The sequence below is a fragment of the Trichosurus vulpecula genome, chromosome 7, assembly GCF_011100635.1.
Source record: "Trichosurus vulpecula isolate mTriVul1 chromosome 7, mTriVul1.pri, whole genome shotgun sequence".
NCBI lineage: Eukaryota > Metazoa > Chordata > Mammalia > Diprotodontia > Phalangeridae > Trichosurus > Trichosurus vulpecula.
Window position 1 is genome coordinate 180,692,708 of NC_050579.1, and position 72,089 is coordinate 180,764,796.

The window sequence follows — 72,089 nt, forward strand, 5'->3', positions numbered from 1 at the left end:
TTTTGGAGTATAGACAAGAGTACAAGGAAGTCCTGATATTTTAATCAATGAATAAACCCTAAATGAGAAAGGGAGAGGAAACTGTGGTCTTTTGAAGAATAAGAACAAAGTTCAGAATCAGGTACAAGTGATCTAGACCCCTCTCTCATAGTTGCTGAATTCCCTGTCTGTTGGAGAACCAAGACTTGTAAGCAAAATGAGTTAATACTTTGTTTAATTGTAGTTTCGCTCTTTGGGGAAGAATGATTAGGTTGTAAGAGAGAGCTGATACCATTCTGTTTACCTGGATTTGCTCCACTTACTCCCCTTGAAAGGATTTGTCTAAATTAATTTGACTGGCAAAGCTGCATTGTTCAGATGATTGGCAGGAAAAACACTACTACTGTGTATGCAGACCCTGGAAAGCAACCTTTCAGCATAGCAGTTAACACCTATTGTTGCCTCATTGATTTCAGCTCATCTAGCATTGAAGTGGTTGGCTAGTGCCTGGAATTCCTTTGTCAAAGCCTCAGTATTGTACCTCACACAGAAAACAGCAAGGGCAAGTTCCAGAAGTTGCCTAAGAGCCAGTGAATATCTCTTTAAAAATGGCTTTGAAATTGACCTAAGGGAAAGAAGTGTCTTTTCAAAAGGCAGTGTCATGTCAGGGGGACCCAGGGAAGGTTAAGACCCACAAAGAATCCAGGAGACATCAAAGGACTGCTTTGATAATTTTCCTCATAGATTTATGGTCACCTGTGACCAGCTTTGGTCCAAATTTGAAATTTGATAATCATTTCCAATTAAGAATCACACTGCAAGCAAGGGGAGATTTTCATTATCCTTATTAACAGGCACTGATCAAGTGCCAATGAGAGGCTAGTCACTGGCTGTAGAATTAAACATATCTCTGCCAAGGTCCCAATGATTGAAATAGCATTATTTAAATCTCTCCCACAAGAGGAAAATGTCTTCTGTTTCCTTTGTTTTTTCTTTTATATCTTCTCCATTCCTTCCGTCCTTTTTGCCCAAGCCCAAAACTTAGATTTTTTTTGCAAAGACAGAAACTTGCTAAAGTAATTTTTATAGCACGAGCACTATTTTCCATCACCATATATTTCTAGAAGAATAGTTTCTCATAGAAAGTATTTCCTAGGAAAATATTCTAACTGTATGACTATTTAAGCCCTTTTCAGTAATCCACAGGGACACATGTACACTAGGCAATAAAATATCGCACTTTCATTCAATTGTCCCTCTTTTAGTGCATTTTCAACTTTCAATTTTTCTGTTTTCTTACTTTAATGGCTCAAGAATATTATAACTCTCACTTCCACCTTGCCCAATAAAAGATCATCTTAAAGCCTCTAATGGAGACCCTGAAAAAGTATTAGGGGAAAAATGTTATAACTACTGATCACTATAACTTTATAGAATGTGCTGAAACATCCACTACAAATAGATATTTATTCTCTACCTTTGCAAGCTTTAATGGAGCAATGCTCACTAATACAAAGATGTAAGAAATATTATAATATGACTATGCATGGTGCTATGGAGAAATTCTTCTCACACAGAGGCCTCTCTGAGTATTTTGAAGCCATTCAGTTAGAGTGCCATTAGATATTTCTTTTACTCTTCTCAGCTATCTTCCATTTCTCTTCCCATATGCCACTAATATAATCCTGAGGCCAGAAGATCAACCCAATTCTCAGCTCAGATATTGAAATGTGTTGTAAGAGATCAAAGCTGAGGACCAGAGAGCACTTGGCTGCCTTTGATCTTAATCATGAGTTATGACAAGCTGGAGTTCTCTTTCCACCTCCAAGAGTGCTCTTGCCCTTGGCATATTTATGGAGGTCAGCTTGAGTGAAAAAGTTCCCTCCAACATACTTTGTACTTCTAGTTGCAAAGCCAGACTTCTCATGGGGAGAAAGAAAAGGGAGGGTAGGGGTATTATTATATAAATTGACAATAGAGGATGGTCTTTAGGTGTCTCAGGTCCATGAAGGCCTTAGCAAACAATCTTGAATTTTGAAAAGAAACAAAGAGAAGAAAAGGCATTGACTGAGAAGAAAAAAAAAAGATATATAATATGAATAACACAGGGAAATTCAGTTTTTCATTGGACTTTTACCTCAATCTGTAGTTGATAGCAAGAGTCTTTGACTTTCTGTAAAAGAGCTCCAAAAAACCAATGAGGAGAAGAATGCCTTGAAAGGCAGAATTAGCCAAATGGAAAAGGAGGTCCAAAAGACCACTGAAGAAAATACGACTTTAAAAATTAGATTGGAGCAAGTGGAAGCTAGTGACTTTATGAGAAATCAAGATATTATAAAACAGAACCAAAGGAATGAAAAATGGAAAACAATGTAATGTCCATTCAGTGAATAGGCCTCTTTTAAGAAGTGAGTCAAGAGATGGCTCCTTTAATTAGAAAAAAAGGAAAAAAAAATCAAGCCGGGAGGAAAAGAACCAAAGACAAACAGTTACCATTTACATCTAAGCCAGGAGGGCCCAAAATACAGCTATTAAGTGGAGTTTGGGCAGGAACCTATAGTGGTCCAATCTATGAGCTTCAGAGTGAACTGGGGTTTAAGGTTTTGAGAAAGAAAGGAAGAAATAGAGAAAGAGAGAGAGAGAGGGACAGAGAGAGAGAGAGAGGGAGGGAGGGAGGAAGGAAGGAAGGAAGAAAGGAAGGAAGGAAGGAAGGAAGGAAGGGAGAAAGGAAGAGAAGAAAGGAAGAAAGGAAGGAAAGAGAAAGAAAGAAATCTAGCCAGTAAACCCCAAGCTAAGATAGCAGCTTCTGGCTATCAAAATTTACATTCCTTTGGAGAGGAGAAGGTGAAGAGGGGGAGGAAGAGGGAGAGGGAGAGGGCGAGGGAGAGTGAGAGGGAGAGGGAGAGGGAGTTACTCAACTAGCTGGGTCCCCTTTCAGGCACCTCAGGGAAATGAGGACATGACTTGCAGTTTGACTTTAATTTTAGTGAGGGAAGGCTATGCAAGGTAACCAGCCTCACTTTCTCCACCACAGCCATCTGGATCCAGTGACCTAATATTCATCACGATATCTGGAGATGACCCAGGATGCAATGGTAGGAATATTCTGAAATAACATGAGAAAGACTAGAGAACATGGTGAACAGATACTGACTAAACCAGCGTAAAGATTAATAATTTTAAAAGGAAGGCTTAGGAAAGCTTGTGTAAATGTTAGGGAGATGATTTAGAAGTGATAGTTTTGCTCAATTGAATGTCAATGTACTTAGTCTATGATCTCACCATGAAGAGGCTCATTTGCTTGTTACCAGTTTTTTTAAAATATTGTCACCAACTGCTTCTCCTTAGTTTCTCTCATTTTCTTATTTCTTCTCAATCTGTACTGAAGCAGGCATGGGGAGAAGACTGAAACCTGTTATCATTTTGCAAAATCTTACAGCACATTCCTGTTCTAAGTTTAATCGATTAACATACCACCACCAGGAAGTGGAAGAAATTCAATTAATGTATACATCTATTTGACTAAGAAATGTGCTCTAAAAAGAATCACAGTAATCACAAAGCTATTTTCAAGCTTCTGGCTATGCATATTTGGCTCAGATAACTTGAGGGTATTTTTTTATGTTTACTGACAGTTGTCACAATAAAATTTTAATGCAGAGAGGAAAATTTACCCTTGAAAAATCACTGACACTTGATGGGATGAAACTAAGTCTAAAATGTGACAATATCGGGTGTATCTTATTCAAAATGAATATATTAGAAGGAAGAGTTGAGTTGCAAGTATATCAAGAAGATGTACTCGTGTGAAGAAAACTTCTCATATTAGAGAGGAAGCTTAGAAGACAGCAGCTGGATGAAAATCAAAGGAGGAAGAAACAGATGTGACATTGTGAAATATACAACAGATAACCTAGCCAGTAGGGGAAAATAACTGATGAAATTGGCAAATTTTTTGAGGCTCACACTTCTGGATTGGAGCAATGATATGATATTGATAAAGAATCTCAACTTTCCTGATACCTGTTACTCTCTCCTCTTAAATAGGATCAGAATTAGAATGACAAGCTTAAATTAATGTTACTTATTTTCAAACTGGAAGAAAGGAGAACTTGATTCCTAAACTGTTTCTAACTCAGGAGGGACAAATAGTTGTGAAAGTAGCATTAATAGAGGTCTTAGGAGAAAGAGTATAGACTATATTAGACTTTGCATGAGATATGAATTAGAAAGTTAGTTATATCCTAAAAATTGATTAAAATGGATTTTAGTGGGATAAAGGAGATGGTTTCCTTTTATGATTGTCTGCACAAAATTGCATTTTTTTAATATTTTTATTAATATCTTATGCATGCTTTTATCTGATAAATAAATTGATGTTTACTATCACCACTCCAGTGAGAAAATATCAATCAGGGACTGAAGTGTACAAAACATGAAGAGATCAGTTGAAATTTAAATTAGATTAGTGTATTTCTTCTGGTGGGACAATTTCTCTTTGTTACTTTTTGCTATAACTTAGGTAATGTACCTTATTGATACTCTTGGGTTGTTGTTGTTGTTGCTTTTACAATTAAATAAAGAAACTGAGCTTCGTTTCCAAGACATCTGCTGTGGATCGGCTTCTAATGCTTTTATCTTTTTTTTAGAGTATAGTAGACATACGTCAATAAACAGATTATTCATTGTTAAATCATTCTATTGACAGAAAATAATAATGAATTTATACAATATTTATACATTTGGGAAATATCTTTACAATAAGTGTTCATTTAAACATTATACTCGTGTGAGATAAGCACTATGGTATTATATCCATTTAAAGATGAAGAAATTAGGATTCAGAGGACTGTATGACTCCTTTAGAGTAACTGAGTTGAAAGCAAGGGGTAAAATTATAAACCCACTTACAAGTATCAACTCTATGCTAGATATAATGCTTGGCACAGATGTTACCAAGAGAAAAACAAACAAACAAAAAACCCCAGTACTCAAGCATCATTAATTATTTTGAGGAAATATATATATATATATATATATATATATATTATATATATACACATACATACATACATACATACATAGTATGCACATATACATACATAGCATGAACACATACTATATATGTATAATGATGTCTAATACAAACATATAAACAAAAGAATATGATATGACATAATATGATACAATATAATTAATCTAACATGTAAAAATGAGTACTGTTAATTCAAGTTTGGCATTCTATATCTGGTTTGTTTTTTTTTTTTTGGTGGGGGAAGGCAGGGTAATCGGGGTTAAGTGACTTGCCCAAAGTTACACAGCTAGTAAGTGTGTCAAGTGTCTGAGGTTGAATTTGAACTCAGGCCCTCCTGACTCCAGGGCAGGTGCTCTACTCACTGTACCACCTAACTGCCCTGGGCATTTTACATCTGATCCTATTTTAAGGAGAGAATTTTAGAAGGTATCCAGAGAATTGAAATTCTCCATCAGTGCTGTATCATTCCTCTAAAAAAGATTTGTGATATTTACCGACTTCCATGAACTATTTTCTTCTTCTGTATATAAGTATTTGCACACTTAAATGCATATGTCATATTAAGAAAGACAGAGATTATGAGGAGGGGAGATAGCAGCTGGAATAGATGGGAAAGACAAAGAAAGACCTCATATAGAAAGAAGCATTTGACTTGAGTATTGGAGGCACCTAGAAATTTTAAGAAGCAGGGATAAGGATGAATTATAATCCATGAAGAGTGAACAATTTGTGAAAAAGCACAGGTATGGGAAATAAAGTAACATGTTTGAAGACTTGTAAGATCAGTTTGGTCCTTCTGTAGAGTGTGCGAAGGGCAGTGGATAATAAACCTGGTTTGAGCCAAGGGGTAAAGGTCTCTAAAGGCCAAGTGGTAATTATATTGATCATGGTGACAATAGGAAGTCACTGGAAATACTTCAGCCCAAGTGTGACAAGGTCAAACCTGTGCTATAGGGATATAGGAAGAACCACAGAAGATGAAATATAATGAAAAGGCAGTGGATTCCAGGAAATAGGTAGGAGACTATTGCAATAAATAAAGCAAGGGTTGACAAAAACTTGAATTAAAGTTTTGTCTGAGTGTGTAATAAGAATGGGACACATACTTTGCAAGACTTAGTAACTGATTTGATCTGTGCTGTGAGGAAGAGTTAAAAGTCATGGGTATTTCCAAGGCTGGAAATCTGGGTACCTTAAAAATGGTTTGTTGTTTCACTGTTTTCAGTTGTGTCTGACTCTTCTTGACCCTATTTGGAGTTTTCTTGGCAAAGATACTAAAAGGATTTGCCATTTCCTTCTCTAACTCATTTTACAGATGAGGAAAGTGAGGCAAACTGGGTTAAGAGACTGCCCAGGGCTACATAGCCAGTAACTGTCTGAGGCCAGTTTTGAAGTCAGGGAAATTAGTCTTCCTGACTCCAGGCCTGGCACTATCCACTGTGCCAACCAGCTGACCTAAAAAAATATAGGTCTTCCAAGAGGACTTTTTGGGCTTGAGACCAATTCGTATTGTTCTTCATCACATGTAGGCAGTGTGACATTGTTGTTCCCTTCTGAGTTTATCTTTTAATCTTCCCTGTCACCATAGTAGCTTTATGTAGCCAGGTTTCTCTTCTGTTTCTTACTCATTTTTTCAGACTATTTCAGGACTTTTAAAGTTGAGCTCTGCTTCAGGGGCACAGAGGGCACTATCTGAAGCTTATTATGCTGGGGTCCAGGGGCCTACTCACAATTCTTTCCACTCTGGGGCTTCAGGGGCTTGCAGCTTGCCCATTGTCCTGGGGGTGGCCTGGCCTAGTAGTGACTGTTGTGCCAGGGTTCTGGGGCTTGTGATTTGCCTTCTGTGCTGAAATTGGAGGCCTTGCTGTGGCCTTAACAGCTAGGACCAAGGGGCCTTGATTATTGATCTGTGTAGTGGCTAAGAGCCTCCCTCTGTCTTGCTGGGGTGTTGTCTGTGCTGGGCTGTGCACTCTTTTTATCTCACTGAGCTAGGCCTTTCCTGAAGAACTAAATTATCTTAAGCTGGAAAATTGTTTCACCCTGTGTTTTTGTGGGTTCTATTGTTACAGAATCTGTTTAGACGGAAACTGTGAGGAGCTTAGGCTTTTCTCTGCCATCTACCAGGCTATTTCTAAGAAAGCAAATAGTCTGTTTCCAAGACCATACTTGAAGCTTTTAGTCTACCAGATCTTAGTCATAGCCTTTGAGAACATCATCTCAGTATTATGAATCATCGAAGTATTAATAGAAACTAAGAAAATATTGTTACTTTGAAATGTAGAGGGAAAAAACAGTCTGTGAAATACAGCATTCATTTATGTTGAATGTACTCAAAAACAAAGCGGTGATGTGTTCTTTCATACCAAAATGCATATCACTGTTCAGTAAGATCTATTTTTTTTCCTTTTTTATGTATGTAAAGAAGGAATATTGGAAACTTTTCTATTAAAATCAAGGGCAAAATAAAGATTTTTTTTCCTTCTTCACTTTACATATTGCCAGAAATGCCTGATGTAGAAAATAAGTAAAAGAAATTAAGGCAATACACATTCATAAAGGAGAGCCAAAAGTACTTCCACTTTCTGACAACATGATTGTTTACTTGGAAAATCACAGAAAATTACTTTTAAAATGAGCTAATAAAAAGTGCTTTTTAGAAGAATGAAACATTTAAACAAATTGGGGAAAAATCAAATTCACTAACATTAGAGAAACATAAATTGAAACAACTGATATATCACCTCGCATCAATCAAATTAGCAAAGATATTAAAAACCAGTAATTAAAATGTTGTTATCTTATAGTATGTCATGGCACAATACTAAGCTTGCACTTGTGAAATGGAATGACTGCTTTGGAAGCTAAGATGAAAATAAAGAATAAAATTATAATTTTTCATGTGGTACTTCTAGATTTTTTCCCAAATAGGTTATAGACACATCCCAAAAGGAGAATAACATAGGACTAGCTATACAAAAATATTTGCATCATTATTTGTCATAGGAAATAGAAGCAAAATATTCAATGTTTGGGGGAAAAAAAAGCTTAATAAATTGACATTGATTTTTTTAGAATTTTAGTGTTGTAGGTAATATGTTAAATTGGTTCTTCTGGGCTTCTAGACCAGCCTTTAATCCAATATATTTCACTATCCTTCTTTAAAATGTAATGACATGTTATTATATTATATTACATTACATTATACTATATTGCATTGTATTGTATCATATCACATCATATCGTATCATATCATATTGGAAAATGAAGATCATTAATTCACAGAAGTATAAGAAGACCTGCATAATAAGGAAGCTGGGTGGAAATCTTACAAATAAAGAGGAAGGAGAGAGCATTCCTGGAGGAGGGAGAAACCCACATCAAATAAAAAAAAAGCAATGTGCTAGCTGCAGTCTCAGAATATTGAGTAAAACAGATTGCCATGGTGAAAGAGCTCATAGAGGTGGAATAAGAGATGAATGGGCAAGTACTTTGCAACCTGTATATGAAAAACCTAGAGTTCCAGAACAAAAAACCATGGATTTTGTCTTGTAGGCAATGGAGAAGCTAGTGAAATTTTTTGAGCAAGAAAATAACATTATGAAAATATTAATTTGGGAAAAAATATTATAGTGATATAGTTGTGGTGTGTTGGTTGGTTTGGCTTTGGAAAATTGGATATGGGATGATTAATTAGGAATCTATTTTGAAGTGATAACGACTTGGATTAGGGGCATGGAGGGTCTTTACATCTCTCTTGGGAGCCCTATCAAAATGATTCTGTGAAGTATTTGTGAGCTTATTTGTGTCTGTTCTGTTGCTGTAATATACCTTCTATATCAAGAAATTGTTCATCAATTGACATGTTTTCTTTAATTCTATAGTATCTATTATCATAGAAGGAACACTGCCTTATTAGTAAAATAGACTGATTTAACTTTACAAAAATGCAGCAGACTAGCAGTCTTGTGATACCCTCCTTTTTTAGTATTTCACCTTGATGAAATATACAGTCCTCTCTCATCCCTTAATTGCCCTTATGTTCCATAATAAATTGAATTTAACAGCAAGAAAACCCTATCTATCATAGAAATTCAAGAGAGTAGGTAGTAAAAAGTCCACAGGCATAAATTATCCACGGACCATAAAAGTGACCCATTCACCGAGTCTATTTAATATAATGATTATACATCCAATGTTTAGAATTGGTGGGACTTCTGAGTTCTCAGTCCCCTGTAAGGAAAATCTTGTCTGTTTTATTTTTGGAACCACAGACTTGACCTAGTTCACAGCATGCTGCCACTAGTTCAGCACAAGGTCCCACAATATAGGAAAATGAGGGTCTCTCCTAGAAGCCTTTGGCATTTTTTAGCTGTAGCAGCCTAGCCTTTCATCTCCAGCAGCAGGTGTTAATGTAAATTCACTGCACACATTTGGAAAAAGAATAAGCTAAAGGTCTGCTCTGTGTGCAAATCAACCTGTTATTGCATCTCTTTAAAATCCTCTCTGACTACACTGGACTTTGATATTTCATCTAGTTGCAATAGCATGAGTTTAATCCTGCAGGTTTGAGGATTTGTGGGGCAGTGTGTTATTGACAGGCTTTGCTGAATTATGATTTATTGTGTATATCAATGGGAATAACTCTTGCTCTCATTCCAGAGTCTGTTTGTTGCGCATCCTCACCTAGAAAGAGCAACTTGCTTGGCAATGAGCCAATGTTTATTCAGTGTTATTTAGCCACAGAATTTTTCTAACTTTGGGCTACTTCCCTCTTTTCAGACATTATGACCAACCAATCAATTGTAAGTCTGACAGTCCCAGTAATATTTGAGAGGGAAAGGGAGTAGAGATTTAGTAACAGAAAGTCCAAAGTAGCCAAGAGCCAGCTTTTAGTTCAGAACTGGCTTCTCTAAAATCATCAAGGCTTTTTTTTTTAGCATGGCAATATTCATGAAAATTGTAATGCTTTGAAAACAAAGCCACAAAAATGTTTAGAGGGCAAACATGGAATTATTCTCTGGTAACAGGACTTGCTGCAACCAGAACCTTAAACATCATCTGAGGAGATGACAATTCAATTACTAAAAAGATTCAGTCCTAGCACCAACGTTGCTCTTATTGTCATCAGCCTTCCTTTTAGCACTAGTAAATCATTTGATTGAATTCACCAAGCTTTTAATAAACACTTGTGATATACCAGGAACTGTGGTAGATGATGGATATGCAAAAATGAGGACAATATTAACCCTTGAGGAGCTAACATTCCATTGGGGGCAGAAGATAACATATATACCTGGATTCTTAACCTGCTAACAATGAACTAGGTTTTTTTGTGTGTATATACACATATATGTATATACATATATATGTATATATCTCAAAGCTCACACATACATACACATAAATAAATATACATATATACAGATATACATCTATATACATGTACATGTATATACATATGTATGTGTGTATACACACACATACACGTATACATACATACACACACTCTCTCTCTCTCTACATATATATATATGTATATATATATATATGTGTGTGTGTGTGTGTATAAAATGTGACATGGGCAAAGGTAGCACAAGATAAGTAGTCATCTGCATTATTGTAGGGAAATGTACAAAGAGATGAACTCCTAGATCCATTTGGGTATCTGACTCAGGAAATACAGAGTAGGAGGAGTAACAGGGGCACTAGCAATTAATGGCATTAGCAAAGGCTTCATGTAGAAGGCAGAAATTGAGTAGAAGTTTCTATTGTTTAAACAAAAAGAATTGATGATTTTTCTATATCGTTTTAAGATAAACTACTTCACAAATAAAAACTCATTTAAGCCTTATGAAATCCTGAGACCTAGGTACTAAAGGAAATGTATTCCTATTTTAAATATGAAGTATCTGGTTCTCAGAAAAGTTAAGTGATTTTCCCAGATTCATACACCTGATAAGTGTTGGAGAAAGAATCAGAATCCAAGTCTTATAATTTTATATTTATTCTACTAATTTATGCTTCCTTTTACACATTAATTCTTTATGGAACATTATAATTACTTAGGATGCTGTCTAAACTATAAGGACTAATGTTTTTCTAATAAACAAGCAGCTACAAAACAGGGATTTGGGTGGGGAGAATAACTGAAAATTAGTCATAATGATTGCATATAAAAGCAAGGAACCAAGAAGTCTGGTTCTGCTTCTCTCAAAGTAGCACACATTTACGTTCATTGCTTTATTTCCAGAATAGATCTTAGAAGTCACTTAGCCTAATCCATTCCTTTTTCATGTAAGGAAGGTGAATACCAGGAGGTGAACTGATTTTCAGTGTTCAAAATGTATTAAGTAGATGAGCTGGGAAAGGAATTCAGGTACTCCAACTCCAAATTCAGTAATCTATCCAATATTCCATGCTTCCTTTCTTCCAAACTTTACATACTATATAAATAATTATATTATACTGTATTATATTGAAACTTTGTAAAGTCATTGACATGTTTTGTTTCTTTCACAAAATAAAAAAAGTGTATAAAACACTTTACAGTTCTTAAAGTACTATATTTGTTAAATTGTCATCATCATTATTCAAAACAAATTTTATATGTTAAAACAATTTTTTTTCTCCTAAAGTGATCAGGATACTATATGAGTGGATGTAACTTGTTCAGGTTCTGATTATCAAAAAAAAATCATCATCTGATGCCCAACCATCTTGTGATAAGTCTTTTTCTATTTATGTAGCCTGTTGTTCAGATGGCAGATGCATGTTCCATCCCTGGGTTCATCTGCAAAGACTTTCCATCTGTGAGTTACCAAACAGACCTTGTGTTTCATTGGCAAAATCTTTAAAACCCAGGGTTATCTTCATAGTATGGTAAGACAACACATCAAGACTTCAGTGTAAGTCAAAATAGTTTATAAAAGTTCTAAGAAAAAGTAGCTTTAAAGCAATCTATTAAGTAACTGATTGGGGCTTACATGGATAGGCAAAGGAAAATGATTCAGATAATGCTACTTTCATATGTGTCAGAAGAACTACAAAAATATTATATTTCCCATATTAGTTTATAATATCATGAAAGGAAATAAAATACCTGAATGGTTCAAAAATAAGCAGATTGGTTTATATTAGGTTTAGGCTGCCCTTTTCTGAAGGGATTCTATTTGATAACAATCTAAGGAAGACATGTTACAGCTTTTTGCATTAGGTTAATGCATTAAAGAAAGAATGAATTGCCCATCTACACTTATAGAGGGAGTTCACATGGCAGGAGTTTCACACATGCAATGAGGTCACAAAACTGAATCCCCACTCCTGACCCCTAAAAACAAAGGGAAGGGAACCTATGAGCAAGTCAGAGGATTTAGGAATATTCACATAAACTGACAGGGAGAAGAAAGGAGAAACAGGGAAATAATATTCATAATGACTTCACTAAATATAACAGTAAACATCACCAATTAAAGGGAGGTTAATAAAACATAACTCTATATTTATGTTAAAGAAATGGTAGACTATGAATGCAGGATTTTACATATGGTGGCAAATGACAATATAATTAGCTACGTCAATGTTTATGTTCTTTATTTTATATGAGTTGAGACAGTAATTTTTTTAACTAAAAAACAAAAACAACAAAGCAGTAGTAAAAAAAAAAATAAAATAATGCCTGACTAGAACTCCACAAATTGCCCAGGAAAAATAATTTACTGGGAAAAGTATAGGAAACTTTTATTGTCAGAGATGAGATGCTTTAAGAAGCAATGTTTTGTTCCCAAAAATATTGACTAGACTTTCTCACTCTTCTTCCATTTTTTATATAGTAGATAAAAGGAACCGGAGGAAATAAGAACAATTGGCATGATAGTGTTAGAGCTCAAAAAATCAAAGGATCATTTAGCCAAACCTCTATCATTTTATAGCCAAGAGAATTAAAGACTAGGAAGTGTGAATGGTTTATCCAACATCACACTACTAATAAGGGAGACAGCTGGCAGGTGAAATCATTTTTCTTGATTCTAAATGCAACAGTGTCCACTATACCCTATCACAAAGTAGCCATAGCAGGTATGAAAACAACTTGGCCTCTTTCTCCAAAAAAATGGTATACACTGATGATTAAATTAGAATTTTATTCTTAAATGTTTTATTGATACATGTCTTTTTTACATCTCCAGAATGCCTTTTGCCCTTTCCTAAGAGCTAGCCAATATAACAAATTATATACATTAGGAAAATAAAGAATTATCAGAAGAGGGAAATCAACTAAAGAGACCACTGGATCAAAAACATTTGAGAATATATACACTCATCTCTGCAAAGGAGTGGCAAGGTAGCATTTCCTCTTTGGTACTCCATTTGTTCCTTGTGATTCACAACATTCAGATTGATTGTATTGGTAATTAAGGTGGGACCTTTTTTACTGTTTTCTCTTTTGGAGCACTTAGGTAATCAAGTGCCTTTGATGAGTCTGGCCTTTGTTTCTTTGATTAAATTGGGAGTCTTTCATGACATGCTTATGTCAACAGAAAGCCTAGTTCACAGAGGTTTGAGTACCATGGTTGTGACACCCTTGGACCCTGAACAGAGTATATAAACTCAGAGGTTAGCATTTTGCTTGGGGCTCTCACTCACTGGAAGAGTGTCCGATGATTTGATTAGATGAGATTCTGGACAGCCATTGTTAAGAGCCCCCTGGCTTGAAAACCCAGATGTTTGTGCTTCCCTGGTTACTACGTACTGAGATGTTGGACAGAAAGCTAGAAGCCTGTCTACTGGTTTGTGTTATTTGATCTGTTGATATTTTCTGTTTGTAATTTCTGTTTGTATTTGCTCTGAAGTTCAGGGTGCTGGCTTTCCCCCTGAACTAAGTGAATTATATATGTATGTTTGATTAAAGTGAGATTGTTAACCCCTTAAAGTTTCCTTCCTTAGAAAAGCAGATCAAAGAACCTGTGTTAGAAGCCCTTCTGTGTGCTGGCGTTGTTGGCCTTACAGAGTCACAGTACCAGCAAGCCACATTGTTGTTACATTGTTTTATAGCTTTTGATCTTTAATTTTATTTTTGTAGTCATTGTGTATAGTTTTCTTGACTTTGCTTAGCTTGCTCTACATCATATCTGATAAATATTTCCATACTTCTCCACATGTTATTTCTTGCAGAACAATAAAATTATACTTTATTAATGAAAAAATTCTACCCCAGTCTAGCATTATCTAATCTGCATACTTAGTTCTAGCAGAACAAAAATTATAAAACTTGAGGAAAATAGAGTTGTTCAAAATGGACAAATTACCTCCCCAAATACAGACCACTGAAATTTGAAAGACAAATTTGTATTTTTATCTTCTTTTTCTATCACCTAATTTTCTCACTATTTTCCTTCCTTCCCCCTCCTAAAGACCATCCCTCTGAAAAAAAGAAATTTTTAAAGAAAAAAAAAGATCAGCCAAAGTACTCTATACATTAAAAATATGATGTTATCTATATTATTCATATCCCTTGCTTCAATAAAGTACTGGGGAAAAGTATCTTTTCATATTTCTTCCTTGGAGCCAAGGTTATATGTTATAGCTTCACAACATACAGTTTTAATTTCACATTTTTTTCCATTTATTTGGTTATAGTCAAATATTTTTTTCTTTAGCTCTGCTTATTTAATTTTGCATCAGGTCATACAAGTCTTTGTATGCTTCTTTATGTTCAACGTGGTTATTGTTTTGTACAATATGGACATATTCCATTATATTCTTGTAACAAAATTTGATCAGTTATTCTATAGTCTACAGATATTTACTTTCCAATTCAGTACTCTATCTCTGTCTCTGTCTCTCTGTCTCTGTTTCTCTTTCTCTCTTTCTCTCTCTCTCTCTCTCTCTCACACACACACACACACACACACACACACACACACACACACACACACGCACACATACACACACTGCTACAAATACGGACGCTTTCTTTTTTATCAATGTCCTCTTGCAGTGATATACCTAGCAGTAAGATTGCTGGGTCAAGGGGTGGTCCTCACACATGACTTTTCATGTTGTGACTATCCACTTTCACTGATTTTCCCCTTTCCCTAGAATATTCCTCCTGCCTTCATGTGCTATTCTTCTTGACTTCCTTCATTTCTCAGTTAAAATTCTACTTTCTGCAATAAATCTTTCCTAAACCCTTTTAATGCTAGTATTTTCTCTCTGTGAGTTATCTACAATTTATCCTGTACATGTCATATAAAACTGTAAGCTACTTGAGGACAGGGAATGTCTTTTATTTCTTTTCATATTCCCAATGCATAGCACAGTGTTTGGCACTTAGTGAAAGCTTGATAAATTCTAGTTGTCTGATTGGGCATATTTGTCACTAACAAAAGAGGTGACAAATGTGGGAAGCAGTTGTGGATGAGAGTAAAGGAATAAGATTGGATTAAAGTAGATTAAGAAAATATAAATGATGAGATGAATTATTTTCTTTATAGGGAAGGGGAACAATTAAATTATCATTAAAATTGTTGGGAGAAATGCATCATAAGACTTACCTGGTTTCATTGTAATTTGTTTCATTGATTCCAGGATTTTTGTTTTATAACACAGAATCTGTTATGTAAAAAGCAGAAACAAATTGTGTTGTTTTGACCTTTTTGATGTTCCTTTTACAAGATTTCCTCTTGCACTCTCCTATTTATAGCTTCAGTAGCTTATAACTGAAAAGTGAGCTATCAAAATACAAAACATGTAAGCACTTCAAAAGTACAGTTTCTGTGAAGCATGATACATCCATAATCTTTCACAAATTAAATTCTAAAGGTTAGAGAGAGCTCTGAACAGGGAGAGTTAACAGGTAAGAGGAAAGCTGAGCCCTAAGGGAACTTCAAGTGTCTGCCTCTATTGTGTTATAATAACCTAGTTTTCTTTAGCATGCTATTCTCATTTTTAGGCCATGAATAAAAAAAAAAACAAATGGATTTACAATAGCATTTCCAAAGTTCTATGCAAGAAAAGGCCAAAGGGTTGTCATCAGAGATCTAGACCTATCTGTTTCACAAAAGCAACAGTGAACAGCTCTCTATAAGAAGTTATTACTTCTCAAATAAAGGAACTTCAGGCAGTTTTTGCTTAAAGAGAAAATAAAGGTGATGAATTAAACCCAGAGTTGGATACCAATAAATGAAGATGGAAGCAACAGAGCAGGACCTAGAGTTAGTAGGAGGAGTGACAACAGTATGGGCAATAAAGGTCCTAGTCTGTCCCTGTAACACTTTTATCAGAAGGAATGGGGCTTGGAGAATAAAATAAAATCATTAAAATACATGCTGGCTATATGTTCTCCCAGAAAGCTCTTTCTTCTTCATTTAAATTTGTATCAGTGATGGTCATTGTTCCCCCTTAGAAAGGCAACACAGTGTAGTACAAAAGGAAGGGACCTGAAGTCAGGAGACTTATGTTTGGGTCTTAGGTCTGTCACTTACTGCTCCCCAGTTTTCTCATCTATAAAATCAGAGTAACAATCCTTACAATGTTTAGCCCTTAGGTTACTATGAATTCAGTGTAATGCAATTTAATAACATTTATTAGCCACCCAATATGTGCTAAGCATGGGGATAAGAACTGGATCTATAAATACCTTGATATGGGGAATTCCCAAATTTAAAAAAAAAAAAAAGGTAACCTTCCTGATTCCAAGGCCAGGTCAATGCTAGATCACTTTATTTCAGACATCATAGATATAAAGACAAAGTTGGAAAAGCCCAATCAAGTTAATTCTACTGATACTTTGAATGGTAGAATGTTATGTAGTTTTGAATTATCATTATTATCTACACTTAACAGAGGTTAGGAGGGATATTTAAGTAGTCTTCAAACTCTTTTCACTTTTATTTTATGTTTTCTTTTAGTAGAGGAAGGCTCTCAGAATATTGGGTAGATTCTCAAAGGGAGATCTGCAAATAGCAACAGATAAGAATCACAGAAATGAAAATGTTTTAAAGAGATTGAAATCTGCTCTGGTGAAGGGAGTACTCGTAATTATAGATCCATCAATTACAGCTACCATTTTATGATTAAATAAATTGAAAACACTTAGGAGTAGTTTAACTTTCTCTTTTGCTCTGTATTTCATCTGATGAAAGATGGTCCAGAATCATGGAATGCACCAATGGTAGGCAGAAGGGAAGAAAAAAAACTATTATGAGGAAAATAGAGTGTTCAGAGGGACACAGAACAACAGATTATTTTCAACATCATCCAATCTCATTATCTTAGAGGATATTAACAGGAATGAACAAATGAATGAGAAAAAGTCCCTGTCATGTAATAATAATCTCTAGCATATGTGTATATATATATATATATATACATATATATACATATATATATATATATATATATAATGCTTTAAGTTTTGCAAAGTGCTTTATAAATATCCTTCCATTTTATCCTCACAACAAGCCCTGAGGTAAGTCCTATTATTCTCATTTGACAAATGGAGAAAACGAGTCATATAGTGATTAAGTGCACACACAAACACTTATGTGTGCATAGTTATACATGTATATATGATGATTTATGTAACTATAACTCTATCCATCTATCTCTTGAGGAGTTTGAACTCTAGAGTGTTAGTTAACAACTCTAGGGAAACGTTATTTAGGACAGGGTGGGCTTTTTAATTTGTTTTATTTTTTTTCCCAGAAAGGATAATGAAATGAGCCACAAGGGGAGAATATTGATATACACTTTCCAGTAGCAAGGGTACTATTGGTTTGGTTATAGTACCAGAGCTGAAAAATATATGGATTTGGTGAAGAGTGGGGAGGGTACAAATATGGTGGTAGGCAATAAGATGGCAGGGTTGTATACTGAGACAAGACTAAGCCTAGCTAGATAAAATAGGCTAATTGAAGCATTTGCCATGATTTCACTAATAAGCTTTCTGACATTAGGTAAGTCCCTTAACTTCTCTGGGTCTTAGTTTCCCCATATGTATGATGAAGGTGGTGGAGAGTGTATGTGTTGACTTATAGTTAGAATATATCCTTGCTCTGAAATACTATTATTTCATTCAGCATGAATTACTTAAAAAAATCAGGGCTTGAAAACAGCTATGTCTTACTGTTTTATAAATATGTCAATCACCACTTAGTGGGTTTTGCCATATCGTCCTTACTGGCTAAATGGAAACAGAACAATGACTTCATGGGAGATAAAAATCAAGGGCTTTGAGTATGTTTTATCTGGAATGTCATCATGGAAAAACAGATTTTAAGAGATGCTTCTCTTCCCATTGTTATATATGGCACAGTCTTCTGGAGAGAACACAATTTTATACACTACAATTTTTCCTATACTTGTCTCTTGACCATTTAATTTAGACAGCATCATTATTATCACAATTTTGAACTTAGCACCCATGTATATTAAGTTATATGCCTCCATGCAATAAATGAAACCAACCCAACCTTCATGGAATTGATATAATGAGTAATGCACAACAAAGATGTGTTTTGATCTCTTTAAATATTAAATTATCCCTACTTTGTTTTCATTATCTAAATAATGCTTTATTTTTTTTATCTTACATGCTTACCTCTTTTTACAATTTCTTGTGAATCTATTAAATGATAATACTTCCATTTAGAAAGTGGGACAAATCAAATCCATTCTTTAGGCAGACACAAAGCATAAAAATAAAACCTGGCAGAACATTCAGTTATTTCTGTGACTACAATTACAGGCAAAAATGTGAAAGTCTCATGTAGTTAAAATCCAGATCTTAGGATGCTTGTCTCTATTTTGTTTCCCAGTGTTGCTTCTGTTAGGTGAAGTGTGCTAACGATGTTTAAGGGCATGCTTATTTTAAGAAACTACTTTGCTATACAAGCCAGAAACTAGACAAACTTTTGCATATTGATTAATTAGGAGTTGGCACAGAATGGGCATATAAAAATCTGGCTAGCATGGAGAGATATGTTGAGACCACCTCCCTCTAATGTTCAGGAAATTACAATTAAATCAGGAAGCAACAATCATTTATTAACTTACAAGGTAACAGGAATCATAGAAAGAAATGTGAAAATATTCTCTGCCATCAAGAATCCCATTGTCTTATGGAGGTAAGATACAAACAATTATGAGCAAATATTGTTATATGGTGTATAACTTGAAATTAATTTCAGAGGGATGGCACTAACATTATAAGGATCTGAGAAAGTCTTCTTAGGGAAGGTAAAATTTCAGCTGACACTTAAAGAAAACTATGGTAGCCAGGAGATAAAAATGAGTAAAGAGAACATTATAGGTGTGGGAGACAGTTAACACAAATTCAGAGTTGGAAGATGGAAGCGTCTCATGTGAGGAACAGCAAGAAGAGCAGCTGAAGTATCTTCAGTGTTCTAACTGTCTGCAATTTCATTTGCTGAATTAGCAGAAGCATAGCTTTCATCTTCAAAGATTTCAAAGTGGCTTTCAGCACCTAACAGGTTTGCTTAAATCTATAAGTTTAGAAGTTTAAATTGCATGCATATAAAACCAGAGAAATTAGTCTTAGAAAGTAAATCAGCTCAACCACTCAATCAACTTTTTAAGTGCCCACCCCAAAAAAACCCTAGATGGCTTACTGTGAGGCTCTTCCGATGATTCTGCAAATTTCTACCATATTTACTCAGTTGGGATGATCCCTTATCCAACATATATTATGACCTATCCAAGACTTCTTGAGCTGTATAACTCCTTTCCTGCCTTTCAATAAATGTAATTCAGGAGTTTTTAGAAATTTAACTAGAGAAAAATAGAGCAAGTTATAAGACACTCCAGAGATTCCATAAAACTAGACATATCTATACAACAACCACTTTCCCCCCCAAAAAATGTCAAAATGAAGAACCTCTGCAAAATCCAAGACTAACAACCCAGTGAAGAAATTATAGGCATCTCTCCTTCTATCCAGTTAGTTTGGCTAAAGAATCAAAGGATAATGGAATGAGTTACTAGAGAGCAAAATGTTACCATAAGATATAGTTTTCTGCTACAGAAGAACTTTACAGTAAAATGTATAAACTGGAGGGTTAGAAAAGGCAGAAGTGGGATCAATGAGGTTGTACTGAATATATTTCTGCATGATAAAAATAGTACTGTATTTAGTATTCCAACTTGCTTGTACAATAGGTTTTATGGGAAAGATTTGAAAGCTACAAATGTGGTTACCAGTTTCAGTAAAAAAGACAGTTGACAGATTCTGCAAGGACAGTAGAGAGGTTACAAATAATAAACGAAACAGAAATGGATTTATGGGAGAGGTCGCCTTCTGACCAGATTTATTTTCAGCTTTGTTCTTAATCCACATTTATAGACATGTGGCATGGGTCAATTAGTTGTCATTGTTTATAATTCTCTCCAATTGCAAAGAAATGCATCTGCCCACTCCTCTTCTATATATATGAACAATGAGTTACATTTAAAAGTAGAGGTTTTTTGTTTTGTTTTATTTTGTTCTTAGGAATGATAAAAAAACCTTCAGTCTTGGTGACTCTGATGAATGTTGAAACATTTGTTTTGTGCACTATTTTCCACCCTAGAGCTCATCCTCTCCCATGTGAAACATTGGAAGTGACATTGCACATATAAGATAAAGTATGGGTTTCACAAAAAAAAAAAGTTAATAATTTTCAACATCAGAATATATCTGCTATTCATCTTCATAGATTTTCCCAACATATTGAGGATACTACTCCAATGACCTCTGGAAAGGGGACAGTTTATTTGCAATTGATTCTAGACTAATGGACTAGTCTGCTTGCCAAGAGAATATTTAGAAAGACCCAGTAATCTGCACGAATTGATATGTCATCTTCTTTGTCAGGCATGTCTAGCATATGTGTATATGCTTATGAATATATTGCTGTTCATTCTACATTTTTTCAAGACCACCAATGACATCATGGGGTGATGACTTGCATATAAATTGGATTTAAATGAGACAGAATTGCACAAAGTTGTCAGCCTCACTCTCTCTTCCAGAGTGGCAAAACAAAAGTCAGGATGATTGGTGATGGCCTGGGATGCATTTTTATGGCATTTTTTTTATGTCTGACTAACTTCTAAGTGCTACACGGCAATTGCTTCACCATTGTAGCAAATTGTTCCTATCTGCCCATTCCACTGGGAGAAGCCTTCACATGCTTGAGGTAGACCTCTCCCTAACTCACTGACAGGTTTGAGACCTGTTACCCTCAACCTGGTTTAGCAGGTCTGATGAGTGTAATGTTAATGCAGTGAGAAGATCCTTCCCATCCATTAATAGGGCTATGTGATCTGCTTGAATCACATGGAAGCCTGAGTCACATGAGCCTGTGGTGGGAGGAGCTTGCCAAAGGGTGGAGCAGGAAGTTAGAGAGAGTTGGAGTTTGGAGACAGAGAGAGGAGGCAGAGAGAGAGCGGAGCAGCAGGGTGAGTGAGAGAAGGAGGGATTTTGCTTGGGCAGAATTCGTTTGTGGGGAAACTTGATGGAGGGAAGGCTTGGGAATGGTGGTGCTCCCTGCATTGATAATGTGTATAGATTCCTTTGTTGCTATCAGGGATTTGGCTTCCTGGTGTTGAATAAATGGTGTAGTTTCATCTTGAATGAAGAGAGTCTGTTATATCTTGAGATTCAAACCTGGGAATACACCTGCATATTCACAGCAGCTGCTGTGGGTGTCCCATTGGCGATCTGTTGAGACAGTTTTACTGGGGTGTGGCCGCTGTGCATGCTTCACCTTCTTGGAGCCACAGGTGAAAGTTGAGTGACAGGTAATAACCAAAGGTAGATGAGCAGCCCTGAAAAGGGCTCGACAAGCACTCACACCAGAGGTGAATACCCTATACATCCCACACATATAATCACATGTAAATTGAAAGGCAAAGAATTATGTAAAGGAACTAATTACTATTGCTTGATGATGCAGTATCGACAGACTCTTAGATAACAAGTGATTTGCCAAAAACCTATCGGCACTTGTAGATGTTATTTCAAAGTAAAATTATTTCTCAGACTGGGGCATTTTAGAAATTCAGCAAGCGGTGGAAAAGAGTGCTACTTTAAGGGCAATTGGAACTGATTGATAGTGTACACAGATTTCAAAATTTTTAGAGCTCACATTGAACTCTGAAAATCTATTACCAGAATTCAGCTAATCTTTTTTATTTGTTTGTTTAATTTCCTAGCTACTAATTACAAAACATGGTTTCATATGTGTTGTTATTGGTATATTTACCTTTCCACTGAAGTCACAGCTATTTTTTTTTAAATTTGTGATTTCTAGGAATAAATATCTTACTGACATTGCTTCTCTGGTTATTTGCACCTTGCCCTGGGCCCCCTTAAACTCCTTGAAGTGAGTGTGGCATTTATTGAATTTATCTGCCTAGAGAATATAAAGGACAATGCCTTGTGTGGTGGGTTCTATCTCATAGTGGGGAAGAGATGACTTAGAAGAATTTTTCAAATACGTAAAAGTTGTAAAATATATACCACAACGAAAAATAACCAAAAAAACCCCACTCAAAATATCTACAATATATATCATGTACTCCTTTCTAATGGGATATAGAAAAGACTCAGATATCCTTTGATTTCCCAGCTCCATGTGACATAATACAGATTGTCTCATCGATTCAGTTTTACAGTAGTGCAGTAGAAGAGTGTTTTATGTGAAGTAGCATTAGCAGAATTCAAATTCCCTACCACAACTCTTTACATCTGTGTTATCTTGTGCAAGTAACTTGAAATCACTTAGATTAATTTTTGTTGTTGAATCCTAGCATCATGGAACTTAAATCCAAATCCTCAGGTAACCACTAATTTCCTGAGTGACTTTGGGGAGTTCATGTCATCCCTATAACCCCCAATTTACCCTTCTATAAAATGAGGGAATTGGAACTGAATACTTTCCTTCCAGAGGCAAATCTATAGTAAAATACTTTATAAAATTAAGTTAGCTGACTTTTCATTCTCTACATCAGATATTATATGAACATGAAAGAAAATAATCTGTAACTGCATGAAAGTGTTAGAAGACTATTTAAACATGATCTATCATACATATTTTAATAATCAGATGTGACAAGCCATTATTCATAGGAATCTGTGTTCTTAACCATTAAAATGGTGCATGAATATTTTGATGCAAGAAAAATCAAATATCCATTGACAATGTCCCTGAAAATAAAAGTTAGTAAAGGTACTATCACTATTAAGTAAGTCTGTTTAAAACTAATATTAATATTAATTAAGGAAAATGTCTGGATCAGCATTACTTCCTCCAATTTCTCCAGTTACATAATGTGTACAAGATGTTCCTGCACTTCATATGTTTGTGCAAGGTGTCTTACTGTCAATCAACAAGCATTTATTAAATGTTCAATATGTGCCCGGAATTGTGCTAAGCACTGGGGATACAAAAAAGGGGAAAAGATAATTTTTGCCCTCCAGGGGTTCACAATCTAATTGGGGAGACAACAAGCAAATGGCTATATATGAACAAACTATATAGAGAATAAATCAGAGATAGTTAATACAGAGAAATTACTCAATGCCTCCTTGGAATTCTACTTTCTTTAACCCTTTAACTTTTTTGGAAAGTTGCATCATTTCAAAAATATATTTTTTAAATCACACATCTTAAATTTAATGACTTATCATAAATGTATGTTTTTTTCCTGCATTGAAATTTTGATGATGCAATATTACATCATGTAACTGTGTAGTATCATATTGTAAAAAACTCATTATACACACATTCCCGCCAATGCATGCTGGACTTCCCAACAATGCATGACACACTGGCCTGCCAACACTTGCTTATTAAGACCTGTTGGTGAACTTGACCACTGTTTGGTTATAACTTGCATTTTGTGTGTTTTTTTGAAAATAATATAATCACTATGATTTTAACTCTGTTAAACAACAGATGAAACATGTATGAATGGTTTTTCAAAATTTCCTTATCTTTGCTTCTTTCTTTATGCTTCCACCACCCATTTATTTTTATTCCATACTCCGCAATTGCACCAAAGGCCACTACCACCCCCTGGGATCATTCCAGCACCCCCCAGGGGACAGTATCACCCATTTTGGGAACCTCTGCTCTATAGGAATTGTAAAAGGTTATTTGTAGAAGGTGTGATTTTATTTGGAACTTGAAGGAGGAAAGAAGAAAGAATATTATAAGCATGGAAGACTGCCAGGGAAAATGTACAGACCGAAGGGAAGTGGTATCATATTCATAGAACAGCAAGTCAGACAGCATCATTGAGTCAAACAGTAAGTGAGGCAGGTATAAATTATAAGAAAACTGGAAAAGGGAACTGGGTTATGAAGGACTTTGAATGCCAAATAGAGGATTTTGTATTTCATCCTAGGTTTGATAGGAAGTCACTGAATTTTACTGAGTATGTGCTTGACATAGTAGGCACTTAACTGCTTGTTTAATTTGCTGTATTTCTGAATTTAAAAATTTTGAAATAATGACTTGATGGAGGCAGTGATTTGTATAGTTCTTGGGAATGTTATTGCCTATAAAATGGCAGGGTACTTACTCCTGGCTTTGCATGAAATAAAACTCAATAAAACACCAAACTCTATGGTTAAATCTGGCTGTTCAGCAACATAAACCTCTTTTCCACTTGTGAGATCACTAGAATAGCCCAACTCATTGTCACCATATTCACAATCATACCTATACCTAGAGAGTTCAGGAATAAAGAGAGCATTTTAATTTTCTCTTATCTACCTTGGTCTGTTACTCAGAAGTTCTCTGCTGTTTCTATTACATTCCTTTTTTTTCCTTTCCCTATTATCTGTTAGTGCTTTGGGGAAAAAAATATTGCCTTCTACTTTTTCATTGCATTAAATTATGAATATATTAATTTCCTCCATAAAAACTAAGTGAACTTCTCTTTGTAACAGTAGCAAGAAATGGTGTTGGTCCTCAGCAAAGCCAGTGCCTCTTTGTATACTGTTAAAAACATCCCTGCCCTTATTCTATGGAATATTACCACCACAATCATTCACTGCCAATCTACATTCATTCCCTATGAACTGACTTACAGAGTTTGTTAGTGCTTTCCTTCTGAGATATGAGATTACCTTCCATTTACACTGTGTATTTACATATGTATGTGTATATATTTTATATATGAGTGTGTGTATATGTGTATGCATTTTTGTATGTATGTGTGTATAGCATCTCTATCTGCTTATCTGTCTATTCTATTTATCTAACTTCATTTTGTCTTCACATTAGAATGTGAACTCCTTCTAAGCAGCAGCACTTTTGCCTTTATATTTTCAGTGCCTAGCACTGTGCTGTGACTGGTATTTGATCTGTTCCTGGTTTCTTGCAGTATTTGTTTTTCTTTGACGTGGAAGGTCTGGATTTTGACTAGAGCATTTCTATGTATATTCAATTTGAGGTTTCTTTCTAGAGAAGACTGGTAAATTTGTGCATGTATGCATACACACACACACACACACACACACACACACACACACACACCCTACTTTGCCCTCCAGTTTGAGTAGTACTTTGAAGTTGCTTTTATATCCACATCTTTTGTTTTTGTCATTTTTTTTCAGAAACTCTAGTGGTTATTGAATTATCTCTACTTGTCCAGTTTTACAGGTCAGTTGCTTTTCCGAGGAATTATCTCACATTTTCTTCTGGTCTTTCAGTCTTTTACCTTTCTTCTAATATTTCTTGTCACATTCAATTGTCAAGTTCTGTTTGCTCCATTCAATTTTTCAGCATGCCCTGTGTTTTGGCATTGTTTTCTACCTTCTGTTCCAATTCATCTATTTGCTTTTTAATTATTATAACTTCATTCCTTCTCTTTTATCACCTTTTCCATTTTTTTTCATTTTTTTTATCCATGTCTGCAGTCTTTGTGGGCCATCCATTCTTTATTTTTATATGATTCTATTTGTATTTATTATGGAATTACCTTCATACCTGTTGTTTTTTTTTTTAATTAAGATGTTCTTAGTCCATAATATTTCTTCTTTTTACTCACATATCTAAACACAGTCCCTATATCGGGACTTCATTGCAGGGGCAATATCTCCTCCTCATGTACTCTTAGTTCGCTGGCTCCGACTAGAACCTGTTTCAGTCTAGATTCCAATTCTGCTGCCCTGCCATGGTTCTGGATGAAGTAGTTAATTTCCTTCTTTTTCCTTTTCTGTAGTCCTAACTGGGACACAGTACTCAGTATATATTTGGGACCTGCTTTTGATCTTTGCCTTAATTCTTAGTTTCAGGCCCTACTCTGTGGAGTGGCCTTCTTTGTACAATACTCTTCTACAGTTTCATGACATATGCCTTGTCCTCTGGAACAATGCTCCCAACTGGATAATGCTATGGATTCAAGACCCTCCAAATTATATTTATCCACAAGAGTACCCATAGGCTTCTTTCCATCCCCTGTTACACTCAGACTAGTTGGAAGAACTTATTGATTTTCTTCTTTGTTTTACTGAATATCTTTTTTCATCGGGTGCTACTTTATGTTTACTGAAGCATTCTTCAAGTAAACAGAGTTTGACTTGAAATTTTCTTGTAATAATTTGTGCTTGTATGTGTGTGTGTGAGAGAGAGAGAGAGAGAGAGAGAGAGAGAGAGAGAGAGACAGAGACAGAGACAGAGAGAGATACAGAGACAGAGACAGAGAGAGAGAGAGACAGAGAGAAGATCCCATCTATCTCTTAATTGGTCTAATGGCCACTAAAAATGTTCTTTCTTATCCTCCAAATTTCTTTATTTCAGTAAATTGAGTCTCAATGTATTCAATCACTCTGATCTACAAATGTAGTTATCTATCACAACTACTTCTCATCTACCATGTCTAAAGAATGATCAAGTCTTATTGATTCTATATCCACAGCATCCCAAAAACCCATCCTTTCTTTCCACTTAAGCCACATTAATTTAATCCCTTGTATTATGGCAACAATAGTTTAAACCCTTGATTTTATACAAATTGGGTTCATTTTTTTCCTTAAAAGCTATTGGAACTGTCCTCAAGATTTGATTGGCTCAGAAGGCAGAAAGCTCAGCCTTTTTGATGCCATATCCTGGTTCTCTAAATTCAACATAGTCATAAGGAACTGTTGGTATGATCTGATGCTTGGCTTGCAGACCACTCTAGGAAAGGCAGGCAGAGAATCTTTGATCAGCCGTATCAATTCCAGGTATCCTAAATGTTTATCCTTTTTTTGGATATCCTTCTCCTGACATTGCAAAGTAAAATTTCATTTTGTTAACTGTTCAATGATTTATGAATGAATTCTTTATAGAAAATAAAAATAAACTACTATAGAACTGACCTGAGTTAGGTTTAGCCCAGATCACTTTGTCACCTTTCTGGTCAACAATTGTGATGGCTTTATAATTGTTATTTCTGTTTCCACTTACTTCCCTCTCCAACCCATATTGCACTTTGTTGTCAAATTCATTTTCAGAAAGTACAGATGTACTCATATGATTTCCCACTGAAACATCTTCAGTGACTCACTAGTGTACCTGGAAGAAAATGCAAACTGCATAGTCTGACATTTAATACCTTTCATATCTAATTTCACTCCATTTTTCTCATACTATTTCATATCATTCATCTTCATGTGCTCTGCGTTAAAAATAAACTGGCTTCTATTTTGTTCCCAAAATATAGAATTTTCTCTCCTATCTCTGTACTTTTGTACTAACTATCCTACATGTATGAAATATATTCCATGTCCCTTTTGCCTTGATAAATATTTAAGTAACTTTAAAGTTGAATACATATCATAAATCTTATGTGAACCTGGTCTTTATCATCATAATTGTCACTGTTCTTTCTATCTTCAAATAATCTTCTATTTATTTTTCTCTATACATGCAGTGATCACTAGCAAATATAATCTCCTTGAAAACAGAGACCACTTCCCATTTCGGTCTTTGTACCCTCAAAGTTTAACAAATTGCCATGTGTATGTTAAGTGGTACAGTGGATAGAGTGCTGAGCCTGGAGTCAGAAAGACTCATCTTCCTCAGTAAACATCTGGTCGCAGACACTTACTAGTTGTGTGACCCCAGACAGGTCACCACACATAGTAAGCACGATATAATGTTAGATGCGTTATGTTATGTTATGTTATGTTATGTTATGTTATGTTATGTTATGTTATGTTATGTTATGTTATGTTATGTTATGTTGTGTTGTAATTAATTATACTTGTTTGACTTATAGTAGCCATAGAAGTCTCTCCTTCAATAAAGAACTGTATGATGTTCCAAAAATCACTTCAACTCTCTGAATCTTAGTGCTTTCATCTATAAAAATGAGAGGAAGATTCTAGAGGATTTCGAAGATCCCTTCAGAATCTAACATATATCTTTCTGACACTCTTTGCAAACATTCAAGCTTCCCAAGGGATTAGATATCTCACATAGACTAACTTGACCTTCTGATTCCAATTCCAAAGCACTCATCAATGTCACTAAAATCAAATAACATAGTGCATGAAGAGTGATATTTTTCTTTATCTAGCAAATAGTCCATTTTTATTGTGACCTCTTCTTACCATTCTCACAATACCAAGGCAATATTTTTGCATTGAATGAAGGTCTCTTGCAGAGAGGCAGAATAATGGGGATTGAGTGCAAGACTTAGTATCAGGACCACAGGGATTCAAGTTTCACCTTGAACACATAATAGATAGTATGGCCTGGGAAAGTCATTTAAATTCTCAGTACTCCAAGCTATTCTCTAAGACTATAACTTATAGAAAAATTGCTGATTTTCATTGGTAGATTGATTTTTCTTGACTTACCTTCTCATACCAAGAGCATTATAGGTCTGGTAATGCTTCACCACCAAAACAAAAACAAACAAAAAAGCATACACTCTCAACTATCATTATTTCTGGATTCCATATTTACAAATTTTCCTGCTCACTAAATTTATTTGTAGCCCCAAGTTTAATACTCATGTAGGTTGTTGGTGGTCATTTCCAGACATAGGCAAAGGCATCAAAAAAATCTGAGTAACCCATCAAACTGTAGTGATAATGTAATTGAAGATCTTTCCCACTCATTCAAAAGGCCTCAGGTGGGGCCAGTTAAGAGAGGCAGGCCCATACACCTCTGTGATGCCTATCAGTGATTAAAGATCTTTCCCACACTCTTTTGCCTATTGGGCATGAAGCCCTTGGGCCCTAAAAAGAATTTATACACCCAGAAGGTAGCCATTGATAATGGAGAACTCAGAAGTCAGAAGAGAAACCAGAATTCAGAATTCAGCCCAAGGAGAAGGAGTAAGAACTCCCAGTCCATGGAGCTGCAGAAGAGAGTGCTGAGGGGAGACTGGAGACCAGAGAGCTGAAGACCAGAGGACTGGAGGGGAGAAGACACAGGCAAGCAAACAGGATTTGTGAATGATCGTTTACCGGAAGGCCCTAGCGGGGCGGCGGGGGGGGGGGGGGGGGGGGGGTGGGGGGGGGGGGGGAGGGGTGTAGGGCAGGGTGTAGGTTACAGGATGACTTTGCTCTTTGTTGTAATACTGTGTTTTAATCTCCTTGTTGCTACATTGAGGTGGGCTTATTAGTTTTGGAATGCAATTACTGCTATATTGAATTGGAATTGCTGGTTTTGGGATTTGATTCTTTGGTGCCTAAATAAATGATGTATGTACTCTGCCTTCTACCTAGAGAATTTTTCATACTTTGTGATTCTGAACCATACAGGTATGTTCAGGGTCATCCCTGAACATTTCCAGTGGAGGTCAAAGTGACTCCTCACATCATTTCGGGCCTCATGCTGTAAACAAGTGTTTTTCTTATGTTCTATTTAGCACCATATTTGTTTGTTTCACATTTTTGTGCTTTTTATGATGTTGCTGTTAAAAATGGCCCACCAATGTCGTTTTGAGGTACTTTCTAGTCCCCTAATTACAAGAAGAATGTGAAGTACTTTACAGAAAGGTTATGTGTATTAGTCGTTTGTTTTTATTTTTTTCAGGCATGAATTATAGTGTTGTTGGCCATGAGTTCAGTGTCGATGAATCAACAATATTGTACATCCAGGAAAAGGAAAATTCACTATTTTGTACCTGAGGCCAGTCCAAAAATGCTAAAGTAATTTATGTAACCAGAAGGTTGTAGGCACCAAACCCTGCAATCCCCTTAAGAGTAATGATTCAGTATTCCTGGTGACTCCATAAAACATAGCTACTGTGAATGATCAGATTCAACTGTATGTACGTATGTATTGATAATCATTTAATATCAGTCTAGTAACTTCAATAAGGGCCAGAGCCTGAACTAATGATCAACCAGAAGAGCCTGAACTTAAGCTTCTTTGTGCTCTATCTCTTCCTATGTCAACAAGCCCAAATGGGGCTGACTTAAGAGCATTCCTTCCTCTGGCCATTTAGGATGAGACCCTTAACCTGAGATACTATCTTGAATAATGTGACTTTTTCTTATCTTAATATCTAATGGACTTATACTATGTTATGGAATATTAATGGTAAATTAAACCCAGAAATGCTGGGTTGTAGTTTTGATTGACCCTTTGTCAACTCTCTTATCTTATTGTATTTACAACCTATTCAATTTAGAAAAGTCCTTTTTTTTGTATCATGGTTAAACATACATGGAGATCATAAATTTGAGTAAAACAGACACACTGAGTTGTGATTGTTCTAAAAATGTATTTAAACCTTCTCATTCTTCTGTTCAGGTAACCAGATTTCATCTGGCTCCATACATGTATGTATGCTGCTAGCTTTAATGGAATAAACAATATGAATTTACATATCACCTAGCTTGTTTGCCTCCTTTAACCAAACTTTCAGGTCGACAGTATGTATGTATGTATGTGTGCATGTATATACACACATATATGCATATATACATATATATGTGTAGGTGTGCGTATATTGATATGTGTACATACATACCTATCTATACACATACATATGTATACAGATATACACATACACATGTGCACATGTATGCATATATACATACATTTGTATATGCATTTTCATGTGTGTGTATATATTTATAGATATAAATATACATAATACATTCATTTTAGTTAACTTCTCCACAAGGCTTTTGTCATAAAAGAGATTACTCTGTGAATACCTTAATTTATTGCTCACTCCAGTACTTTTGGGCAACACCAATTATCTATTTTATTTTAACCTCTTTTAACCTTTTAACCTCTACTGACTTTATTAATCTCATTAATGAATCTCATTAAAGGAAAATATAATTTAATTTAAAAATTTTCTATGTATTTTCATGTATTTTAATTTCTAATATTGAGCCAGCGTCACTTAATGTTTTCTTAGAATAAGTTAGAATGAATTTCAATGGACAGGTTTTTTTTAATGCTTTTGATAATTATCAAGAAATCTTCTATTTGAAATGGACATTGGAGGTGATGTAATCTTACCTCAAATCTATTTTAGAAATCTCTTCTATCAGATCCCTAAAAGATCTTCATATTTCCTTTGTTGAATGTCTGAAATGATGGAGCAACACTAATTTATGGATCAGGCTATTGCGTTATTGGCCTACTTTTAATTATTTAAAAAAGAAGCCATTTTTTGAGAGATTTTTAGTGGGTTTTTATTTGTTCAGTCAAAAATTGCCTCCATGCAATTTCAATAACTTTTTCCTACTCCTGAAGTACATGGAATAATACAGACTAAATCTTCATTACTTTTTCGTCTATTAAATGAGGATACTTGACTAGATGGCTTACGTAAATTTCTTTCCATATTTTCACCTATGATCCTATTATCTTCTAGAACAGGGGTGGGGAACTTTTTCATGTTGGAAGACTACATTAATATTTAACTGTAATCAAATAAGGACATTATTTTGTAAAAATCTAACTTTTTAAAAATGAAAACCATTTGCTAATTTTAAAGTTAACTAACCTTTTAATGAATTTGTTGCATCTGTCTTTTGTTGGAAAGCATTTGAATATTTGGTTGCAGCATGGAGGCCCACAGTTGATCCTCTAGATGGATATGAGCCATTTGTGACATTAAGGACATCTTGATTTTGGGTTAGGTAAGAGAATATAGATTCACAGCAATGAGCGTTTGAAAAGCAAGAAAGCATTTTTCAGGCATGTTGTTGAGGCATGGGTATTTTACTGCATTTTTCTATATTTCAATTAGACATTTCTTAGGATCAAACAATGATTCTAAAATATGATCAATTCCATCTGCAGTTCTTTAGGTGCCTTGGGGATATCAACTATATGAGGCTGAATTGCTAATTTAAGTGTGATGTCATGATTCTCAAAGTCAGTGAACCTTTCCTTTCATTTTCCAATTAATAGGTCTATAACAGCAGTGTATTCTTCAAATCATTCACATATATCATTCTGCTCATCACTGACCTTTGCTAATTGGGGAAAATATTCATCCAAAATTTCCTTTTTTATTTTTTTTAAAATTTTAGACAAATACTAGTACTTAAACACATAATAAGAAAAGAAAAAGAAACTTTATAATCTTAAGTGTTAAATATAAAATAAGAAAAGAAAAAATATGTCATGTGCATAGTAGAACATAGGAGAGGATTCAGAACACATAGCAATAATATCATTTCAAGGAAGCCTAATTATTAAATAATATATGATATGTTGAAAGCTGTCTATCTTTGCTTCCTTGTAGGTTTTCTTTTGTTCTGTGTTATATACATTTTTGTTCTTTTTCCCTCTTCTTCCCCACTACTAGCCAACCCAAGGCTATAATTGAGCATGTATGTATGTATGTATGTATGTATGTATGTATTGATATTCACATACATGTATACATACATACATAAACATATACTGTCCCTGAGATTCTACTCCTACTCTTCTTTTTAGGTTTGCATATCTCTTTTTTTCCTATCTCACCTAACTCCTCTACTTTGCTTCTACTTGCTACCTTGCTCTAATATTACTTTACCTGCCCTTACTCCAGAAAGCCCTCCCTTATCCACCCATTCCTCTAAATCTAAAGACCCTTCTATACCCCCCTTTTAATCTATTCCCTCCCCCTCCCCTTGCAAGATCCCTCCTTTATCCTCTCCCCCCTCCCTAGCCCTAAGGAAAGCTACATTAAGGGGTTGACAAGCTTACTTTAATTCAGCATACAAATATCATTCACTTAGTTCAGGGGAAAAGACCAGCACACTGAACTTCAGAGGAAATTACAAACAAACTACAAAAATCAACAGACAGACCAAATGCAGATCCGTAGTTACCAACATCTAGGTTCAGCCCAGGAGCTCATGACGTGAGCTGGCCCAGAGTCACTCACGCCACCGCTGCTGTGGGTAAGAGCTCCAAAGAAGAGAAAGCCAACCCCTGGTTTTATGTCTTTTTCAACGTCAGGGGTGAGTCACACATGCGACTCACCCACGTGACCTAAAATCGTCACAAAGAGGTGACTTAAACCCACGTGGTCTAAGAGACTCTGATGTCCCAAACCTATCACTCAAATTCATGTGTAAACTAGGCCCTTCCCTGAGTTAGCCCCACCTTGGGCCCCACCTTAGTTACCAATCCACACACACGTAGGTTTTACACCTAATAGGGGTTTGGGCCTGGGGCTTAGCACCTAGTAAGGCTCAATGAAATACACTGAATTACTCAAAGGAAACAAAAGCCAACTAAGTGCTAAGAGCCCATTTTGCTTACCAACACATTACTCCACCATCTTCTCAGAATCCTCTCCCCACAAATTTCCTTTTGAAGAAGTATTTTGAAAAAAGATAGCTTTTAAAAAAATGTCTGGATTTTTTGCTACATATTAGATATAGACTTGGTTTTATCTTACAAAGAAATAGTCAAGTTGTTTTGATTTGACATGATATCACAAAGAAACGCAGCATTCCTATAGAAATCTTCTTTCAATAATTCACATTACTGATTCTGTTCTTCATAAAATATAACTATCTGTTCCTGCAGAGACAGAATTTTGGCTAATACCTGTCCCTGCCATAGCCAATAACTTTAGAATGATACAGCAAATCCACACTGAATAACTCATTATTCAACTTTAGCATGTTACGAAACTGACAGTCATGTTGCATTTGCACAGATATAATTAACAAAACTTAGAACTTGTTGCAAAGTGTTACTTAAAATAATAGTTTTAGCACAGAAATTTTGCTGATGCAAGATACAATGAAATGAAATTAGAGCAACTGGATCTGTTAATACTTTTTTATCTTTGCAATAAACCCTTCCTTTTTTCCTGTCATGGAAGATGCACTGCCTGTACATACACTCACTAAATTTACCAAATTCAGTCCAGCTTCACATTTATCTTGAAAGTTATTGAAGATATCTATTTTCTGTGTTCCATTCGCAAGAGTGCCCAAAGTGAGTTACTCTTCGTAGCTAAGAAAATGTTCTGCTATGACTCGAATGAAGTATAAAACCTGTGCTGAGTCAGTGGTGTCAGTTGATACATCTAAAGTGATTGAAGAGTTTATTTTCCCTTTAAAGTATTGCATGAAGTTGTTCTGTTAAGCTGAAGGCTAATTCATGCTGCCTATCATTTATGGTTCTTCTTGAAAGAGGCAGTTGTTTGTACTTTGAAATGTTATCAGGGTCTAAGCATCCTACAATGTCAATAAAGCATTCTTTCATAATTTCTTCATCACTGAATGGCTTTTTTTCCCTGAGTATATAATCTACCTTATAAGTTGCTTCAGTGGCATTATTTTCAAGTCTTATTGCTTCTTGAAAGAATTGTCTTTGCTTTTCATCTTTTAATTTCTGCAATACAATCTTTCATGTCTCTCCCTCTAATTTAAAATATTTGTAGTCCTTATGAGTGTTATAATGCTGATGAGCATTGCATTTCTTTAATGTTGATATTGCAGTATCACAAAGCAAGCAAATCATCTTATCTTTAGAAGAAACAAGATAATATTCCAATTCTCAATCCTCATTAAAAAATCTATTTTCTTCCTTCAGCATTCTCTTGGTCTTCTTTAATACTATGGAGTGTTTAGCAGACAAAATTTACAAATGCTGTTGAGCTGTGCAACTATTCACAAATCCCACTTCAAACAGAAACACAATGCATCATTGTCAAAAGCTGATAACAGACTGGTATACTTGGCCCTTCATAAATTCCCACCAACCAGTTTCATATGGTAGTGGTGTCAGTCAGGCAGGGGAAAGTTAGAACTAAATAATGAGCATAGGAGCTGTGAATTTAACCCTTATGGCTTAGAGTATTCTAATTGTGCTAGTCAATCTGGGAGGATTATTTCGTTGAAACTTATTTTATTCTTTGTTATTTTAACTATGTTCATTTTAAAAATATAAAAGACAAACCAAAATGTATTAATAAAAATAAAAAGATTTGTTCTGTAAAATTTGGATTCAGTCAAAAGGCTGCATTTAAAGACCTAGAAGGGCATGACTTCCCCACCCATGTTATAGAACATTTGAAAATAACTAGTAGGTTACCTGTCTTACTTTTGTGTCTCCACTTTTCTTGCAATTGTCCCTTATATCATAATGAGTTGTAGACATTTTATTATCATGGTTGTAGTTAGGCAGGCATACGTCAGTTTGTCAACATCACTCTTAATGGGATCCTCAATAGGGAAAGTATTTCTCTTTGTAGCGGAAAAAATAAAACTGGAAATAAAGATCTCCATAAATTGGAGAAAGGTTAAAAATGTCTTGTATGTAATTTATTGCTACTGTGCTGTATGGAAGGATGGGCATAATGAATACAGAGAAGTATAGAAAAATTGATGCAAAGTGAAGATAGAAAACAATAAACACAATGACTACAAACATTTAAATTTAAAAAAACACTACAAATGAAAGTTATACAATCATGAAAAACAACAATATGCAATTAGGCAATTATAAACAACAACATGAGAAAATGCCTCTTCTTCCCTATTCCATTGCTGAGGGGTGGTGCTGGTTGTCCATGGATATGGAATCTTGTATATATTATCTGATTTTTTCCCCAATTTTTTTATTGTTTTATAGATCTTTCTTTCTCCCCTGCCCCCATCCTTTTTTTCCCCTTTAAAAGTACTTTGTTATAAGGGATGGCTTTCTGGGAGGAGAGATAGGAATAAAGAAGGAAGGTACAAAAGAGAAAATTTGGTAATGCAAAAACAAAAGGTATCAATAAAAGTGCTAATTCTTCCTTTATAATCATTACTGTTAACTCTATTCAATTTTTAGGCACAGGAAACATATACAATATCATAATGTAAGGATTTTTTTTAATCAAAGTAGTCCTTGTCTGATTACATTTCTCAATCTTCCACTGATTTTAAAATATTCCAATGTAAACACTCTGTAAATCTTTCCATCAAACCTCATGGTTCATTAATAAGCACCTTGCCTTCTTCCCATGTTCCTCATATTTAAGACAAGAAATTGTAGCCTGAAAGTATTGAACACAAAATGTCATATGTGCAAGATCAGGCCAATATGCATTTGTTAAGCATATACTATGTGCCATATGTGATTCTAGGTCCTGGGGATATGAAAATGAAAATGAAACAACTTCTTTTCTCAAGGAGCTGGCATTCTATTGGGGTCATATTATGTACATATCTCTCTCTCTGTGTGTGTACAAAATATACACATCAAATTACTCTTTTAAAACTAAGTGATATGTTATCAAAAAGCCAACCATATTTACTCCATTAGCATACATAATGATAAGCAATGCAATCCATTTCTAACAAGAGGGGTCATCATAAATGTTCATTGTGAATATTTCAATGAAACTAGAAGTCAACAAATCTCCATTGATGGATTTGTCAATTGTCATAATGCTGAACCAGACCTGGTACCACCTACATTTTGGTTTATTTGCATTCTTTTATTGTTAGAGTTTGCTTAACTTTAACATGGCCTTCTCTTTCCCCTTAGCTCTTTGGAGTGAGTTTTATTTGAGAATTTTATGGGTTTAAGTACTGATTAAATTATTATTTTTCTATTAGGTGAAAAAGCAGAAAGTTTTTGGAAGAACATAATATATACTATGATTAAGTGGAATGAGTCCAATAGTCACCAGGGCAATAGGAAATTAGCATTTTTATAGAGGTCACAATGAGCTTCAAGGGATGTGCATAACCTCATGCTGTTTAATATTGAAGATTTAGATAAAAAACATAGGTGGCATACTTATCACATCTGTAGAGGATGTAAAGCTTGGAGGGATAGCTAACACATTGAATGACAGTATCCATAAAGATTGAAGGTTGCAAGAAACTTAACAAGATGAAAGTTAACAGGGAAAAATGTGAGGTCTTAAACTTGGATTGAATAGATCAACTTCACGAATACAAGATGGTAGAGATTGCTCTAGTCAGCAATAATTCTAGAAAAATATTTGGAAGTTTTAATGGGCTAGACATTCATTATGAGTAAATAGTGTAAATATAGTAGCTAAAAATTTAATGAAACATTACGTAAATAAATTGTATGTGCCAAAGGGACAAATAAGCTAAATGGATTCTGCCTGTCTCGGACTACATATGGAGGGATGGTTGCCATATGCCACATTTTACAAGAGATGAAAATAAAGCTTAACAGTATATGGAGAAAGTAATCAAAATTGTGAAGTCAATTGAGATCATGCCATTCAAGAATAAAATGAATGAACACGGATGCTTCACCTATAAAAGAGATTCAGTGGCGGTAGAACCATGATACTGTAGGAATTGCTATTTTAAATGTGACAATGATAATAGACCATGAAGAAATATTCAGACCTTTATTTTTCATCCTCTTGATCTTTGACATTTACAGAAAAAAAGTAGGCAATTATCAGTTGAAGCCTGTGAAAGAGATTTAAAGAGTACACCATGCTATTTTTGATGAGTTAAAATTATGAGGCTCAGAAGAACTGAACCAAAACAAAACAAACAGTGACAGCAACCTGGTATTTAATTATTATCCACTCTCAGTGAACTTTCCATGAACATGATAATATCACATCCTTAGAGAAGGCTAAATATTTTAATATTCCAAAAATGGAAAGAGAATATAGTATTTAAACTATATATGTATGTGGTTGAATGGAAATTGTAGAATAAATCTATAATTTATTATTTATGAGTAGTTTCATATATAGAAAAGGATGTAGTGAATATCAGGGGTAAGCATGGCTTAATCAGAAGCATACCATGACTGATATAAATGTTTAAACACACAAAAGCCATGTGAATGAGATCAGGTACCATTTATTGCCATGACTAAGGGGAAAATTGATTGTGTGACATGGGAGACACAGGCACAGGACTACCCAGCATGGTGTACACTCATCAGAGAAGATGCTGTTCTTAATGAGCAAAGCAGAATTGAAGTACCTCAAAAGAAATGTGCAATCAGCAAATTTAGAGAATCCACCCCAAATGTTCATATGGACTGTTTGTACCCGATCTGTGGTAGAGCATTCTGAGCTCCTATTGGTTTGATCAGCCACAGTTGGATACATTGTAACTTGACTCTAGCATAGTGATGTCATTTTTGTCCTCTGAGAATGAAGGATGACAAATAATCAACTAGTCAACAAAAAAAGGTAAAAATTATAATTTTAATTAAGTGAAGTAAAAAAGACTTTGAATAAATAAAATCAGTGTCTATAGGATTAGAAGAAAAAAGCATCAATTAGGGGAAAATGCATCACATATTTCTGAAAAGGATCCCAGATATATGGGGAACTAAAACAAATCTATAAGAGCACAAGATATCTATATCTTGGATATAAGTATTCAAAAGAATATCAATAAGTGGTTTTCAGAAAAAAAGAACTGAAAATGTAAATAACCATTTTAATCTATTCTAAAATAGTAATAAGAGAAATGCAAATAAAAAATTATGAAGTATTATCTAATACCCAATAAATTGACAAGTATGACAAGAGATGAGAATAACTAATTTTGGAAGGACTTTGAAAAGATATTATCATTAATATATGTTTGGTGGAGCTATCATTTTGTCTAGTCATTCTAGATAACAATTAGGAATTATGGGAAAAATGTGACTAAAATGTCAATATCCTTTCCCTCAAATGTACTAGTGTTCAGAATATTCCCCATGAAGGTAAAGAAAGAAATAAAGGTACAGTAGCATGGTGGCATGTGCCTATAATCTCTGTTACTGGGGAGACTGAAGTTCATGGATAGTTTGCGCTTAGAAGTTACAGACTGCTGTAGGCCTAGGATGATTGGCACTAATATGGTGAGTTTCTAGGAGTAGGAAGACATCAGGATACCTAAAGAGCATCAAAGTGGTTCAAGTCAGAAATGGAGCAAGTCAGAGCTGCTCTGCTGATCATTAGTGGGACTGAAGAATTCTCTAAGCATGATAAGACATAAGAACAGATTCAGAATAAAGAAAACAGAATCAGGAAAACGAAACACACAATGTCCACAACAGTATAAATGGAAAGAAATGAAACAAGTAACTGAATATAATATAGTTATAATAATTAAATAAACTAGAGAAGAGTTTAAAATTACTTTTGTCTCTTCATTGCAGAGAAGTGGAATATTTAATATACTGTCATATATGCTATTGCTAAAATGATCTTATTCCCTTCCCTTTTAATCTTTATTACAAGATATGGCTGACTGAACATGAAAAGAGAAAGATATATATTCAGAATGGTGATGTAAAAACAGCCCTATCAATAAAGTTAGAGAATAAAAATAAATGCTTGCCATTCCAGAATAAACTCATTACAATTTTATCAGGTTCACTTGAATGATAAATTGGCAAAATTTTGTAATTCACCTAGATAATATCAAGGTATTTGGAAAATTTTCTTACTCTAATTTTATTGAAAAGAAGTAGAAAGGGCTAAATAATAGTACAGTTAAAAGTTGCAACATGAAGCTATTAATGCTAATTTAAAAGAAGTATTAATCAATCAGGAAGTAAACAATTTCGGTCAACAAGAATGTATTGGTTCTTTGGGGGCAGAGCCAAGATGGTGAAGTGAAAACAGGGACTTGCTTGAGCTCTCCCCCAAATCCCTCCAAACACCTGTAAAAAATGACCCTAAATAAATTCTAGAGCTACCAAACCCACAAAATGAAAGAGTGAAACAAGTCTCCAGCCCAAGAGGGCATGGATGGTGACAGGGTAGGGTCTATCACACCATTCTGGGAATAGAGCACAGCCCAGTGTGGGCCATGCCAGGACAGACCAGGACAGAGCAGACTGGGCAGCGCAGGCCTCTGGACCATGAATCACAGAGTTGTGGCAGTTTCTAGACTTCTCAACCCACAAACTCCAAAGACAACATAGCAGGTTAGTGAGAAAACTGTAAGACCTGGGTGAGAGAAAGGTGCAGTCTGGCCCCAACCCCAGGACAGGAGACATGGCTGCAGCAGCAGCAATGTTGGCTGCTTCCAGGGTTCCAGGCCCACAGAAGGTGGGGGGAATCAAGTGGCTGATCAGAGAAGGAGCGCAGGGATCTCTTTGCTGGCAATGAGGCAGGATTCTCTTGCTTTGCCCTGCTTGGATCTGGGTTGCAGTCCTGGTTGCTGGTCCTTGGAGGGAAGGAATGCTGGTGTGGCAGAGCTTGTGTTGGTTGTGGAGAGGGAGTCCTCCTGGTAGTGACACAGCAGAAAGGAGTGCTTGAGATTATTCACAGACCAGAGCACAGGCCAGGAGAGGAGTAAACGTCTCTCATTGGATCATACCACCTCAGAAAAACTGAAAATTTACAGGTGCCTAGATATAGCTCTGAAAACAGCAGCACAAAACTGCTGAGGCTTGGGACAGAGGACTCTCCACTCTGGAAGCAGTCATACCCTGACAAAGATTTCAAAAGTCAAGTACTTGACTGGGAAAATGAGCAGATAGTGTAAAAGGGCTCAGACAATAGAATCTTACTTTGGTGACAAAGAAGATCAAAACATACAGCCAGAAGAAGTCAACAAAGTCAAAATCCTACATCAAAAGCCTACAAGAAAAATATGAATTGATTTCAGGCTGTGGAATAGCTCAAAAAGGATTTCGAAAATCAAGTAAGAAAAGTAGAGGAAAAATTGAGATGAGAAGTGAAAGTGATGGAAGAAAATCATGAAAAATGAGTCAACAGCTTGCTAAAGGACACACAAAAAATACTGAAGAAAACAACACCTTAAAAAATAGACTAACCCAAATGGCCAAAAAGGTCCAAAAAGCCAATGAGGAGAAGAATACCTTAAAAAGCAGAATTGGCCAAGTGGAAAAGGAAGTACAAAAGATCACTGAAGAAAATAATGCCTTAATATATATATATATATATATATATATATATATATATATATATATATATATATATATATATATATATATATATATATATATATATATATATATATATATATATATATATATATATATACACACACATACATACATACACACACACACAGAGGGCACAGGGTGAGTTGAATATGAAGTGATGATATCTGAAAAAATAAAATTAAGGGTTGAGAGAGGAATATATTGGGAGAAGGAGAAAGGGAGAGATAGAATGGGGTAAATTTTCTCACATAAAAGTGGCAAGAAAAAGCTGTTATAATGGAACAGAAGAAGAGGGGAGGTGAAAGGGAATGAGGGAACCTTGCTTTCATTAGATTTGGCTTAAGGATGGAGTAACATACACACTCAATTGGGTATCTTACCCTACAGGAAAGTAAGGGGGAAGGGTATAAGAAGGGGGAATGATAGAAGGGATGACAGATTGGGGGAGGGGGTAGTCAAAAGCAAACACTTGAAAAGGGACAGGGTCAAAGGAGAAAACTAAATAAAGAGTCATGGGATAGGATGGAGGGAAATATAGTTAGTCTTTCACAACCTGAGTATTTTGGAAGTGTTTTGCATAAGAATACATGTTTAACCTATATTGAATCGCTTGCCTTCTCAAGGAGTGTGGGTGGGAAGGGAGAGAATTTGGAACTCAGAGTTTTAAAAACAAATGTTTAAAAATTGTTTTTACATGCAACTGGGAAATAAAAATACACAGGCAATGGAGTATAGAAATATCTCTAGCTCTACAAGAAAGTAAAGGGGAAGAGGATAAGGGGGAGAAGGATGGAGGGGAGTGGGGTGATAGAAGGGAGGACAGACTGGGGAAAGGGGCAATCAGAATACATGCCATCTTGGGGTGGGGGGATTATAGAGATGGGGAGAAAATTTGTAACTCACAATCTTGTGGAAATGAATGTTGAAAACTAAATTTTTTTTTAAAAAGGAAAGAAATAAAGAATATAAACTTTTTTAAAAAATAATGTATTGATTGCTAAGTGCAACACATTGGGATTCACTTCTTCCAACAGGAGTCTCCCCCACCCCTTCACATTAGGGTAACAAATAAAAGTCTATGCATACTACACATTTGTTATAAATAAGACTCTTACTTTAACATGGGTTGAAAATGATAGCATTTGATTCCTTTAAGCTTTGTAATTCTCACATTCTGTGTGTGAGGCAACCTGAAAATTGGACAAAAATATGCATCAGAATATAGACTTAGAACTTTAGTGGTAAAAGAGTATTTAGCAATAATTTAAGCCAGTTCACTCAATATCCTTATGAGAAAACCAAGGCCAAAGGAGGTAAAGTGACTGAGCTCTCTTAAATATTTGTTTTTCCTTACAATTCAGAACTGTACATTCAAGAATTCAAAACTGCTGAATCTTTTACTAAAGCATAATGGTTTTTTTATTAACAGTCTAAAAAGTTACATGATCAAGACCATGGTCAGCAGTTGTAGTTGCTGATGTAAAAAGCTTAACTGAATATGTAATAAGGTGTCAGATTGCCATAGATTCATGGTTTTGTAGCACTGTTTTACAAATTTAGCACCATGGATAGAAGTATCCCTGAGTATTTGGAAGTCATCTATTTTAATTAGATTAATCAAACATTAAGATTTAGATATTTAGGAAGATTCACAGAGCAAAAATAAGACTGAGGTGACTCCAGAATAATGGAAAAGTGCCCCTTTATTCTTCTCTGGAAGTCTTTCTAGGGAGAAATTTTCCTTACTGTAGATATATCTCCATTTTTCTGCCTCAGTATGATTAGTGCTAGGAATCACTTGACAGAGAACATGTAGGAGTCTACATATACCCCATCCGAATATAAAATGTCTTGTGCCAGGACTCTTGAGAACCATCCCTCCACCCCTCCACCCATACTAAGGCCACAGTCTTTAATTAAAAAAGATCTTTGAAAGCTTAATGTACCAGAATTTTTGATAATATGGTATTTTAAAAATCTTTTTCCACTTAGCACCATATTATATTTTTTCAATTACATGTAAGACAATTTTCGCCATTCGTTTTTTGGTCCCCTTATTGTCTGTGGACTCAGAGCTTGGGAAGAAGCCACTGCCACTGCCACTGCTGATTCATTCACAAGCCTTGCTACTGGTTTGCTGGGACATAGGTTGTGCTAGCATAGGCCATGCGGGACTGTGCTCCACTCTTGCATAGGTGCAACAAACCTTCTCTGCTTATTTCCTAAGTTGTCTTTGGTGTCTTTGGGCTGAGAAGTCTGGAAACAGTCACTGCTGCCAGTGATTCACACTCCCCAAGGCATGTGTGGGGTTCACTGGGACACTCTCACCATTGGTGACAGACCTTTCCTGCTGATCTTCTAAGTTGTCTTGGTCTGGAAGTTAGTTTCATTCCCTCTTTTTGAGGGTTATAGTGCTCTAGAATTTGTTTAGAGTCATTTTTAAAGGTATTTGGAGGAATTTGGGGAAAAGCTTAGGCGAGTCTATGCCTTTACTTTACCACAGTGCCTCTGCCTCTCCTTAGTAATTTCTTGAAAGATACTGTCCAGACTCTTTTTTTTTTTGATAATGGCTTTCAGGTAGCCCAATAATTCTTAAATTATCTGTCCTGGATCTATTTTCCAGGTCAGTTGTTTTTCCAATGAAGTATTTTTACATTTTCTTCTATTTTTTGAATTATTTTGTTTTTGTTGTATTAATTCTTGGTGTCTCATAGAGTCATTAGCTCCTACTTGCCCAATTCTACCTTTTAAGGAATTATTTTCTTCAGTTAACTTTTGTACCTTCTTTTCCATTTGACCAATTCTACTTTTAAAGGAGCTGTTTTCTTCGGTGGATTTTTTTTTTTCATTTGGCCAATTGTATTTTTTAAGGAATTGTTTTCTTTAGTTTTTGTTTTTCCTTTTCCAAGCTGTTGACTCTCTCTTGCATAACTCTCATTTTTTTTCCAATTTTTTCTTCTACCTCTCTTATTTGATTTTAAAAATCCTTTTTGAGCTCTTTCTTAGAAGGGTTTTGGGGCTTGAGACCAATTCATATTCTTCTTTGAGGCTTTGCATGCAGGCATTTTGACATTGCCCTCTTCTGAATTTGTGTTTTAATTTTCCCTGGCAGCACAGTAGCTTTTTATGGTCAGGACTTTTTCTTTTCTTTTTATTTTGCTCATTTTTTTAGTCTATTTAGTTACTTTTAAAGTTGATTTCTTCTCCTTGGGCACAGGGGGCATTGTCCCTATCTTCTTGGGCTGGGGACCAGGGGCCTGGTCACTGGCTTTCTCCCCGGAGCCTTAGGTGCTGTCAGCTTGCCCACTATGCTGAAGTGGTCTGGCCCTAATTACACCTATTGTGGTATGGGTTCCATGCTGGCAATTTGGCTTTTGCACTTGAGCTGGAGTCCTCACAACTGTCCTGCTGTGCCAGTGGCCAGCCAAGCCAGGACTGAGGGGCCTCGGTTGCTGATTTGTGCTCTGGTTAAGAGCCTCCTGCTGGCTTGCCAGAACACCAACTATACTGGTCTGCACTCCCCTCTTACCCAAGTGAGACAGGCCTTTTCTGAAGTTGTTCTAAGTTATCTTTAGCTGGAAAATTATTTAACTTTGTCTTTTTGTAGTTTCTGTCATTCCAGAACCCATTAAGAGGCTTAATTTAACATTGTTTCTGAGGAAACTGGGGGAACTTAGGCAACTTCATGGCTTTTCTCTGCCATCTTGGCTCTGCCTCCTGATATGTCATTTGTAAGAGTCTGTACTTTAAGGTTGTGTGCTAAGATTATATTTATACTCCTTTCCTACCTCTACCCATACCATTTTCAGTCCAGTTACAAACTCTCAAGTCCTGTGTTGTTTCAGAGAGTCCCTTTATTTGACTAGATCTCAGGAACTTGGATAGAACACCAGAGGTGGAATAAGGAAGACCTGAGTTTAAATCCAACATTAGAAACTAACTGTGTGACCCTGTGCAAGTCATTAACTCTATTTGCATCAGTTTCCTCATCTGTAAGATGAGCTGGAGAAGGAAACGGCAAACCTCTCCAGTATGTGCCAAGAAAACCCCTACATAGTAGAGGTTGATTAAATGTGTATAATTGAATGATTTGCTCCTTTTATTTTTATAGACAGGAGGAAGAACCCCCCCCAGCAAAAATCTATAAGGAGAAGAAACTTATGGGTATCATCTCTCACATCCCAGCTCTAAAAGCATTCTATAACCTCAAGCATTAGAAGAGGAAGATAATGCTACAAATAATAATGATAAATAGGATTTTGACAGCACTTTATGGTTTGAAAAGTGCTAAATTATGTCAGTTGATCCTCATAACAACCTTTTAGGATAGATGTTAATGTTATCCTTGTTTTATAGATGAGGAAACTGAGAGTAATAGAGGAAAGAAAGCTGATAGGATTTGTGGTCAATTGGTAATATGGTTTAGCAGAAAGAGCCCTAGATCTCTGTTTAGGAGAACTGATTTCATAGCTCAGATCTTATACTGACTAGTTGTGTCACCTTGGGTAATCCTCTTGCCTTATCTGTGTATCAGTTTTACCACCTGAAAAATGAGGATGATTGTATTTACGCTATGTAATTCACAGAAGAATTTTTAGGAAAATATACCTCCTTTCAATATTGTGTACATGTGACAATGTTATGATTATTCCATGATATAAAAAGGGAATTCAGGAATTGTTTGTGCAAAAAGCAAGGATTCTATTCTTTCAGTCTAAAGTATCATCAGAAGTGATGTCTGGCATCTGCTTTTTTTAAAATTTTTTTTTATTTAATATATTTAGTTTTCAGCATTGATTTTCCCCAAGAGCTTGAGTTACAAATTTTCTCCCCATTTCTACCCTCCCCCCCCACTCCAAGATCGCGTATATTCTGGTTGCCCTGTTCCCCAGTCAGCCCTCCCTTCTGTCACCCTACTCCCCTCCATCCCCTTTTCCCTTCCTTTCTTGTAGGGCAAGATAAATTTCTATGTTCCATTGCCTGTGAATCTTATTTTCTAGTTGCATGCATGTTTTTGAACATCTGTTTTTAAAACTTTGAGTTCCAAATTCTCTCCCTTCTTCCCTCCCCACCCACCCTCCCTAAAGAAGTCAAGCAATTCAACATGGGCCACATGCGTATCATTATGTATAACCCTTCCACAATACTCATGTTGTGAAAGACTAACTATATTTTGCTCCTTCCCAACCCATCCCCCTTTATTGAATTTTCTCCCTTGACCCTGTCTCTTTTTGAAAGTGTATGTTTTTGATTACCTCCACCCCCATCTGCCCTCCCTTCTATCATCCCCCCTTTTATAATCTTCTTCCTCCTTCTTTTCTGTGGGGTAAGATACCCAATTGAGCATGTATGGTATTCCCTCCTCAGTTCAAATCCGATGAGAGCAAGATTCACTCGTTCCCCCTCACCTGCCTTTGGCATCTGCTTTTAAGAAATTGACTGGCCAGTAGAGAAACTTGCTATAGCGAGAGAGAATAGGAATCCTCAATCCGAATGTCTAGTACCAATAGAGGAATTATAAGCCACATGAATATTTGATATAATCTTGAGAGAAAAATGTGTGTGTAATTTGGTCCAGCATGGCATATAACTTGCTTCCCTCCCTTCCCTCCTATTATAAGGTGGAATTATTATATATGTGGGTGTATAAATGTGTATATGTATGTATCCATATAGATAGAGAGATGGCTTTAGATATGGATGATATAGATACAGATAAGGAAATTTACTAAATTACTTTATATCGAACACCTGTGAATGCTTTCATTCTTTTAAAAGTGGGTCAGGAAAATAAAATACCAATCTAGCTGCCCAGCATCCTGACCTAAAGGTGAACACATTTAACAATCTTATCTCTAATATCTGGCTTTAAAAGTTAATGTGACAAAGTGAGAGAGACAGTAAAATTCTTGTGTCACCATTTGTTCCCAAACTAATGAAGGGGAAGAGGTGGTAAGAATCCTGGTCTGAGGAATTAGGTTTGAATTTAAGTGATAGAGCTTGCTTTTTTGATCTTTTACTTATAATTAACTTAATAAAATTTCTAGCTTTTAGGGGGACTAAATTAATAATATCTTAATTCCAAGAAAACAATGTATAATGGCCTTTTTTATCTTTAAAGGGCTTTGCAAAAGGAACATATTTTTGTCAGGCTATGTATTAAAATTTTGATTTCAAAAATATGGTCAATAACATGTTTGTAGTTGGGAGCAATGCTTGGCAATGCCTATTTCAGAAGGTGGCTTGTCCTAAGAGAAGATAAAAGAGGAGATTAAAGGATGGTGAGAAAACTGAACTACAAATTAGCTTTGTATGTCTTCTCCAACTGATAATTTCTAAAACCTCTAATTTGTAAATCAATATTTTCATAAAACTTGGCTGAACTTATTTTGAGTAATAACACATTAGCCTCTATAATTCCATGTAATTATATAATGTCTACCCCCCACACATGAAAAAACAACCCATATGTACTCATGTTTTAAAGAATAACAGATATAGCTGGCAGGGACCTTATCATCTACCTAGTGCAACACATCTCTGTAAAAATAATATTCAATATTGCATACCTAACAGATGGCCGTCAACTCTTTTGTGAAGACCTCAAATGCGGGATATCTCTCCATTCCCAGGAAAGGTCATTACTTCTTAATAGCTTTATTTTTCCCCCTCAAATATCAAGCCAATCTTTCCCCTTTGTAATTTTACCCATCATTCCTGATCCTGTCTTTTAGGGATAAGGCAAACACATCTAATCTCACATATAGTCCAGAAGATAGATTTGAAAACATGAAATCAGCTAACTTGTCCAGCCCTTTATGTCTTCTCCATATAAAAATTTAATTCTATAATTGTGTTGAACAACTCAGTAAGGAAAAAGAATAACCAAAATGCATCAAAAAATATCATCCAAAAAAAGTATGTTATATTTCTTCATATACTTCGTAATGGTTATTTCTTTGTTTGTTCCTCATATGTTCAGCATTTTAGCTTTTTTTTTGAGAGGAGTATATTTTTAAAGATTTGACTGATGGACAAGTTTATGTCCCAAGATTATTCACTTTTCTTTTTCTCTGTTGGGCTTGTTTTAACACTTTAAAAAAATAGTCAGTAGCCCATATGACAATGGGAACAATTTGACAAGTTAATGTGTGATTAATCATGGTTTTTAATCAGTGAGGTTTCCTGAGAAGTCCAGTTCCTGGTGTAAAGTCAATAGCATAATCTCCCTATTTATAGTTCATGGGCTACTATATTAACAGCTAAGATCAAATTCCTATCTATTATGTTATGTGAGACAAGAAAATAGTGGATTGTCAAATATTTCTGTTGTTAAAGATAGAAAATAGCCATACAGGTCTAGTTTGTAATTCTTCGCTCCTCTTTTTGTCAAAAGTCCATACTATTAAACTGCCTAATGGAAGGAAGTACCATTTTTTCTGAGTTTCATCAAAAGTCTAAACTGTCATGCCATGAGAATTTAATTGGACTAAAGTGAATATTTGACATGCAGAACAGAGCCATGTCATCAAGACTCCATAGGAAGTGAATACTTGGTGACTGATGGTGGAAGATAATGTAGATTTTAATAAGGGGTCAGGGGATTTCAGGAGTTTTACTATGTAATTACCAGAAGTTGCAGGTGAGATGGTGCATGTCAAATAAGAAAATTATAGTTCAACAGTGAGGAACAGGGGTTTCATGTGTTTATTTTTTTAATGAAAATTCTTAGAAAAATAAGAAATTGAAACCAAAGATATTAAAAATATGTCATTTTGAGATAGGCATTTTAAAAATCTTAAAAGAAAAATATTAGCATAGAACACTTTCATGATACTCTTGTTTGGAATCATGACTGATACTTGCCTCTAGAAGCAAATTTCATTATACTTGGGAAAAATATTTTATACTTTTGATTTTAACTCATGGAATAATAAAGTATAACCTATATTGTATAAGATATTAAATACCTAAATGTATTTCTTCCTATTTTAATATAAATTACACTAATATGATTAGGAAATGGAATATCTTTGGTTGATTACATATATTTAGATACTTGAGAATTACCTCCAGAAAACTAATACAGAGAAACACAAGAAAACCTTTGCTACCACAAGGTATGTAAGATGTACTTTTTAGGCAGTTTGATAGAAGGGATTTTTCATACAAAGAAAAATATTACAAAGTAGACCTGCAAAGAGGTCCTTCTTAAAGACTCATATTTCAGAACTCTCCTTCTGGAGTATATGGTCATATAAGTAACCTATTCAGAGAAATGAGGATTTTAAAAGACAAATTATGTATTTAGATCTCTGTTCTTCCATTGCAGTCAGAAAACTGGAAATTTCTGAAGTTAGCTCAGATCTAGATATTAATTTCTTCACCAGGCTAATAGAACCAAGCAAGGAACAATACTGAAATAGTAATTATGATATAAACTAATGGTAAAGCAACAGAAAAAAAACTTCAGGTTTACCTACCTTTCTCTCCAGAGTAGTTTACAACTCAAAAATTTGTTCAAAATGCACAGATCCAATAGGAAAGGCATAGGTAAATCCTCAAAATCCATTTTGTATTTCCAGCTGTTTTTGTGTGGGGGGCCGAGGGGAGGTAGGAGTACTCCTGGCTTGGCTTGATATTGTAAAATACGCAAGTCTTTCTATATTCTCATTCCATATACGTAGACATAGACATACATATGCATATGCACACATACATACATACATATGTGTACAAGCATACACACAGACAGACAGACCTACACACACACACACACACACACACACACACACACACACACACATATATATATGTATGTGTGTATGTATTAGATCATGGACATCATGTAAGTTTTCCTCTGCTTCCAAAGCCAAGATGTCTTATCTCTTTTCATTGATAGAGAATTATTATATGGATATTTGAGATTTCTGTGCTCCTAAATGTTGATCCAACCCCATATGGTCACCAGCTGGGTGGACACTTCTAATGTTGCTCTACTTCCTGACTCAGTCAATAGTGGGATTACAGGATCTAGTGGAAAATGGAGTCCTTCCCTCCACCCCTCATTCCTTTTCCTATATTTTTCACTCTGGATCCCTGAACATTAGTCAAAGTAGTCTTTTTCTCTACCTCAGCTATTCCTGTTACCTTATAAGTAGAGCCTTTTGCCAATAATAGATTTTCAATCTAATAAATAGAAAATCAACCACAATGTCAATATACCCAACCCCCAAATTATAAACGGCTTATCTTCCAAAAGTTTCCATTAGAGTTGCTTTAAAAAAAAACACAGCAGTAACATTCTTTAGAAATATCTAGGTTTAATAGGCAGTAAATGTTCATTGAATTGAATTAGGTTCTAAATTCAGCCCATTAAAAGCTATTTGTTACATAATAGAGCTGAGCTATGGTTCCAGTACTATTATAAAATTCAGCCACCATGTTTAATGGTGTATCTATGGGGTAAATATATTTGAAGTTACAACTTGGACTTCTAGGAACCCATTTCTTCCTTTTATAGCCTATGCAAATGGAGTAAGTACTCCTTCCAATTTCTTTCCTTTTTTCTACCACCAGATATTAAATCCCCACAAAACAAAACCATTGGCACTCTCCTCCATGACAATGGAACAGGGACTACAGAAGAGTAAGGTTTGTGGGGACAAGCACTTTCCTGGAAATGGAAAGGTGGGGTTAATATTCTTGGCATCTAGGGTACTATATGGAAGCATTTATTCATGCTGAGAGGCCTCAATGGCCATTCCTAGGATGGTTTTGAGAGCCAATAGAAGTGAAAATAGAATTACACTTGGGAGTTCACATATCTGGGTGATTGGAGGCTTTCCTGTAGTGGGGTGGGTGGGGTGTAGAGCAGTGAAGAATCTGCAGAAGATGTTGTATTAGTATCACTTGGTTATTGTAGAGGAAGTTTTTTGGGGGGGTGAAAATTCAAGAAAAGTTAGTCCTGCCAGTGTCATAGAATAAAGGATAGAATATACAGGATAAAGCATTGGCTCTTTTTTTTTTTTTTGTGGGTAAGAGAGTGTAAAGGGTAAAAAGTAGCAGAGCATGGATGGTGGCAGAGTACAGGGAGGAAATCAAATAAATGCTAGTGCTGTAAAATGGAAAGCTAAGAGGCAGTAAGATAAAATTTTTAGTGATAAGGATGTTAGTGATAAGGATTGGGGGAGGACATATCTGGTGGGGCAAATGGTAACACAGTCAGAGTGTCTGGAAAGTCTGTTTTTGTTTTGTTTTGTTTTGCCCATGCATTAGAGTTAATTTTATGTTGACTTCATATAGTATAAATCAGATATTCACAAGACTGGGACTGACCTCCATACTTGAAAATAATTGTGATAAAAAGTTCATTTAGATAAGCAGTATCAATCAATGAAGTCAGTCAATAAATCAAACAAGTATATATTTAAGATCTCTTGCAAATTTGTCAGAGATCATGATTGCTATCCCTGCTTATTTGCATCAGTTGCAGAATAATAAATTCTACTCCAGCCCTTTATTTTAACTCTGTGTGCATCTCTTATTTTTTAAATATGTTTCTTGAAAGTTACATATTGTGGGACTCTAATTTTTAATCAATTCTAATATCCATTTCCATTTTATGGGTGAGTTCATCCTATTCACATTCAAACTTGTAATTACTATTTGTGTATTTGCAACCATCCAGTTTATTTTCACTATTATCTTTTTCAGCTTCTCTTTTTACCCAATTCCTCCTCACAAGTTTAGTTTACTTCTAACCACTACCTCCCTAATCCACACACTTTTAAAGAATTCCTCCCTTTTCCTTTCCCCTTATCCTCACATTCTTTAATCAGCCCACCCCTCTAAGAGTTCCTCCCTTATTCTCTCCCTTCTAATTCTTAAACTACACACCCTTCTAAAAGTTCCTTCCTCATCCTGTCCTCTTACATCATTTCTTAATAAATTTAGAAGACTTTTATACTGTTCTAGATGTGTATGTTGTTTCCTCTTTAACATAGTTAAATGAGATTAAGGTTTCAGCACTGCCAGCCTTCTACCCCCACCTATTTCCTCTGCTTCAATTCTTCCTTTCCCTCCTCATTTGCATGATATAATTTTTCCATTTACCTTTCTCTACCCTGTTTTGTTTTTTACAATTATCCCATCATACAGTTCAACCCAACCTTTTCTTTCAAGCTACCCAAATAATGATGATAGTCTTAAGAGTACTAATAAAATTTTAACATATAGTGAAGAGGTTTAAAAAAATAATGATGGTAGGGAACCATATGTTTCTACGGGTGCTCGAGACCCCAAAATACCCACACGCCGGGTCCTGCCAAAAGAATTTGACTCAAGCCTTCTCAGCCAAGGGAAAAGACAAAGTTTATTAAGGGTTTGCCATAATGAGTTGTCTTAAGAAATCCCACCCTTTGTGACGCCTGTTTTCACAAGCGGGCCAGATTCAATCTACTGAACTAGATTGAATCTGAGCACATTCATGGAGGCAAGAGGGAGATTATATACACAAAGATTGTGGGAGGGATTGAGGGGTGGTCTGGGGTGACTAGAGGAGGGGTTTAAGGAGGGTCTTGAGGAGGAGTCTAAGGAGGGTGAGATGAGGTCAGAGTCCAGGAAGCAAGAGAATGGAATTAAGGGTGGGAAGTAGCTGAAGGCATGGATATTGATAGTATCTAGGGTGGGAAGTAGCTGGACAACAAAGGACAAGGCTAGGTAGAGATTTGGGCCTAAGGATAATGTAAGCCTTATGGCCTTAGGGGAAGGCCAGATCTAGTTGGAAGATTCAAGGACAGTTAAAGGGGGCTCCAAGAGACTGTATTCCAGATTCAAGGGGGTTCCCAGAGACTGTGCCCTCATCAATAGGAAGTAAGCACTTTGTCTTTATTAAGTCCCTTATAATTGGTCTTTAATGATTGCTTTATGTTTCTCCTGGATCTTACATGTTTAATTTTCCATAGAGTTCTACTTTTTTTTTTTTTTTTTGGTTACAAATACCTGAGTCTTTCAGTTCATTAAATAACTTTTTTTTTTCTTTTTTCATTCAGGATTATACTCAAATTTGTTTGGTTAGTTATTTTTGGTTACCACCCCAGCTCTTTTGGTCTTTGAAATATAATGTTCTAAGACCTATCATCTTTTAATTTAGAAGCTGCTAGGTCTTGTGTGATCCTGATTGTAGCTCAGCAGTATTTAAATTGTTTTCTTTTTCTTGTTTCTTGTAATATTTTCTCTTTAGCCTGATAGCTTTGAAATTTAGCTTGATATTCCTTTAAGTTTCTTTCTGAGAATCATTTTCAGGTGGTGATCTGTGGATTTTTTTTTTACTTCTGTTTTACCTTTCTTTTCTAGAATTTCAGGGCAACTATCCTTAATAATTTCATGTAATTTTGAATCAAGATTTTTTTTATCATAACTTTCAAATAATGCAATGATTTTTATATTGTCTTTCCTCAATCTGTTCTCCAGATAAGCTGTTTTTCTAATGGCATGTTTCCTCTTCTCTTCTATTTTTTTTCATTCTTTTGATTTTGTTTTATTATTTCTTGGTGTCTTATAATATCATTAACTTCCTCTTGTCCATTTCTAGTTTTCAAGGAGTTATTTTCTTCCTTAAGTTTTTGGATCTCTTTTTCCAATTGGTTTACTTTGTCATTTTTTTTCCCTAAGTTTTTCTCCAGCTATCTTATTTGATTTTTGAAGTGTTTTTAAAGTCCTTCCAAGAACTCTTTTCAAGCTTGTGACCATTTGTCCTTTTTTTTCCTTTCAAGAAGTGACTTTTGTTTTCCTTAGCTTCACTATCTTCTTCTGAATACGAAGCCAGATCTTTTCTATAACCATAGTAGCTATCTATGGTTGGGTTCTTTCTCCTTTGTTTACTCATTTTTATTTTGCTTATTTTATTTTTAGCAAATTATTATTATAATAAGGTTCTAATCCCAAGGAGTGGGGAATGGTGCCTTATGCCTTAGTTCCTATTTACTGTTATTTTCTAAGCTCTGTCCAAGGCACTCCTCTCCACCCCTAAGCCACAGCTAGGGCCCCCAGCCATACTATTTCACAAAGATTCTTACTCCTGTTGGTACCTCTAGCAGCTTCAAACTTCAGTTCTCACTTCTATGACAAAAAAAAAAAAAAAAACAACAGGGACTTTACTCTCCTGTAAATGACCACTGCCAGTTGAGTCCCACCTCCTTGCAACCACACTCACTGGGCATGCACTCACTCCTTCTCACCCACAGCTGTAGCTCAGGGCCATGTCTGGTCAGCACAGCTGGGCCTGGTGTCCTGCAACAGTGGAAGGTCCTTCAATATTCCCCTACTCAGCTTTCCCAACCCCACACTGCCAGTGAGGTGAAAGAAAGTTGGCTAAAGCTGCCTCTGACCCAGAGTCTTCCTGGTGGCATTTGCATTTCACTTCAGCATCTGGAGATCAAGTCTTTTGTTTCCTGATATCCTCTCAAGTAGTCTTAAGAGGAAAACAGCTTTACCTCAACTTTTGTATATTTTTACCACTTTTATGTTGACTTCACAATATTCTGTCTTGTTTGTGGAGGAAATTTGGAGAGCCTGTAATTTTCTGACCTATTCCATCATCTTCCCGGAATCTTCTAATTGGAAATTATTAAATTAGAATATTTTAGTTTCCTATGGAGCTATTAATCATTCATCACCTTTGCTCCTACAAATGTGCTACTGAACTAGGGTGAAAAAAATTATGACCCTTTTGATTTAATCCACTAAAAATTAATGTTGCACGTTCTCAACTGAGCCCTCACTGCTGCTGGGCAGGCATGCCTTCCTCAACACTTTAATATACCTCTCTCCACAAAGCTCAGTTACAAATGTTTTTATCCCTCCTCAAACATTCTATGGGTCAACCTTTTCCCAACCCTCTCAACTGACATCCTTGTCTCATATTTCACAGGAAAAAAAATTAGGAAATTCACTGTAAGCTCTTTCTCATCTTCTATCTCTCAGATGCCTTCTGCCACGGACTACTCCTTCACCCCTGACTCACATGATGGACAGCCTATCCCTCACCAAGGTTAACCCCTCTGTTTGCTCAAATGATTCCATCCCATACTGTCTCAACCAACAAATTGCACTGGAATCTGCACATTATCACTTATTTTTAATTTTTCCTTGTACGTTGGATCATTTCCTACAAACATAATCATGTCTCCCCCATCCTGAAAAACAAAGACAAAAACAAAAACAAAACCTTCATTTGATCCTTCCATCTCTCTTTTTATCTTTTATCTCTCATCTTTTATCTCTCCTGCTCTTTGTAGCTAAATTCTTTCGAAAGGCCATCTACAATTGGAGGCTCGACTTTCCCCTGTCTCACTCTTCTTAACTCCTTATAATCTGGCTTCTGACCTTATCATTGCACTGAAACTACTCTTTCCATAGTTGCTAATGATTTCTTCATAGTCAGACCCAAAGGTTTGTTGTTTTTTTTTTTTTTTTTTCTCCACTGCATGTTCTCCTTGATCTCTCTGCAACCTTTGACACTGTTTTCACCCTATCCTTTATACTCTCTCTAGGTTTTCAGGACACCATTTTCTCCTGGTTTTCCTCCTACCTATCCTTTACTAGATCCTCATCCTTACCATACCCTTTAACTATAGTGTCCCTCAGGGTTCTGTCTTGTGCCTTCTCTCTCTCTGTCTCTCTCTCTCTCTCTCTGTCTCTGTCTCTCTCTGTCTCTCTCTTTCTCCCTCCCCCCCCCGTATTTATGTATACATATATTTATGAAATATATGCATATTTCCCTTGGTAGTCTCATCAACTCCATACTGATAATTCTTTAATCTACCTATCCTGCCCTGACATTTCTTCTCACCTCCAGCCTCTCATTTCTAATTGCTTTTCAAATGTATTGAACTGGATGCCCAATGGACAACTTAATCTAAACATGTCCAAAACAGAACTCATTCTTCTCATTAATCTTTCCCTTATTTCTACCTATCCAATTACTTAGAAGGTAACAACATCCTGCCAGTCCCTCAGGCCCATGACCCAGAAGGCATTCTTGACTCCTCACTATCCTTCAACTCTATATCCTTTCTGTTGCCAAGACCTTTTGATTTCACCTTTGCAACATTTCTCTGATCTCCCTGTCTCTCTCCTGACACCGACAACATTCTAGTTCAGGGCCTTATCACTCACACTGGGACTACTGTAATTGTTCTACTTATGAATCTGCCCATGTCAAGTCTCTCCCCATTCCAATCTATCTTCCTATATTCTATAGCTATTCATATTAATATAACAGAGGTGTCACTTAAGTGATCTTTAAGTTGGGCACTTAAGTTTAACTTTAAAGGAAGCTAAGGTTTTTCAAAGGCAGAAGTGAATAGAAAGGACAACATGGTTCTTTTACTTTCTGAAGTCATAGTCCAACAACAATCTAATGAGAGTTTTATCATCTTTTTTTCTTAGACCAAAATGGGTCACTTTTGTTAAATTTACCTCCACTACCTTTGTAACACTGTTTTCCTTATATTATTATAATCATTTTCTATGATCATTCTTGTATTGCATTTTATCCTGCTTCTGTTTACTTTATTCTATGTTTCTTTCTACAAATTTTCCAATTTTTCTCTGAGTTCCTCACATACATCATTTTATTGGAGGGATCAGTAATATTCAGTTATTAATAAAATAATTTGTTTAGTTATTCCTCAAGTGCTAAGTAACAAGACATTGTGGGGAATTTTTTTTTTCTGAACAGCAAAAGTTCAGATATTTATGTTTTAGTATTATATGGAATTTCTTTCTCTCTTTGACTTCTGCTGGTACATGATAATTTGTGAGACCACTGGGAAAGAAGGAGTCAGTTACCATTTCACTGAGAATTAGCATACTGGACTTTTCAAAGCCCTTCCAATTTTATTTTCATCTTTTATCATCTTTGATAATTTGACTGACATAATGAGAAATGCAGCATTGTTTTAATTCATGTGATCTTAAGATTGGTGATTTGGAATAATTTTATATTTATAATTTGCATTTTTTCTCTTCAAAATTATTCTTATAATTTTACCATTTATCACTTTAAAAATGACTGTCTTCAAATATAGTGCTGATACCCAAACCAGGAAGAGCTAAAGCAAAGAAGGAAAATTATAGACCATTTTCCCTAATGAATATTCATTCAAATATTTTACATAAAATACTAGCAAAGAGGTTACAACAATGTATCACAACGAATAAAAACTATGACCAGGTGGGATTTATTCCAGGAATGCAGGATTGGTTCAATATTAGGAAAATTATTAACTAGCTATTAATTAATTGGATAATTGACTATATCAGTAACAAAACCAACAGAAATCATATGATTATCTCTGTAAGTGCAGAAAGAGCCTTTGACAAAATACAGCATCCATTCCTATTAAAAACACTAGAGAGCAGAGGAATAAATGGAACTTACCTTAAAGTAATGACTGATATTTATCTAAAATCATCCACAAGCCTCATCTGCAATGAGGATAAGCTAAAAGCCTTCCCATTACAATCAGTGGTGAAATAAGAATTCCCATTATCACCCCTATTATTTAATATTATACTAGAAATTTTAGCCAAAGCAATAAGAAAAGAAGAAACAAATTAAAAGAATTTGAAGAGTCAATGAGGAAGGAAAACTATCCCTCTTTGCAGATGACATGATGTTATACTTAGAAAATCCTAGAGAATCTACTAAAAAAGTACTAGAAATTATTAACAACTTTACAAAAGTCGCAGGATGTAAAGTAAACCCACATAAATCATCATATATTTCTATATATTACAAAATCCAGGAGCAAGACAAAGAAAGAGAAATTCCATTTAAAATAACTGCAGACCAAATAAAATAGTAGTGAGTTTATCTTCCAGGGTAAACCCAGGAACTATATGAGTACAATTATAAGACACTTTTCACACAAATAAAGACAGATCTAAACAATTGGAAACATATTAATTGTTCATGGGTAGGTGCAACCAGCAAAATAAAAATGACCATTCTACGTAAATTAATCTATTCAGTGCCATACCAGTTAAACTATATAAAAATATTTTATAGAGCTAGAAAAAATAATAACATTTTTCTGGAAGAACAAAAGGTCAAGGATATCAAGAGGCTCAATGAAAAAAATGCAAAAGAAGGTGTTCTAGCTGTACCAGATCTCAGACTGTATTATAAAGCAGCAATTATCAAAAAAAAATCTGGTACAGGCTAAGAATTAGAGTGGTAGATGGGTGGAATAGATTGGGTGTAAATTACATTACAGTAAATGACCCTAGTAATCTAGTATGTGATAAACCTCAAGATAAAAGCTTTTGGAACAGAAACTTATTATTGGACAAAAACTGCTGGGAAAACTAAATAATATGGCAGAAAGTAGGTATAAACCAACATTTCAAACTGTGTACCAAGATAAGGTTAAAATGAGTACATAATTTACCCACAATGGATGATCCCATAAGCAAATTAAGAAAGCGTGGAAAAGTTTACCTCTCAGATTTATGGATAAGGGAAGAATTTATGACCAAAAAAATGTAGAGAGTACTAAAAATGTAAAAATGGTAAATTAAGTATTTTTTTGCACAAACAAAATCAATGCAACCAAAATGATAAGGAAGGCAGAAAAGGGAAAACAACTTTGTAACAAGTATATTTAATAAAGGCCTCATTTCTCAAATATATAGAGAACTGAGTTAGACTTATTTTTTTTTAAAATTACAAGTCATTCCCCAATTGATGAATGGTCAAAAGATATGAACAGACAGTTTTCAGACAAAGAAATTAAATCTGTCCATAGTCATATGAAAAAAAATGCTCTAAATAATTATTGTTCAGAGAAGTGCAAATTAAAACAACTCTGGGATACCACCTCATACCTATCACAGTGACTAATGTGAGTAAAAAAGGAAAATGTTGGATGTTGGAGGAGTTGTGGGAAAACTGGGATATACTGTTTGTGGGGATGTGAACTGATCCAATCATTCTGGACAGCAATTTGGAACTATGACCAAAGGGCTGTAAATCTGTACATAATCTTTGACCCAGCAATGCCACCACTAGGTCTATATCCCAAAGATACCAAACAAAAATGGAAAAGGACCTATTTGTGCAAAAATATTTATAGGACCTCTTTTTGTGGTGGCTAAGAATTGGAAATCAAAGGAGTGCCCATCAATTGGGGAATGGCTAAACAGGCTGTGGTATGATTGTAATGGAAATGTCTTACATAATTGCACATGTATAACCTATATCTGATTGCTTATAGTTTCAGAGAAAAAAAGAGGGAAGTTGGAAGGGATAGAGTTTGGGACTCCAAACTTAAAATAAAAATGATATTTTTTTTAAATGGCTGCCTCATTTATGTATTTCAACTCCCTAAATATCTGGGTTATCAGAGCTTTATTAGAGCTATAGTATATGAATGTCTTGTTTCCCACACAACTATTTCTTTTCTTATTTTCATTCATTTGTTTCATGTAAAAGCTTTCCACTCAAATTTTCTATTTTGTCCTTAGCAACATCATCTATTTTTTATTTGGTTATGACTCTTTCTCCAAAATAGAAATGTGAAAAGAAACTTATTTTTGTATGTGCATGTGCACATATGTGGATATGCATATATATATATATATGTGTTGTACATATGTATAATGTACATACACATATGAAAATAGTATTTACTACTTTACCATTTCCAATTTTCATGAGTTTTGTTAAATGAGTCCTTCTCCTATCATTTTGTTTTTTGGGGTTTTTCAAACACTAAATTATCATTCTGTTTTGGTATTGAGTCTTTCATACTTAATACTTTTAAACCTGGCTTTGTTTTTCACAGAGATTACAAAAAAGTTTCAAGCTCTTTTATTCCATGGTCGTATATTTTATTCTGGATGTGTCTAGATCAATGATTTCATTGGTGTAGGAACTCTTAGTGTGGGCACTTCTTCCCTGCAATGCAAAGCAACTCACCTGTGACTTATAATCCTATAGAGCTGTCTTTACCACTGAAAGATTATAAACATTGTCCATGGTTACACAGCTAGTGTGTTTCAGAAGCAAATTCTGCACAGGTTTTCCAGAATAGAAGGGGAACTCTGTTTTAATTATGATATGTTGCTTATCTACATCATACGGTACTGACTAGTAGGATGGACGCTATACATAAGGCATGACCCAGAATTGGAAGAAAATGTCTCCAATTCTCAAAGTCTAATATAATTTATAAATATGTGAAATGGGATTCAGATAATCTGTAGATATTTGAAATAGGTAGCTAGGTGGCATAGTCAATATGGAGATCGATTTGAAGTCAGGAAGAAACACTTAAATATGGCCTCAGACACTAACCTAGCTGTGTGACCCAGGGATAGTCAATTAATCTCTATTATCTTCAACTGTAAAATGAGGATAATAATAGCATGCATAGGTCTCTTCTATTTTCGGAAATCCTCATTGATTCTTCCATTCTTGCTGACTATCATCCTATGCCTCTTCTGCCCCTTGGTTATAAACTCCTAGAAAATACCTACAATCGGTGCCTCCATTTTTTTCTCTTCTTATTTTCTTCTTAACCTCTTAAAATCCAGCTTCCATGGTTGGTATTCCACCAAACCTGTTCTCTTCAAAGTTACCAGAGAATTCTTAATTGCCATATCCAGTGGTCTTTTCTCAATCCTCTTTTGACCTCTCTGCAGTCTTTGACACTATCATTCATCTTCTCTTCCTTAAGAATCTTCTCTCCAGGTTTCCAAAGCACTACTTTCTCCTGGTTCTCCTACCTATCTGACTACTCCTTCTGCATCTCTTTTCCTGAGCACTCATTCAGATAACACTATCTAACCACAGGTATCCCACAGAGTTTTGTGCAGGCCCTCTTCTCTTCTCCCTCTATATGACTTTGATTCTTTCATCAGTTATTATGGAATTAATTGACAAATCTATGCTGATGATACCCAAATTACCTATTTTGTCCTAACCCTTCTGTTGAACTTCAGTATTATTTCTCCAGTTGCTTTTCAGGCATCTCAAGTTGGAAGTCCAGTAGACATCTTGAACTCAATATATCCAAAACTGAACTGATTACCATTAACCATAACCCCTCCTACTTTGCCTATTACTGTAGATGGCAACAAGATCCTTCCAAATCCTCAAACTCATGATCTAGATGTCATCCTCTACTCCTGATATGTCTTACTGACATATTTAATCTCTTGCCAAGGTCTGTCAATTTCATCTTTGCAACATCTCTCAAATATACTCCCTTCTTTCCTTTAACACTGTCACAACTTTATTGTAGGCACTCATCACCTTACACCTGCACTATTGCAATAGCCTACTGGTCAGTTTGTTTTCCTCAAGTCTCCCCTGACCCCAATCCATTATCCATTCAGTCACTAAAGGGATTTTTATAAAGCTTAGTTCTATCTGTCACCTCCTCATGCACATGCACATGCACACACACTAAATATGTTCCCTATCTCCTTTAGGATCAAAGACAAAATTCTCCATTTGGAATTCAAATCCCATCATAATCTCACCCCCTCCTATCTTCCTAGTCTTCTTACACCTTACTCTTTGTCATGTATTCTTTGATCCAATATTCTTTCTTCTTTACTATGCTTTGAACAAGACACTTCCTCTCTCAGCCCCATACATTTTTTCCTCTGGTTATCTCCCATTTCTGGAATGCTTTCTATCCACATCTTCATCTACTACCTGCCTTGGCTTCCTTTAAGGCCCAACTAAAATTCCATCTTCCACAAGAAGATTTTTCCAACTCCTCTTAAATCTTGTGTCTTCTCTTTCCTAATTGTTTTACATTCTTCATGTATACATTTTGTATGTATTTGTTTGCATGTTGTCTCTGACTTTATATTGTGAATTCTGTAAGGACAGAATTGTATTTTGCCTCTTTTTATATTTCTAGTCCTTAGCACAGTGACTGGTGTTGAATAAATGTTCATTGTCTGGTTGACCGAAATATTTCCCTGTGTGAACTATATCACATTAAATAGAGTAACCAGTACTAATATAAGCCAAGCTGCAATCTGATTATTTAAAAATATGGCTACATAAAAACAGTATACTAGTGTACTTGTTTGTATTGTGTCAAAAAAACTACAACTTGATCAGAATAAGAATCTGTCACTATGTGTCTTCATCACTGCCCAGGAAGATAATTCTGTGACTCTAATAATTAATAATTGCTACCTGTATCCCTAGAATGGAGGACGACAGACTAACTGGCTGCTATAGGTAAAAGAAATATCCCATTTAAAATGTTGATCCCTCATGATGTTCATTTTCCTGGGATTCCTTACCTGCTAAGAAATCTTTTATATACATTCATTTTCAGTACTTGCCATTTAATCAGAAAGAAATGTCCAGTAGTGTCATTTGAGGTCCCAGATAGCTACCTCATAAAATGGAAAACATATATAAATTATTTTTTGTCAGTTCACTCAATCATTTCCTAGTCATTAGTCAACATTGATTTATTAAGCACTTACTGTGTGTCAAGAAATGCGGTAAGTGCTAAGGGTACAAAGAAAGCCACATACAAGAGATAGCCTTTGCCCTTTCGGACACCACATTTTAATAATGGAGACAATGTGTAAAGAAATGAGTACGTATAAGATACATACAGAATGGATATTTTGCTTTATTGTGTTTTGGTTGTAGTGTATTCACAATGATGGCTATTGAGGGTATGGGGAGGAGGGCAGGGGATGGCTGTTTTCTACTTTCTTCAGCCATATAGAATCATTCCTTATCTACCACATCCTGAGTCAACTCTCTGCCCTAGCTTGTGTCTGACATAACTGGGGACATCTCTGAGCACTATTTCCTAGGTTTCTGAGTCTCTCTTAAAGGTAGGTATCGAGTTTGGAGAGAGGATGAAAATAAAAAGTTTGTGTTGCATTTGTTTAGCCCAGGCAAAGAATAGGGACTCCTCATCATTCAGCATTTCTTCAAGAACTGGTTTGCTTCATCCAATGTGAGCCAATCCTAAAAACAATTAAGACCAGTTAATCTGATAACTTCTAGAAGCTGAGGTAGGGGATACTGAAAAAACAATAAAAGCCTTCTACATTGGATTGGATCAGGGCAGAGTCCTACAGTAAGACAGAGAAGCTAAGAGACAGAGAAGAGAAAGGGTTTTTCAACCATAAAGTATAGTCAGTGCCACTGCGCAAAGATAAGAGAGTTTGTATTTGAGGAACAGCATGCAGATTATGTAGAACTTATGGAGAGAAATAAAGTGAAAGAAGAGTGGAAAAAGTAGGAATAGTCCTGTTGTGAAGAGCTTGCAATACCAAACAGAGGACCAATGTAAAAACACTGAGTTTCAGAGTCTGTAAAGCAGATGACCAGACCATGGGTCCTTGATGATGACAGTAAAATATTGATTCCTCATTATCCTCTACTTGAACAGATTTCGACCTCTTAGTTAAATCCCTGTAACAGTGAAATGAAGGTGCTCACCACAGTGCTGATTCCAATAGTCCAACATGCTTGTAAGGCCTTGAATACAACTAGATGGCAAATTACCATGGTAGTACCACTTTTATTGCTGAGTACAGGTCACGTGGTGAAATTGACTTTACATTTCTACAAGATGCCTGCTTATATGAATCAGATAAGAATTTTGCCCAATATATTTGTAATATAAAATGTAGATCTCAGAATGGTATATTATAGCTACTGTTCTTCCTGTATATCATATTAAAAATTAAGGTTAAATAAAACAAAATATTGTTTTTACACAAAACCAAAATTAATCTGACCTTTTCAACTTTTTTTTCTATTTGATATCAATTGTTTCACCACCTGGGAATCTAATCTTATTTTAATTTAACCCATATTCCTACAATATGCCATGTTTGTATTTGCTAGATTTTTAACCTTACATAATGATATAGGTTCCTTCAGATATGTCTTTGGGTTTCAATTTTGCAAAAACATTTATTATATTCTCAAAATGACTGAAATATAATAGAAAGAGTACATGAAAATGTTGCACATCAAAAGTACTTGGCAAAGTCTGATCTGGGGACATCTTGTGAGTTCCCAAGAAACTTTCTGGGGGTCAATAAAGTCAAAGTTATTTTATAATAATACTAATATAATTTATTTTTAATATGATAAACATTTATGGATATAATCCATTTAAGTGATGTTCTTTGGGGATGCCCTCAATTTTTAATATTATAAAGCGTTCCAGAGACCAAAAGATTTGCACTGTATGAAGCTATTATGGTCACACTCCATAAGGATAAGTCTATATATCCATCAGGCCAAAGGAAGAATTTAATATTTAAATCATAAGACAAAGGCCCATGGTTCTAATAGATAGTTAATACAATTTTAGGCTAAATTACAGGAGGTTTACTACTCACAGTGATGGTATCACTATACTAGTTAGCTCACATATTGAATATTTTATCAGTTCTGTGAATAGTACTTTATGCAGAACGTGTATAAGGTAGAAGCATCATGAGGAGGAAAACCAGAATTGTTTATGCTAAAATTGGCTATAAACAACCTATCTTTTAGCTAGTCTGAATATGTGATGATTCATGTTTTGTCTTTTTCTCAGATTGAAAGTGGATTAAAAGACAGTTGGACTTGAAGTCTGAAGATATGGTGCTGAAGCAAAAGATGCATCAATTAATTGTTGCATAATCTTCAGCAACTCAAGACCTCTGAATTTTAGTTTTTCCCTGTAACAAATGGGAAGTATAATACATGTACCTACTATACAAAGTTATTTGAAGTAATCATGAAATAAAGTATGTAAGGTGCCTTATAGAGCACCCTAGCACCATAAAACACTATATAAATCTTAGCCATTAATGTTATTCTTGTTAAAGTCTCAAGAGTGTGCTCATATAAAACATTAAGTTTTGGGGTGGGGGTGAAATCCCTGCTCAAGGTCAAGTGCAATTATATGCTAAATAAATGCTTTTTGTTTTGATCCTAATAACACAGGCATGCAGATTCTTTCCACAGCACTAAATAGAATGGCTTTCACAAACATATACTTAATAAATATTTATTGATTTCCATTGAATTTAAAATATTCAACTGAGGGATGAAATGAGCTTAGCATAAAATCTTTATCATAACATAAGGAGAGAGTTGCCTTGTCCTCTCACTCTCACTGTCTTTTGGATCTATGTCCCCAAAATGCCTTGTGAGTAAGCGTACACCATTTTATATTTTTGGAGGGGTATGACCTTTTGATATAATTTGTATAAGAAACTCCAGCTGTGAATATCCCTCTTTTAAAACAGGTCAGCAATTTGGTTGCACTTTATAGTCACAGAGTCACCGAGTCACCTGGGTCACTGAGATGTTAAATAGCATGCCACTTAAGTCAAAAAAACTTAACTTCAGTGAATGTGCAGGAAGTTCCTAGAACTAAAGAAGCACTCAGATGGAAACTTCAGTACCTTTACACAATAGCAATTATTCTGCAAGTATGTAATTGAATGGAAGAGGTTTACTTTTTTTCTCAATCACAATAGATTCAAAGAGGCTTTCTTCTGAATGCACAGAATTATAAAGAATATGTGTATCAAAGGGAGAATTTGAACTCAAGGTTTTCATTATTACTTTGCTAATTATCACTACCTTATGAAAACTTGATTTACTTATTGAATAATCAATCTTCAAGGCATCCAAGGGGATATACCTTCTACAAAATGAATATTTTCATTCACATTTTTTTGGTGAGTTGTCTAAAATTAAATGGCATAGAAGTTATGTTCCACTTAGACATCACTAATGAATTCTCATATTCTTAACAACTGACATGATTTGGATCCATCAATCTCCTTTTCTAAAATGGATTCATAGCCATTTCTTCTGTGCCCATTTTTGTCTATACTTATAAAACAAGACAGTTATATAAGAATATCTATATGTCTCTTTCATCTCTAAAATTTTATGTTTCTGTGATGGTAGGTGAAACTTTCCTTTCCATCTACATTTATTGCTCTCATCCATTTGCATCCCTATGCATCTTACTACACTGACTGGCATATAGAAGTTTTAAATAAATTCTTATTGACTGGCTAACTGACTGACATTCCTCTCCAAGCTGTGCTCCTTACTCATCTCTAAGGACTTTCTCTATCATTCCATAGAAACATTTATACTGAAATCTCACTGCACCTCTAGACTATTTTCACATTGGAGGTATCCTTGATACATGAGACCTCTTCCTTTGATTTTCTGGTTGCACACAGGACCTCCATTTTAAGAAGGCCCAGGACAACCATGTCATCATTCCTCTTCCGGGTGCACTCTTGATTCATGTTGAGCTCTATCTGTCCCAGTCCTCCCTTCCAGCTCTCCCTGAATTTTCTTCAGCTGGAGAGGTGCAAATGCTGCTCTAATTACTGCTTCTCCCCCCTTAACCACTCTGAAACCACAGCACTAACTCTTTAGGAGATGGAAGAATGAATTTGTAATTCCTTTTTTCCTATAGTTACTTTTATTTAAAATAGATTTCATAAAGAACAAAGACTAAGCACTTATCTAGTCTTAGTGATTTGTTCCTTTCCAATGTTATCTAAAGTGTCTGTGTTACACAGTGGAATTCACTGAAATAAAAATCTGATAAAGCAATAACCAAGTTAAAACAACACATTTCTACATAATGAAACCCTAGAAAACAATTAAGGGTGAAAGATAAAGGACTTCCCTTTTCATACAAAAAGGCTGAAATAGAATGATTGCCTGACTTGTTAAATGAAGAAACCCATAAAGTTAATAAACACCTCTTGTAATTTGTCAGTACTGTACATTTAAAAGAAAGCCTCTTTGAGTCTGATGTGATTGGGAATAACTCCTACATTCAACTACATACTTGGAAAATAATTGCTATTGGGTGAAAGAGCTGAAGTTTCCATTTGAGTGCTTCTTTAGTTCCACAAACTTCCTGTAATACATGGACTTTCATATATATAATTTTCATTAAACCTGTCTTTGTTTCATGCCTGGTTTTCCACAAGGAAGAACAATTTCCCCTGGGTAGATTCTTTGTTCTCTTTTTCTTTTTTTAAACAGATGCTATACCAAGTCTTGGGATGCTAAGATAATAGACTGATTAGAAACATGCACGTGCACACACATGCACAAATTGCTTTATGTAAGTGAGTTTTTCAAAAACTGGGTTCTTTCAGGGGGCAGGGCCAAGATTGTGGAGAAAAAGCAGGGACTTGCTTTAGCTTTCTCCCAGACCCCCTCCAAAAACCTGTAAAAAACCCTAAACAAATTCTAGAGCTACAGAACCCATAAAATGACAGAGTGAAACAAATCTCCAGCCCAAGACAACCTGGAAGGCCAACAAGAAGGGTCTATCACACCAGGCTGGGAGCAGAGCACAGTCTAGCATTGGACCCATGGGCAAAGACAGGGTTTGAGCAGGCCTCAGGGGATTGAATCACTGGCAGCTGTGGGGATTTCCAGACTTCTTAATCCACAAACACCAAAGATAAAGTAGAAGGTCATTGGGGAAACTCTGTGGGACCTTGGTGAGAGAAGAGCAGGGTCCAGCCCAGCTCTGGGGTGGCAGAGGTGGCAGAGGCAGTAGCAATAGTAGCAGCAGCAGTAGCAGCAGCAGCTGCTTTCAGAGCTCCAGGGCCATGGACAGTAGGGGGATCAAGTGGCTGATCAAAGGGGAATTGTAGGCATCTCTTTGCTGGTGCTGAGGCAGAATTCTCTTGCTTTGCTATGCTAGGATCTGGGTCATAATCCTGGGTGGCAGTCCTGGGGTGAAGAGGAGCACTGGCATGGCAGAGCTTGGTATGGCTGTGAAGAGGGAATCCTCTTTACAATTCCAAGGCATAAGACTGTTGTGCTTACTCAGAGACCAGAGTACAGGCCAGGAGAAGAGTAAACACTGCTCCTTTGATCATAGCACCTTAGAAGAACTGAAAATTTCCAGATGCCTAAAAGTATCTCTGACAAGAACTGCGCAAAACCACTGAAACTTGGGACACAGCACTCTCCACTCTGGAAGCAGAGTCCTACCTTGACAAAGAGCTCTGAAGTCAAGTAATTGGCTGGGAAAATGAACCAAAGGTATAAAACATCAGACTATAGAATCTTACTTTGGTGACAAAGGAGATCACAACATACAGCCAGAAGAAGACAACAAAGTCAAAGATACTACATCAAAAGCCTCCAAGGAAAATATGAATTGGTCTAAGGCCACAGAAGAGGTCAAAAAGGATTTGGATAGTCAAGTAAAATAAGTAGAGGAAAAATTGGGAAGAGAAATGAAAGTGATGTGAGAAAATCATGAAAAATGAGTCAATAGCTTGCTAAAGGAGACCTACACCTTAAATAACACCTTAAAAATAGACAAACCAAAATGGCTAAAGAGGTCCAAAAAGCCAAAGAGGAGAAGAATGCCTTAAAAATTGGAATTGGCCAAATGGAAAAGGAAGTCCAAAAGATCACTGAAGAAAATAAGGCCTTAAAAATTAGAATGGAGCAAATGAAAGCTAATGACTTTATGAGAAATCAAGAAATTATAAAACAGAACCACAAGAATGAAAAAATGGAAGACAATGTGAAATATCTCATTGCAATAATCACTGACATGGAAAATAGATCCAGGAGAGACAATTTAAAAATTATTGGACTACCTGAAAGCCATGATCAAAAAAAAATAGCCTAGACATCTTCTTTAAAGAAATTATCAAGGAAACTGCCCTGATATTCTAGAACCAGAGGGTAAAATAGAAATGGAAACAATCCACCGATCACCTTTTGAAAAAGATGCCAAAAGGAAAACTCCTAGGAATATTGTAGCCAAATTCCAGAGTTCCTAGGTCAAGGAGAAAATATTGCAAGCAGCCAGAAAGAAACAATTCTAGGAATATGGAAACACAATCAGGATACACAAGATCTAGTTGCTTCTATATTAAGGGATCAAAGGGCTTGAAATATAATATTCTGGAGGTCAAAGGAGCTAGGATTAAAACCAAGAATCACCTACCCAGCAAAACTGAGTATAATACTTCAGGGCAAAATATGGGTTTTCAGTGAAATAGAGGATTTTCAAGTATTCTTGATGAAAAGACCAGAGCTGGATAGAAAATCTGACTTTCAAATACAAAAATCAAGGGAAGCATGAAAAGGTAAACAGGAAAGAGAAATCGAAACGGACTTACTAAAGTGGAACTGTTTAAATTCCTATATGGAAAGATGATATTTGTAGCTCATGAGACCTTTCTCAGTATTAAGATAGTTTAAGGGAATATACTATACACGCACACGCACACACACACACACACACACACACACACACATATATGTTTGTATGTGTGTCTGTATGTGTGTATGTGTGTATATGTGCATGTATAGATATGTATATACATATATGCATACTTATTGTGTGCATATCTATACATATATACGTGTGTATGTGTGTAGAGAGAGTGAGACAGAAGTCACAGGGTGAATTGAATATGAAGGAATGATATCTAAAAAAATAAAATTAAGGGTTGAGAAAGGAATATATTGGGAGAAAGAGAAAGGGAAAGAGAGAATTGGGTAAACTATCTCACATTAACAAGGCAAGAAAAAGCTGTTATAATGGAAGGGAAGTGGGTGTAGGTAAAATGAAATGAGTGAACCTTACTCTCATTGGATTTGGCTTAAGGAGGAAATAACATACACACTCAATTGGGTATCTTACCCTACAGGAAAGTAGGGTGGAACAGGATAAGGGTGGGGGGGTGGGGAATTGATAAAAAAGAGGACAGATTGGGGGATGAGGTATTCAAAAGCAGACACTTTGAAAAGGGACATGGTCAAAGGAGAAAACTGAATAAATGGGGAACAGGACGGGATGGAGGGAAATATAGTTAGTCTTTCACAACATTACTACTATGGAAGTGTTTTGCATAACGATACATGTATCACATTTATTGAATTGCTTGCTTTGTCAAGGAAGTGTAGTGGGAACAAGGGAGAGAATTTCGAACTCATAGTTCTAAAAACAAATGTTTAAATATTGTTTTACATGCAACTGGGCAATAAGATATATGGGCAATGGGGTATAGATATCTATCTTGCCCTTCAAGAAAGTAAGGGGGAAGGCGATAAGAGGGGGAGATGGGTAATAGAAGGGAGGGCAGACTGGAGGAAGGGGTAATCAGAATGAATGTCATCTTGGGGTCAGAGGTAGGGGAGAGATGAGGAGAAAATTTGGAACTCAAAATCTTATGGAAATGAATGTTAAATACTAAAAATAAATAAATTAAATTTTTAAAAAAGTAATTCAATTATATTTATGCCAATCTTTCATTCAATCAAGTGCATGCCAATCTTTGAGTGTAGCAAGTGGAGGAGCCGTTATATAATTATACTTATATGTGATTTCTCCTAGTAGACGGAACTCAGGAAGTACAGTATGGTGAAACAATGCTGGATTTTAAAGTCTGAGTACCTCAGTTCAAAGTCTGGCGTTTCAACTTACTAACTTTGTAACTTAGGTAAAATAACAGTTTTTCTCATCCTTAGTTCCTCATTTATAAAAAGAGGATATCTTAATTTTTAGTTAAGTCTATTAGCTCCTTCTGGAAAAATTTTAAATATATTAAAAAAAAACCATAAAATTCAAAGGAAACCAAATATATTTAAATATTTATTAGATAGAAAATAAAAATAAGTTCATGAGCCACAAATTAAAAACTGTTGGTCTAAATTTATTGTTTATTAATGTGGACATTTATTTTATCCATGTATGATAAAAGTTCACCAGGCCATTTAACTGTATGGAAATCTTTTTCATGTTTTTTCCTTATACAACCAAAGTCCCTATGCAAAGCAAGCAGCTTATAATGATAGAGAGGAAATTTTATTAAAAGAAGGAAAACAAAATGATGAGCCATGAGCAACAAAGATATATGCAAATACAAAGTTATGTAAATTTTTTCATATGGACACTCCTTTGGCGAATGTCCTCAACTCTCATATTAACCTTCACTTCCTTGCCAATCTAAAAGAAGGCGAGGAGTAGGAAGGACAAAGAGCATTTTCTTCCTCCTCCTCCTCCTCCTCCTCCTCTTCCTCCTCCTCCTCCTCCTCCTCCTCCTCCTCCTCCTCCTCCTCCTCCTCCTCCTCCTCCTCCTCCTCCTCCTCCTCCTCCTCCTCCTCCTCCTCCTCCTCTTCTTCTTCTTCTTCTTCTTCTTCTTCTTCTTCTTCTTCTTCTTCTTCTTCTTCTTCTTCTTCTTCTTCTTCTTCTTCTTCTTCTCCCTTTTCCTGTTCCTCTCTTTATACTTTTCTTCCTATATTTCTCCTGTTTTCTTCCTTTATTTTTCCTTTTCCACTTTCTTTTCCCTCCTACTCCTTTTTCTCATCATACAGCATTATTCATTTTGACACTATTTTAATTCAGTAATTCTTTTATTATTCCCTTCTGCATGTTCTGATTATCCCTTGTTGTATCTGATTAAATAAGCACATTTCTCATGCCCAAATGACAAAAATAAACAATGTGAACTGGGAAACCACTATATTCTGTTGGTATCCTTTGTGATTTTTTGAAATATGATATCAATCTCTTTTTATGGTCATGGCTTATGGGTAATTGACTGTTACTTATTTTGTCTTTCGAGTGTATGAGGTGTTCAGGGAGCACTAGCAACTCTGGTTTGCAGGCTTATTGAGTCATTTTCAGGGCTGCTTATCC